A 72,089-nucleotide genomic window follows, 5' to 3' on the forward strand; every position below is an offset into this window, starting at 1 on the left:
GCTGGGTCATAGGGGAGTTCTATGTGAAGTCTTTTGAGGAACCTCCATACTGCTTTCCAAAGTGGTTGAACAAGTTTACATTCCCAACAACAATGAAGTAAGGTTCCTTTCTGTCCACATCCCCTCCAGCATCTGTTGTTAGAGTTCTCGATTTTTGCCGTTCTAACTGGAGTGAGGTGATATCTCAATTTGTTTTGATTTGCATTTCTTTTATGGCTAGGGATGTTGAACATTTTTTCATGTGCCTATTGGTCATCCTTCTTTCTTCTTCAGAGAAGTTTCTCTTTAAGTCTTTCATCCACTTATTTACTGAGCAGTAGTTTCTTTGAGGATTTGTTGCTGGGGGGTTTAATTGTTTGAGTTCCAAGTATATTTTAGATATGAGACCCTTGTCCGTTGTATGGCTAGTAAAGATCTTCTCCCAATCCGTGGGCTTTATATTGATCTTGCTAGCTATATCATTTGCCATGCAGAAGCTCTGCAACTTCATGCAATCCCATTTGTCCAACCTTTCTTTGATTTGTTGTGTTTCCAGGTCTCTATTCAGAAAATTTCGGCCTGAGCCAAGGAGACCTAGGGTTTCTCAAATTCCATCCTGTAATGTTTTCAGAGTGTCTGCTTTGACTTCAAGGTCTTTGATCAATTTGGAGTTGATTCTGGTGCAGGGTGATATATAAGGATCTAGTTTTTGTTTTCTAAAAGTAGTTAACCAATTTTGCCAGCACCATTTACTGAAGAGGCTGTCTTTCTTCCATTCTACTGTTTTAGCTCCCTTATCGAAGATTAGATGGCTATAGGTCTGTAGGTTTATTTCCGGGTTTTCAATTCAATTTCATTGGTCCTGAGGTCTGTTCTTATGCCAATACCAAGCTGTTTTGATTACTATGGTTTTATAGTAGAGTTTGAAATTTGGTATTGATATTCCTCCAGCAGTGTTCTTTCCGTTGAGGAGCGTTTTTCTATTCGGGGTCTTTTATTGTTCCATATGAATTTTTGGATTGCCTCTTCTATTTCCTTGAAGAATGAGGGTGGAATTTTGATAGGAATTGCGTTGAATTTGTAGATAGCTGGGAAGTATTGCCATTTTCACGATGTTAATCTTTCCAATTCAGGAGCATGGGAGGTTTTGTCATTTTTTAAGTTCTGTGTTGATTTCCTTTTTCAAGATTTTAAAGTTTTCATCATAGAGGTCCTTCACTTCTTTGCTTAAGTTAATTCCTAGGTATTTTATTTTTTGTGGGGCTATTATAAATGGAGTTGCTTTCCTAATTTCAGCCCCACTTTTCTCATTGTTGGCATACAGAAAAGCCATTGATTTTGGGGGGTTAATTTTATAACCTGCTATTTTGCCAAAGTTTTGAATCAGCTTGAGTAATTTGGGAGTGGAGTCTATGGGATTCTTTAAATACAAGATCATGTCATCTGCAAAGAGGGAGAGTTTTATTTCTCATTTCCCTATTTGGATCCCCTTTATGTCTGCATCTTGTCTTATTGCTGTAGCTAGGCATTCTAATACTAGGTGGGAAAGAAGTGGAAATTATAAGAGGAAAAAAAAAGTTACTGGAAAACAATTTTTTTTTAAAAAAGGCGAAAATTAAAAATTGAAAAATGTTTTAGAAAAGAAAAAAAATTTTATATATATAAGATACCAAAAAAATAATAGAGGAAGAAGAAAAAAAAAAGTTCTTTAATTTTTTTTTTATTTTTTCGGGAGGGGTGGGAAGAATCCTGTATCTCCCTTGTGTCTGTAACCAACCTCTTGTTGGAGTCTCTGGTCTGCTTGAGGTCCTGTGGCTTGATTGGTTTCTTAAGTCAGTTTGTTCGAACAGGCAGAAAAATTCTCTGCTTTACCCAAGATTTTGAGATTCCTCCTCCCAGGTTAGTTTAATGGGACGGTGATCTGCTTTAAGAATCACAAAAGAGGCGGATGCAGTGATGAGGCTAGGTTCTGGGTAGAGTTGAGGCCTTTCAACAAACAGTAGCTTTTCCCTGGGGCTATTTTGTGAAAAACTCACAGAGCCCAGCCTGGAGCCATTGTCAGGGTTTCTGTTTTTCAATTGATTGTGGAGGCTGCTAGAGGGAGGGGCAGCCTCTGGCTCTGGGTACCCAGTGAGGAAAGCCTCTCCTATGGCTGGCGCCTGAGCTGGTGACTTCCCTGGATGGAGCTGAGTCTGGCAGGTCACTTCGCTGTTAAGTTCTTGTGACCTGCTAAATGACTCGTTTTATTCCAAGGCCTGAGCTGGAGCTAGCAGCTCCTCCGAGCTTTGTCGGTATCCAAGATGGAGATCACCGGTGCTGGGGGGAGGGGTGGCCTTCCTGCCTCTGCTCCCTTAGAAGTAGTGAGGACGTCAGGCTTCTACTCACGCTGAGTCTTGGTTCCTGGGTCGTCTCTGGTCTACATACTGCAGGATGAAGATGTCCACTCCTTGTCGGTTCTTGCTGGTGTTGAGTAGAATCCGCTCACCCGCTGGGTCTGGCTCCTTCGTCCCGGACTCTCTGTGGCTCAGGTATGGGTGCCCTGGGGTCGCCGCTGCAACCCTGCCGCTGGCAAGCGCTCAGATGTGTCTCCTTGCCTTGGCTTCCCCTTTCTTGCCTAACTTTCTGTCCTGTGATGGCACACTTGGTGTGATTCTCTGGCTTAGGACTGTTCACTGGAACTTTAAAACTGCTTTCTATGTGAGAGCTTGTTCAAATTCCAGCTTCTCCTCCACCATCTTCCCGGAACTCTCAGGGATACATTTTTCTATATTTCTTGCTCAACAATCTATTTTGTAAATATTTCTAATTGTGGATTATTTTTTGCAAGTCCTAACTCTTGAACTCAAGTCCTGTGCAATGTCCCTGAGCTTCTATTGCTCAAGGATAGCACTCTACCACTTGAGCCACAGCAACACTTCTGGCCTTCAATGAGGAATTGAACCCTGAACTTCATGCAAGCACTCTACCACTAAGCCACATTCCCAGCCTATGGGTTGTGTGTGTGTGTGTGTTTGTGTGTGTGTGTGTGTGTGTGTGTGTGTGTGTGTGTGTGTGTGTGTGTGTGTATTGGTTCTGGGCTTGAACTCAGGGACTGAACTATCCCTGAACTTTTGTGCTCAAGGCTACTGCTATATCACTTAATAGCTCCACTCCAGGGTTTTGGTGACAAATTGGAAATAACAATCACACCAACTTTCTTGTTCAGGCTGGCTTCAAACCATGATCCTCAGATCTCATCCTCCTGAGTAGCTAGAATTACAGGCATTGGAAATTTAATTCTGTTTGTTTTATTTTTGCTTGCGAATAAACCTATGCACATTGAATTTCAAACTTTACACTGGAATATTGTTTATATGTCTGATGAATAGTGATATTTCTATTGCTATGTTCATCAGAAAAGTATGAATAATTTCTGAAATTGGGTCATTATTTCTGTAGTCAATAACAGTGTGATAACAAGTCCAGTCTCCGGCAAATGATTTAAAAATTTATTCTCTGAGATCAATTCATCTTTTTAAGTTTGTACCTATCTTCAGTGATCTTAAGCATCACTTAAGGAATAATAATAGGAAGTACTAGTTTGGGGACTAAAATAAGTGCTCTTGCATTTTACACTAATGAAATGTACCTGAGAAAAATTAAGTTTTTAATTACCTTTTCTCTGAAATTTCCAAACTACCAACAGATTATTTGATAACCTGAAGTTAGTAGTGACTCTGGGGAGGAAGGACCTTGATTTGCAGCATTTGCCAAATTTTGTGCTGTAAGTACTCCCATAATGGGCTATTTTAAGCTATTCAAAAGTTAAGTCATTTTAAATTTCTAAATACTTTGTCACGGATTTTTGTAAAGTCAAAGATGCATTAGCCTTCCAGCTGACTATTATACTATGAAACTCCTCTTCAAAAACATTGGCCAAGATAGAAAAATAACAGTTACTCTGTCATTTCAGAACTAAAATATGTGGCTTAGATGGCAAGACTTCCTTCAGTGCAGTTTACCCTATGGTTAACAGGTGGCTTATTGGCTTCAACTGTTGATAATCAAGCACTGATCCTAGATTCAGAATCAAAGTAAAACTTCACAGTTACAGCCCGAGTTTATTCAGTACTTGCTTTTAAATTAGAAAATAAGCTTAAATAGTTAAAACAAAAATAGGACACAGATTTACTTACATCCGTAAAAAAGATAAATAAATATTTAATGGTTTAAATTGTGACCTTCAAAAATAGGTACAAAGTCTGACCCTTCTATTATCTTTGCGTACCTGGGAGTATGATCTCATTTAAACATAGGCTCTTTGGAAATGTAGTCAATAAAGGATCTTAGTGAGACAACATGTGAATTTAGAGCAGACCCTAAACCCAATAATAAAGTAATTTCAGGGATTGGATTTGTTTGGGTTGTTGTGCAGTACGGCACAAATCATAATTTACCCGAAAGACTCAGCTACTCAATCCCAAGCTGCTTGTTGCCCATGGAAATATGACCTGCTAGATCTTCTGCGTTTTGTTCTTTTGTTTCGTTTGGTTTTGTTTTCCTGAAGAGAAGCCAGAAGCTAGATTTTCATTTGATAGCCCTGTAGTTTTAATTGTCTCAAGCAAAGGAAAAGGAAGAAAAGAGAAAAAATGATTGGTTCTTTTCAGCTTTTGAACAAATGTCTGACCTTCGCTTTATAAAATAACGTCTAGATCTAAAAGAGTTATGCTAATTTGTTGCTTGGTAATTGTCATTGTTTCTCAGTGCCTTCAATTAACAATGCTTCCAAATAAAATAAGCTTAAAATTTGTCATCCTTTATCATCCTTGTTAGAGTGGCGGATGTGTATACAGGAATATCTTAAATTTACAGGCAACTGGTTTTCTAGAACCTTTTTGAAGTAAAGAATTTCAAATGATGAAAGCGTATTACAAAACAATAATTTATTTTGAAGGTTCAGCTTTTTCATATACTCCAAGGTAAGCTATTGGGCTGTTGGGTGCTCATAATAAAATGATTGTATAAAGAATTTGAATCTCCCATTTTAGGTTTTAAGCCTACAACTTTTAGAACTAGTTATGTCTTAGAAAAGTCAACTATCCAAGTGAAAAAGGAAATCCATTTTCTCAATTTTCAATCTAATTTGAAGAACATATTTTTAGCTATGGGAACAATAGTTAGCTCTGCCTGATGACATATTGTCTTTAAATTTTATGAAAAGAAAGAATTAGAAACAATTTTGAGGCTATATATTGCAGAACATAGAGGAGGAGGTTATATTGTATTTTGATTCTTTATTATTATATGCTGTGAGGTTACAAAAGATGGTGACAATTTACATTATTCAGAGGTACAGCTCATGAAGCACTGTCATGGTAGCTGGAAGTCTGACTACAGAATTGGTCCAGACAAGACGCGCCTGCCAAGAAAGCAAACTAAAATGACATGATATGATAAAAACAAATGAGTGAAAAAGTGGCTGTTTCCATAAAGCCATTTCCTATCAAAGAAAATGATGAAAGAAAGACAGATGGGCCTCATGGAGCAAGATGGTAGGGTTAACAGTGAGGATAAAATATTTAACTAAAGGCAGCCACTATTGTTGCATATATATTTAATAAGTTGAAATAAACAAGTGTATATAGCCATAAAGAGTAACTGTAGTTCATTGTAGTTCTCTGAAGAGGAATATGGGATATATGGAAAACAAATTATCATAGGAATAGGAATGGGCAACAAAGATTTGCATAAATGAAATAGAAATAAAAGCTGTTTTCTGGAAAATTAATTTTTTTCTAGGTGGCTGATTCATGGATGATCTGTGTGTGTGTGTGTGTGTGTGTGTGTGCACACGCTGTTGTCACTGGTCACTGGGACTTGAACTCAAGCCCAGGGTTCTACCCCATAAGCTTATTGCTCAAGGCTGGTGCTCTAGAAGTTCCAAATATAACTTCTCCTAGTTAGCTGGAGATAAAGTCTTCTCTGTCCTGGCTGTCTTCAAATTGTGATCCTCAGATCTCAGCCTCTTGAATAGTTACAATTACAGGCATGAGACATGAGTCAGTGGCTACCTGATAAGTCTATGCATGTTTTTGTGTTTTGTATGTTTTTAAATATTCTGTTTTAAGAAAAACCATGAAACATATGAAAATAAAACTTAGTTGAATTAAAATTTTAGCCAGACTTTCTGAAATATTAAATGCCTTAAGATGGGTATTGCCTGGGATTTTACTTCTAAAATAAATAATTTAAGCCTTTTTGTTTGAGAGATGAGAAATAATTTTCTTCTCAAATGCACATTTTCAAAAGCTTTTGGAATGTTGTCTCTAGTGATTTTGACTTTTTAAGGAGATGAATAATGATAAAATTATATTGTATTCAGGGTTCAGAAATCTATCAAACATTTTGGGTTTCCATGGATAAACAAATGGTTAACATTCTATTTTAAAATAAAACAAAATATTCTCTTTTGGTAATGTTTCCCATAGAAACCAAAGAAAAATAAAATAAATAAATGAGAACATCACTGAGGCTTTGCTCCGAATGATTTACAGTATCCAAAGGTTTTCACTTGCTTTGTTCTAATATTGTCCATGACCATTACATGGGTTTTCAGGAAAAGCTATTATCCATTATGTATACCATTCATAATTGACTCATAGCTCTTACCAACATGCTGTTGAAATTCTTTTCACTTACTATTTTGGGGACAAAGAAAAACTCAAGGGATTTTTATGCAAAATTGGTAGTATTTCCCCAATTTCAGAGTCCAGGAAGGCAATGTAATGACTCTCCTGAGTCTCAAATTATTCTGCTTTAAATATTCCCTGTATGAGAAGTAAAAAGAAGCAATCTATATGTGTGAACTGTTTTTAATGTCAGTTTAAACAGATGTTTATCCAAAGAAGTCATACAAATCATCATCATTAGTCTTTGAGAGTATGTTCGCCATCATTATCAGGGAAAGGCAAGTAAAATTATCTTAAGATATTATTGCTGTTAAGATGGCTATTATAAAAAAGATAAGAAAACAGATAAGAGGAGTAAAAACAACTATTGTCAATCAGATAGAGAATTCAGAACCTAGATTTCAGAACCTTTGTGCTCTCTGGATAGTAATTCAAAATGGTGCAATAACTATGGAAACCAGTATGAAGATGCCTCATAAAACTAAAAATAAAACTTCTATATGATTAGTAATTCTACATTTGGATATATATCTAACAGATTAAAATCAAGATCCCATCAAAGACATTGGAGTCAAAGCAGACACTCTGAAAACATTACAGGATGGAGTAGAAATAAACCCTAGGTCTCAGTGGCACAGGCCGAAATTTTTTTTTTTTTTTTGGTGTTGTTTAACAGTTCTTTATTTTTTTATTGTGAAAATACCATACAGAGGAGTTACAATTACATGGGCAAGATAACGAGTACATTTCTTTTTTTTTTTTTTTAATTAAATTTAATTTTATTTGTGAACATACTGTACAGAGGAGTTACAGTTACATGGGCAGGATAATGCGTACATTTCTTACCAAGCATTGCAGCCTCCTCCTTTGTTTACCCTTCACATCCCTTCCCAGCCGCCCCCCTCCCCCCCAATCCCAATCCTTCCTCCCCCCCCCTGCACCAACGTTGTAAAGCTCATTTTGGACATGACAACTTGTACTTCTCATTGTTGCAACAGGTCCACCTGTATCCTTAAACAACTGGCTGGTTTTTCCCCATCTCCTACACAAGTTATACCGACATCAAATATAGTGAAAGCAGGGGTTATACTGTGGAGGAGGGACATACAAAGCAACAAAGAGATAATCTTATAAATGTGTTAGAAACACATGCATGAAAGAAAAAAAACATTAAAATACACATCTAAGGGTTCATTTTCCTGACATCACATTATCTGACCTTTTCCGCTTGACTCATACATATACTTATTACAAATAAGGGAAACCATGGGACCTACGTTTCTTTGGGCCTGGCTTACTTCACTTAATATAATTTTTCCAAGTTTTTCCATTTCCTAACAAATGGGGCAATGTCATTCTTTCTGATGGAGGCATAGAATTCCATTGTGTATATATACCACATTTTCTTGATCCATTCATCTACTGAGGGGCATCTGGGTTGGTTCCATATCTTAGCTATGGTAAATAATACTGCAATAAACATAGTTGTGCTGGTAGCTTTAGTGTGGTCTTGTTTGTAAACTTTAGGGTAAATGCCCAAAAGTGGGATTGCTGGGTCATAGGGGAGCTCTATGTGAAGTCTTTTGAGGAACTTCCATACTGCTTTCCAAAGTGGTTGAACAAGTTTACATTCCCACCAACAATGAAGTAAGGTTCCTTTCTGTCCACATCCCCTCCAGCATCTGTTGTTGTTAGAGTTCTTGATTTTTGCCATTCTAACTGGAGTGAGGTGATATCTGAATGTTGTTTTGATTTGCATTTCTTTTATGGCTAGGGATGTTGAACATTTCTTCATGTCTATTAGGCCGAAATTTTTTTAATAGAGACCCAGAAACACAACAAATCAAAGAAAGTTTGGACAAATGGGATTGCATGAAATTGCAGAGCTTCTCCATGGCAAAGGACATAGCTAGCAAGATCAATAGAATACCGACGGATTGGGAGAAATCTTCACTAGCCATACATCGGACAAGGGTCTCATATTTAAAACATACCTTGAACTCAAAAAAATTAAATCCCCCAACAACAAATCTTCAAAGAAACAAGTGGGCTAAAGACTTAAAGAGAAACTTCTCTGAAGAGGAAAGAAGGATGGCCAGTAGACACATGAAGAAATGCTTAACCTCCTTAGCCATAAAGAAATGCAGGAGCTGGGAAGGTTGCTCAGTGGTAGAGCGCTTGCCTTGCATGTATGAGGCCCTGAGTTCGATTCCTCATCACCACATAAGCAAAAAGAAAAAAAAAGCCGGAGGTGGTGCTGTGGCTCAAGTGGTAGAACGCAAGCCTTGAGCTGAAGAGCTGAGGGACAGTGCCCAGGCCCAGAGTTCAGGCCCCACGACCAGCCCACCACCCCAAAAAGAAATGCAAATCAAAACAACATTGAGATATCACCACACTAGAGTTAGAATGGCTAAAATCAAGAAGTCTAATAATAACAGAAGCTGGAGGGGATGTAGACAGAAGGGAACCTTAATTCATTGTTGGTGGGAGTGTAAATTTGTTCAACCACTTTGGAAAGCAGTATGGAGATTCCTCAAAAGACTCCAGATAGAACTCCCCTATGACCCAGCAATCCCACTTTTGGGCATTTACCCAAATGTTTATGAACAACACCACGCTAAAGCTACCAGCACGTCTATGTTTATTGCAGCATTATTTACTATAGCTAAGATATGGAACCAACCCAGATGCCCCTCAGTAGATGAATGGTTCAAGAAAATGTGGTATATATACACAATGGAATTCTCTGCCTCCATCAGAAAGAATGACATTGCCCGATTTGTTAGGAAATGGGAAGTTTGGAACAAATTATATTAAGAGAATTAAGGCAGGCCCAAAGAAACATAGGTCCCATGGTTTCCCTTATTTGCAATATCTAGTATATGTCTGAGTCAAGCAGAAAAGTTCAGATAAGGTGATGTTAGGGAAATGAACCCTAAGTTATGTATTCAAATGTTTTTTTTTCTTTCATGAGATTGTTTCTAACACATTTATAAGATTATTTCTTTGTTGCTATGTATGTCCCTCCACTACAGTATAACCCCTGCTTTCACTGTACTTGACGTCGGTATAATTTGTGTAGGGGAAGGGGAAAACAAATTGTTTAAATAGGGATACAGGTGGACCCATTGCAACAATGAGATGTACAAATCATTATGTCTAAAACAAACTTTACAAACTTGGTGCGGGGGGGAGAGTGAGGGGGAGGATTGGGTGGGAGGGAGGGGATAGGATGGGAAGGGATGGGAAGGGGAAACAAAGGAGTAGGCTACAAGAGGCTACAATGTTTGATAAGAAATGTACTCATGGGCTGGGAAGGTGGCTCAGTGGTAGAGCGCTTACCTTCCAAGCATGAGGCTCTGGGTTCGATTCCTCAACACCACATAAGCAAAAAGAAAAAACCGGAAGTGGCGCTGTGGTTCAAGTGGTAGGGTGCTAGCCTTGAGCTGAAGAGCTGAGGGACAGTGTCCAGACCCAGAGTTCAGGCTCCATGACCGGACTCCCCCCCAAAAAAAGAAAAGAAAAGAAATGTACTCTTTATCTTTCCCATGTAATTGTAACCCTCTGTACAGTATTTTCACAATAAAAAATAAATAAAACAAAATCAGGATCCCAAATACCCATCAATATTTCATGTTCTTTGCAAAATTATTCACAATAGCCAATATAATGGACCAAACCAATCATTCCCCAGTAGATGAATGCAGAAAACACAACATGTACATACAAAGGGATATAAGTGAGCCTTAAAAGATTCTGCAACAGAAAAGGTCAAAAGCTGTGCACATGTGGCCATAGAAGAGGACCCTAAGCGAAATTAACCCCAAGATGGGGACAAAAGAGGTTTTTTCTTTCTCGCTGTTGTTTTTAATTTACTAGGTGAATTTTTTTGTATGTTCTTTCCATCATGGTATAACCCCTGTTGTCACTCTATTTGATTTCAGTGCTCTGCATCTTCTAATGTGAGGAGCGGAAGGGAAATAACAAAGTGCTGAAACAAGGATACAGTTTCACCCATTGTAACAATGAGATGTACAAGACACTTTGTTGAAAATGAACTTTACAACTCTGTACAACTTCGGTGTCGGGGAGAGGGAGGAGTTCGGGAGATGGGGAAGGAAGGAATAGTAGGGGAAAAACAAAGGAATAAGTAACAATGCCTGATAGGAAATGCATTCATTACCTTATTCATGTAACCATAGCCCCTCTGTAGAGTATCTTTACAATAAAAAAAAATAAGTTCTGCTACATTCCCCAAAAGGTGTGAACTGGAGGACTTTATGTTAAGTGAAATAGGCCAGTCACAGAAGAATGCCTACCAGATTTGGCTTCTATGAGGTAACTATAATGATCAAACCTACAGAGACAGGGAACATAGTGGTGGTTTCCAACAACTGAGGGGAAGGGGAAAGTGGAAAGTTGCTTGATGAGAATAATGATTGGGATTATTTTTTCTTGTGACTATCCTGGGACTTTAACTCAAGGCCTGGATGCTATTTTGCTCAAGTCTAATGCTCTACCATTTGAGTCACATCTCCAATTACAAATTTCTTAGTACTTAATTAGAGATGAGTTTTATGGGCTTTCTTGCCAGGGCTCACTTTGTACCAGGATCTGTAGATCTCAGCCTCCTGAGTAGCAAATATTACAGGCATGAGCCACTGGTGCCCAGTAAGAAAAAACCTTTTTGTTGGATAAGTATGTTCTGGAGATTGGTTTACAATATGGTGCTTGTAGTTAACAATTCAATATTGCATATGCCAAAATTTAAGATATTTATATTTCATAGCAAGAGTTTTTGCTACAAAAGAAAAACAAGGGAATATGAAGAAATTTTGGTTGGATATGTCTATTACCAGGAGGGAAAAAGGAGCAAATTATTCTGTAATCTGTTTATATTATCTCCAAAGGATCATGCTATTGGTAAGCCAACATGACCTAAAAGCCCAAAAGCTTTGTCTGCATTTAGCAGGTGACAGTGGTAATCATTTCTACTAGACATTAAATCAGCAATGTCGAGTAGAAATCTAGAGTGGGAAAGTGAATGTTTATGGCTTTTGAAGTTCTAAGTTCCTGGAAATTTCCATACTGATTACAAATAAGTGAGGAGAAATAAGTGAAATTAATCCACACAAATATACTCTAAAACGTCCAATTGTTGAGCGTACAGTGGTCCTGCAAATCACACACTCTCAAACATATTTCTCATCAATTTCTGAAAACTACTCACAAAATTCTCAAGTAGAGAGAAAACTTTTGAAAGAATTTTATATTTAAAATGCTAATTGGAGTCATATATTGCTTTTTTGATTGGGAATTTAGTTTGTCAGGTAGCATTATATTTCTTCTAGAGTTAATAAGGTTTATAAAAAGATGAGGAAAAGTAAGAATGTTCCTAACCATTGCAAAGATACATTCATTTCCCTGTCCTGAATAAGAATCAATTTTCAATACCCAAGATCCCTTCTTTTATGAAAATATGACCTTTATAGAATTATAAATATCAGAACATGCCCTTTTTAATTGTCCAAATTTCTGACAGGAAAATATCTAAATTATTTACCCTCAGCTTTCTTACTTTCGTACTCTTAGCTCTAAGCCCAGTGCTTGACATGTAAGTGTCTAATAATTGTTAGATGAGAGGAAAGGTATTCTTAGAAAAATTCAGTCCTTTTAATCAAAGATATAGCCTCTGTCAGTATTGTTACCTTGTCACCATAAGGTATTCATTAACAACTTTTGTCAATGTAGGAGAAAATCTTGTCAAAGTAACAATGTTTTATAACAAAGGCAAGGCTTGCCATGAAAAATTTTAACCTGGGAAATGAAATCAGTATTAATCAGTGAAAAACATTATATTTTCATCTCTGTCACTATAGTAGCAACTGGATTTCTGCTTGTTTTGACCTCTATCCTTTATTTTCTATCCTTTATCTCTGCTCTTTCAGAACTAGGACTGAGAAGGAGTTCATGTCCAAGGAGGGCGATAGAAGAATAAGATAGAGTAGAAAGAAGGAAAAAATTATTGTAGACTATTAATAGATTTCAGTATAATGCTGCCCATTTAGGAAGTATATATGGGTACTTATTTTTATCCAAACATATGAAAATACTAAGATGGTCTCAGTAAAAATAGCACTTAAACCAAAATTACACCAAAGCCTAGTGTTTACACCAGGTGGTCACAACAGTTTAGGAGAATTGAGCATCAGCAATTGCACATCATAACGAAGGATGACAGGTTGTGTTCAGGATGAAAAAGGAGTCAAATGACCCAAGAAGGGATTAATGATGATAACTCAGTTTTTCTCTACCACCTTGGAGACAACTCTAGAAGATCTTAATAATATTAAAAAATAATAATAAACACATAGAAGTGTAACAATATTAACAATACAGGTCAATATCTTAAGATGTACAATGGATTATGGTTAACCTTGTCATAATTTAAAAGTACAACTTACAACATAACAATGCAGATAAAATGATTAGTGTAACTGACTGTAGAATGCATCATTTTAGTTGTAGACCCTGAACCACGAAGATATTTTGAATTGTGGTCACTTTTGTAGTCATGTTTGTAATATTTGTGATGTTATTCTGGATACATAAAAGGCAAATGAATGGTTTAATATTATTAGTAATAAATATTTTCAGAGTCAGAGATGAAAGAAGAGGAGAAAGCTGAGGAGAGAAATTCAAAGATGTTGAAGTAAAAACCTTGTGTCTTTAAACTTAAGTTAGAAATATTAGGCAGAATTCATGATTGCTATTTTCCCCTCTATGGAAAAATGCAGGTGTTTTTAAGGCATGGGAGTATGACAAATCAGATGCAATGAACATGAAGAATTCCAAATTGTCATATAAAAATGTGCTCCTAAATGGACCCAGAGCTCCTTGGGAAAATGGTTGGTTCTTTGTGTAGGACAGGAAGTATTCTTTCAGTATGAACATCTGATGTATTTTTGTATCAGAAAGCAAGAAACAAAAACTAATGGGGTTATGTCAAAAATAGGATGCAAAAATCTAGGTGCCAGTGGCTCATGCCTATAATCCTAGCTATTCAGGAGGTTGAGATCTCAGGTTTGAAGTCTGCCAGGGCAGGACTCTGATCTCTGGCCAAACACCAGAAAACCAGAAGGTAATGATATTGTTCAAAACATGTTTAGCTGACTTATGTAACTGTAACATCTCCATATATCACTTTATAATAATAATAAAAGTGCACAAAAGGAAAATAAAGTAAAACTAACAAGAATAAAATTGCAATGTAACATAAGTTGCTTCTGTTGGTACTTAAAAGGAGGCAGAGGAACAAACATGAAAATCACATACCAAACTCATTGAAATATGTATGTCATTGTTAAAACATCAACTCATTATTTTAACTATTAGTAACTTTAAAATAAGTTAAGCAATTATCCTATATTTACTTACAAATGTTATTTCAGATAACTATAAAGAAATAAATTATAAAGGAATACAGAAAGATTCCAGTTAGTTAATTGTGAAGGGGAAAAAATGTCATATTTAAACACTAAGTAATGATGATCAATATATGCCAGAACTTTTAGGCAAAATCTTGATGTAGAGCTTTACAATGAAAGGAATCAAGTTGGCAAATCCTTGAATTCACTGATGGTCTCAGCACCAGTAACTTCTGGCATAATATATTACTAAAGCAATAGCACCTCCTATTATTTATCCTTAAGAGCACTTTCTCCTTCAAATAATGAATCTGATTCACTTCAGTATTTAGTGCTCATTTCCAATCAATGGGAAATACTTTAGTACAAGTCAATTGCCATAGGAAGAAATAACCACGTACATTTGCAGATATTCAAGAAAATAATTGACTAATTTCTATAATAAGCTAAAAACATAAAGGGAGAGAGTGAAAGAGCATGAGATTTTAAACAACTTAATAGACCAACAAATAGGAACAATACAAGATAAACTCAGATATACAAGAAGCATAGATAGGAAAATGATGGTCCAAGGCAGGCCCTGAGAGAAAAGGGAAATGGGTGACTCTCTCCAAAAAATAACGAAGGCAAAAGAAGGGCTTGGGACATGTCTCAAGTAGGAGATCACCTGCCGAGCAACTATAAAACCCTGGACTCAAATCCCAGTATAAGCAAACAAACAAAAAAGTAAGACCAATAAATATCAGCAGATTGATTTTTATGCTTATTTCCCAAAACAAAATGAAATAAAACAATGGTAATGATAATTTGGAAATGGGCTCCTAATTGAAATATAACAAAGACTCACTAATTTGGGTAGCTGTGATAATACTCCTTTAATTGTCAGAGACATCTTGAAATGTTAAAACATGGAATAACATGATTTTGCTATTGCTTTAAAATATTCAAGGAGAAAGAGAGTAGGAAGAAATAAAATAATTTTGGAAAAATGTTGATGGAGGTTTGAGGTAGTGAATGGGTGTTAGAAATGTTATACTTCGCTATACTTTTGTCTGGAAAATGTTATAATATTTCTTAAAAGTTTCACTTTTTGGTAAGTTGCTCCATCACGTTACATAGAAGAAAAACATTTTAAAATATGGATTGCTAAAGTTTAGAGTTGAATCCAAGTTTAAGGAAGAAATTAAGTCATTTGGTTTAAACAATAAACAATCTGCCACAAACTGGTATCCTTGACTGATGTGGTGAGACTATCACAAACCTTAGAAGATGACAAAATAAGTCCAAACATGATGAAGAGAGTAAGTCTTATAGTAGTAGCTCTGGTCTTAGTCTGGTGTAAAATCATAAAATGTTAACACATGGTGCTGATATTTTTTAATAAATTTAATTGTATACTTAGTAACACATTTTGTAAGTCATTGAATCTGTGGGACCTTTGCTGTGCAAAGATTTGATGTATTAAAAGAATCAGTTATGTTAAATTATAATTGCAATGTTGTACAGAAATACTCAAATATGCTGGGCGCCAGTGGCTCACTCCTGTAATCCTAGCAAATGAGCTGGCTGAGATCTGAGGATCACGGTTCAAAGCCAGCCCGGGCAGGAAAGTCTATGAGACTCATCTCCAATTAACCACTAGAAAACTGGAAGTGGCGCTGTGGCTCAAGTGGTAGAGCACTCTCCTTGAGCTGAAGAGCTGAGGGACAGCATCCCAAGCCCAGAATTCAAGCCCCATGACCGACAAAAATTAAAATTAAAAAATTAAATAAATAAAGAAAGAAATACTCAAATCTGTAATCAATGGTTAGGTGCTCATAAAAATATTTGTTTCCAAACTTTCAAAAGATTCATAAGATTTTCATAAGATGCACAAAGGGACCTTAGTGAATTTTTGAATTATTTAGCACATACTTGGCATTTAAAAATCCTGTCAAAATTAGTAATCAGAAATTTAAAGCTTCTTGTTATTTTTTTTACTAAAGGAGAAAAAAATCCATCCTATGAAAATTGAAACACACTATGTTTATTTTAAGATGCTTTCTTTGTTCAGGATTTTATGAACTTTTTAGAATTCTAGTATCTTTCATTTGCATATTGAAAAGGAATCATGACACTTCACATTTGTCATGACTGATATAAGTTGATTTGGTTATTTGCTGTTTAAAATAGAGGAGGTTGTGTGTTTGTGTACTGTTCATTCACATATTCATTTTCGTAATGAAATAATTGTATTTGCAATACATACCTCTTGGTGAATAAATCTGATCAGGACACTACTTAAGACAGACGTCACTGAGATATGCTAATGGGCAATGTATCTCCTGAGAAAATAAAGACAATGATTACAGGACTAAATGTGCATATTTTAATTAATTAATTTTAATTTAAAAATTACTTTTTCATAGCTAGTCACTTTTTTTTTTTGAAAGAATTCTGTTATATAACTGCATTCTGAAGTTCTGTGCATTTGACATTTCAGGTATTCTAGAAATTGAATTTGAAGATTTCATTTATTTTTCCCAATAATATGTCAACCAAGAGATGTCTGTTCAGAAAGAGATCATTGTCTTCAGTGGTTCCGGGTAGATTGCAGAGGAGAAGCTGGAGGCTAAACAAGCTCTCACATATAAAGCAGGTTTAGTGTTCCAGTGAACAGTCTTATGCCAGAGAATCACACCAAGTGTGCCACTACAGTACAGAGACTTTGGCCAGAGAGGGAAAATCCAAGGAAGGAAACAGATCTGAGCAAATGCCAGAAGCCGCAGCTGCAGTGACGGCAGAGGTGGCAGTGTCCATAGCCACCATACTTGCAACACAGCGAGTGTGGGACACAGGTGCCAGACACAGTGGGCATGCAGATTTACTCAACACCAGCAAGAACTGACAAGGAGAGGAGTTCCGGGAAGATGGCGGAGGAGAAGCTGGAATCTGAACAAGCTCTCGTATAGAAAGCAGGTTTAGAGTTCCAGTGAACAGTCCTAAGCCAGAGAATCACACCAAGTGTGCCATCACAGGACAAGAGAGTTAGACAAGAGAGGGGAAGCCAAGACAAGGAGACACATCTGAGCGCCTGACAGCAGCCGCGGCAGCGGCGGCAGGGTCGCAGTGGCGACCGCAGCCGCGGCCATACCTGAGCGCTCACACAGAGAGTCCGGGACGAAGGAGCCACACGCAGTGGGCGAGAGGATTCTACTCAACACCACCAAGAACCGACAAGGAGCGGACATCTTCATCCTGCAGTTTGCAGACCAGAGACGACCCAGGATCCAAGATTCAGCGTGAGTAGAAGCCCGACATCCTCACTCCTTCTCCTGGAGCAGAGGAGGGAAGGCCACCCCTCCCCCCCCAGCACCTGTGATCTCCATCTTGGATACCGACAAAGCTCCGAGGAGCTGCTAGCTCCAACTCAGACCTTGGAATAAAACAAGTCATATAACAGGTCACAAGAACTTAACGGCAAAGTGACCTGCCAGACTCAGCTCCATCCAGGGAAAAGTCACCCAGCTCAGGCACCACCCATTGGAGTGGCTTTCCTCACTGGGTAACCAGAGCCAGAGGCTGCCCCTCCCTCTAGCAGCCTCCACAATCAATTGAAAAACAGATACCCTGAGAATGGCTCCAGGGTGGGCTCTGTGAATTTTTCACAAAATAGCCCCAGGGAAAAGCTACTGTTTGTTGAAAGGCCTCAACTCTACCAGAACCTAGCCTCATCACCCCTCTTTTGTGATTCTCAAAGCAGATCACCCTCCCATTAAACTAACCTGGGAGGGGGATCTCAAAATCTTGGGTAAAGCAGAGCATTTTTCTGCCTGTTCGAACAAACTGACTTAAGAGTCCAATCAAGCCACAGGACCTCAAGCTGACCAGAGACTCCAACAAGAGGCTGGTTACAGACAAAAGGGAGATACAGGATTCTTCCCACCCCTCCCAAAAAAATCAAAAAAAAAAAAAATCAAAGAACTTTTTTTTCTTCTTTTCTTTTTTCTTTTTTTTTTTTTGGTACCATATATATAAAATTTTTTTTTACCTTTTCTAAAACTTTTATTAATCTTTAATTTTTGCCTTTTTTGAAAAAATAATTGTTTTCCAGTAACTTTTTTTTCCCTCTTATAATTTTTATTTTAGGAATACGTGAATGTACGTTTTCCTTTCTTTTCTTGTCTTCTCTCTCTTTTTCTTTCTTTCTTAATTATCTTTTTGTTTTTTTGTCTAGCTCTACTGAACTTCTGATCTTTTTTTTTCTCCCTTTCTTATCCTTTTCACCTTTTCCTTTCTTTTGTTCTTCTGTATGTCACTTAACGCTTGTCCTGCACATCCCCAGATAAACCCATAGATAACTAGTAGACCCTATCCCCCATTGTGTACACACTTAATCCACAAATTTATTACTCAATCCAAAACCTCTGAGACTTAAATTCCTTAATAGCAGTACTACCTCTTTATACCTATATAATATTTTAAGCATTTTTTAAGTTTTTCACATCTCCTCTATCTCCCTCCTGTTTTCTCATTATATTCACATTCCTCCCTAAATAGATGGTCTTTCAATCTCCATAACTATATTAATTTTTACGTTTCTAATTTTTTTTCTGGTCTCTTTTCATTTCCATTTCCCTTTCTTCTTTTTCTCTCCCTCTCTACTTGCATCCTACCCAACCTATTTCCTGCATTGAGATTAGGACATAGTTAACTCTCCCTGTGCCTCCCCACACCAATCTATTCCTAATTTTTACCCACATCTCTCCCTAACCCTAAAAATTTCTGGTTTTCCAAATTCTTCTCTGCGGTTCGAAGCCCATTAACATATAGTTGTTTGATGTTGAATAGATGTATCTGTTGAACTAGATTGTATCTGTAGACTATTGACTGTATAAATGCAAACGTTGGTTGATGGTTGCCTTAAGATAGTGTTCTAGCACAAAACTGGTGCTATTTGCATCTCAAATGGACAGAGTAAGCCGGAAAAACACAAGAAAAATGGCAAATCCGGGTATCTCAATTCCCAATCTTGATAATCAGGGGTCAGATAAGATAATGAACAATCCAGAGGAGAGTTCCCAAATAGGTCTACAAACACTGGTGGCAAACATGATAAATGAGAAGTTTGACAACTTACAAAGGACTCTGTATGAGCGTGATAGGGAGAGAGAGGAGGCATCCCAAAAGTTTATACAGGAATATCATAAGCGTGAGGAAGCTACTCAAAAACTGATACAGGATTTGCGTGAACAACTTGAGAATACTCAAAGAGAAAGGGAGCAATGGCGTGAGCAGGCTGAGAACACTCAAAGAGAACTGCAGGAATCCCACGAACAGGAGGAAAGAGAACTGCAGGAATCCCACAAACGGGAGGAAGCTAATCAAAGAGTAATTCAGGAATTGAGAGACCAGGTAGAGAACACACAAAGATCACTAAAGGCATTCATGGAATCCATTAACAAAGAGCTGAAGGAAGTCAGGGAGACCACAAAGGGAATGCTGAATGGAACCCAACAGAAGGAATGGGAGTCCAAAGAAACCATAACCAATCAACTAAGTGACTTGAGAACAAACACTGAACACCAAATTAAGGAAGTAAAGAAATTCATACAAGACCTAAAACAGAGCTTCAACAAAGAACTTGAAGCCATCAAAGCTGACCAATTAGAAGGAAAAGAGATAAAAAACAAAGTAGAGAGTCTTGACAGCAGGTTAGACCATGCAGAAGATCGAATCTCAGGGATTGAAGACAGCCTAGATATTATAGAGAAAGAACATACAACCATCCAAGACAAGTCCAAGAAATATGATAGATCTATCCAACACCTGGAAGACACCATCAGAAGGCCTAATCTAAGGATAATGGGTGTAGAGGAGCACCTAGAAACAGAAGTTAATGGTCTAGGAAATTTGTTTAACAGGATCCTAGCAGAGAACTTCCCAAACATACAAAAAGATAGGCCTATTCAGATACAAGAAGCTTTTAGAACCCCAAATAGACCAGACCAGAATAGGACATCCCACCGTCACATTATAATCCATACAGGATTAACTCAGACCAAGGAAAAGATCCTTAAAGCTGTCAAGGAGAAAAGGGTAATCACCTATAAAGGGTAACCAATTAGAATCACCTCAGATTTCTCAGCAGAGGCAATCAAAGCAAGAAGAGCCTGGAATGATGTATGCCATGCCCTAAAAACAAACAACTATCAACCAAGAATACTGTACCCAGCGAAACACTCCTTCATAACTGAAGGCCAAATAAAAACCTTCCATAGCAAAGAAAAATTGAAACAATACATCTCCACCAAACCAGCCCTACAAATATTCTTAAAGATGTCCTACACATAGAAAACCAACAAGACCGCAACAAAGGCCAAGAAACTGCACCCAAACTGAGAATCCAAGAACCATAGGAAGAACCCAGTTTTCGCAGCACCCAAGAAGGTGGATAACATGGCAGGAACTCCCAAATACCTCTCAGTCCTATCTCTTAACGTTAACGGACTGAACTCTCCAATTAAGCGACATAGACTGTCTAGTTGGATTAAAAAAAAAGACCCTTCTATCTGCTGCCTTCAGGAGTCACATCTTGCCCGTAAAAACAAACACATTTTCAATGTTAAAGGCTGGAACAAAATCTACCAAGCAAACGGCCCCCATAAACAGGCGAGAGTTGCAATCTTAATATCAGATAAAATAGACTTCAAATTAAAATTATTGAGAAGAGATAAAGAAGGTCGCTACATACTAATTAAAGGATCTCTCCTTCAGGAGGATATTACAATTCTAAATATCTATTCGCCAAACAATGGAGCACCCAAATTTATCAAAGAAACACTACTTTCCCTCAAATCCCATATAGATCCAAAGACATTAATTGTTGGGGATTTTAACACACCACTCTCCCCACTAGATAGATCAACTCGGCAAAAACTCAACAGAGAAACCGCAGATCTAAACAGCTGCATAGATCAACTAGACTTAACAGACATCTACCGAACATTTCACCCAGCAGCATCAGAATACACGTTTTTCTCAGCAGCACATGGAACGTTTTCTAAAATAGACCACATTTTAGGCCACAAAGCAAACTTGTCTAAATTCAGAAACATTGAAGTTATACCTTGCATTCTCTCTGATCACAAGTGAATAAAATTAGAACTCAACACCAAAAGCCACCAAAGAAAGTGCAGTATCACATGGAGGCTGAACAACACACTGCTGAATCAAGAGTGGGTCATGGAAGAGATTAGAAAGGAAATTCAAATGTTCATGCTATTCAACAAAAATGAACACACAAATTACCAGCTCCTCTGGGACACAGCAAAGGCAGTACTCAGAGGCAAGTTTATAGCTCTGAGCTCCTACATCAACAAATTGGAGAGATCTGAAACTAGCAATTTAATGACACATCTAAACCTCCTTGAAAAAGAGCAGCAAGATAAACCCCAATCCAGTAGACGGAAAGAAATAATCAAAATTAAATCAGAATTAAATGAATTAGAATCCAAAAAAACTATAGAAAGAATCAACAAAACAAAGAGTTGGTTCTTCGAAAAACATAACAAAATTGACAGACCCTTAGCAAATCTTATCAGAAAAAGAAGAGAACACACCCAAATTAATAAACTCAGAGATGAGAATGGAAACATCACCACGGAAACAACCAAGATTCAGAACATTATAAGGGAATACTTCTCAAAACTTTATGCTAATAAGTTTGAGAACTTGACAGAAATGGACCTTTTCCTAGCAAATATTGACATGCCAAAACTAAACCAAGATGAGTTAAACCAGCTTAACAGGCCCATATCAAGCATTGAAATAGAAACAGCAATAAGAGACCTCCCAGCTAAGAAAAGTCCAGGACCAGATGGTTTTACAGCGGAATTTTACAAGGCCTTCAAAGCAGAGCTCACACCAATTCTCCTCCAACTCTTCAAGGAAATTGAAAGAGAAATCTCATTACCGAACACATTCTATGAAGCCATCATAACCCTCATCCCAAAACCAGGCAGGGACTCATCAAAAAAAGAGAACTATAGACCCATTTCTTTGATGAACATTGATGCAAAACTTCTCAACAAAATTTTGGCCAATCGACTTCAACAATTCATCCAAAAAATCATACACCACGATCAAACAGGATTCATTTCAGGGATGCAAAGCTGCTTCAATATACGCAAATCAATTAATATTATTCATCACATCAACAGGAGCAAGAATAAGAACCACATGGTTATCTCAATAGACGCAGAAAAAGCATTCGACAAGATCCAACACCCCTTTATGATGAAGGTTTTGGAAAAATCAGGAATCCACGGAACATTCCTCAATACAATAAAGGCTGTATATGACAAACCTACAGCCAGCATTATACTCAATGGTGAAAAACTAAAGCCATTTCCTCTTAACTCAGGAACAAGACAAGGATGCCCACTCTCTCCACTTCTCTTCAATCTAGTATTAGAATGCCTAGCTACAGCAATAAGACAAGATGCAGACATAAAGGGGATCCAAATAGGGAAAGAAGAAATAAAACTCTCCCTCTTTGCAGATGACATGATCTTGTATTTAAAGAATCCCATAGACTCCACTCCCAAATTACTCAAGCTGATTCAAAATTTTGGCAAAATAGCAGGTTATAAAATTAACCCCCCAAAATCAATGGCTTTTCTGTATGCCAACAATGAGAAAAGTGGGGCTGAAATTAGGAAAGCAACTCCATTTATAATAGCCCCACAAAAAATAAAATACCTAGGAATTAACTTAACTAAAGAAGTGAAGGACCTCTATGATGAAAACTTTAAAATCTTGAAAAAGGAAATCAACACAGAACTTTAAAAATGGCAAAACCTCCCATGCTCCTGGACTGGAAAGATTAACATCGTGAAAACGGCAATACTTCCCAAGGCTATCTACAAATTCAACGCAATACCTATCAAAATTCCACCCTCATTCTTCAAGGAAATAGAAGAGGCAATCCAAAAATTCATATGGAACAATAAAAGACCCCGAATAGCAAAAACGCTCCTCAACGGAAAGAACACTGCTGGAGGAATATCAATACCAAATTTCAAACTCTACTATAAAGCCATAGTAATCAAAACAGCTTGGTATTGTCATAAGAACAGACCTCAGGACCAATGGAATAGAATTGAAAACCCAGAAATGAACCTACAGACCTATAGCCATCTAATCTTCGATAAGGGAGCTAAAACAATAGAATGGAAGACAGACAGCCTCTTCAGTAAATGGTGCTGGCAAAACTGGTTAACTACATGTAGAAAACTAAAGCTAGATCCTTATATATCACCCTGCACCAGAATCAACTCCAAATGGATCAAAGACCTTGAACTCAAAGCAGACACTCTGAAAACATTACAGGATGGAATAGGAGAAACCCTGGGTCTCCTTGGCTCAGGCCGAAATTTTCTGAATAGAGACCCGGAAACACAACAAATCAAAGAAAGGTTGGACAAATGGGATTGTATAAGGTTGCAGAGCTTCTGCAGGGCAAATGACATAGCTAGCAAGATCAATAGAAAGCCCACGGACTGGGAGAAGATCTTTACTAGCCATACAACGGACAAGAGTCTCATATCTAAAATATACTTGGAACTCAAAAAATTAAACCACCCAACAACAAAACCTCAAAGAAACAACTGCCCAATAAGTAAGTGGGCGAAAGACTTAAAGAGAAGCTTCTCTGAAGAAGAAAGAAGGATGGCCAATAGACACATGAAGAAATGTTCAACATCCCTAGCCATAAAAGAAATGCAAATCAAAACAACATTGAGATATCACCTCACTCCAGTTAGAACGGCAAAAATCAAGAACTCTAACAACAACAGATGCTGGAGGGGATGTAGACAGAAAGGAACCTTACTTCATTGTTGGTGGGAATGTATACTTGTTCAACCACTTTGGAAAGCAGTATGGAGGTTCCTCAAAAGACTTCACATAGAGCTCCCCTATGACCCAGCAATCCCACTATTGGGCATTTACCCTAATGTTTACAAACAAGACCACACTAAAGCTACCAGCACAACTATGTTTGTTGCAGCATTATTTACCATAGCTAAGATATGGAACCAACCCAGATGCCCCTCAGTAGATGAATGGATCAAGAAAATGTGGTATATATACACAATGGAATTCTATGCCTCCATCAGAAAGAATGACATTGCCCCATTTGTTAGGAAATGGAAAAACTTGGAAAAAATTATATTAAGTGAAGTAAGCCAGGCCCAAAGAAACGTAGGTCCCATGGTTTCCCTTATTTGTAATATCTAGTATATGTATGAGTCAAGCGGAAAAGGTCATATAATGTGATGTCAGGAAAATGAACCCTTAGATGTGTATGTTAATGTTTTTTTTCTTTCATGCATGTGTTTCTAACACATTTATAAGATTATCTCTTTGTTGCTTTGTATGTCCCTCCTCCACAGTATAACCCCTTCTTTCACTATATTTGATGTCAGTATAACTTGTGGAGGAGATGGGGAAAAACCAGTTGTTTAAGGATACAGGTGGACCTGTTGCAACAATGAGAAGTACAAGTTGTCATGTCCAAAACGAGCTTTACAACGTTGGTGCGGGGGGGGGGGGGTGGGGAGGGGGGGAGAAGGAGAAGGATTGGGATTAGGGAGGGAGGGGGGAGGCTGGGAAGGGATGTGAAGGATAAACAAAGGAGGAGGCTGCAATGCTTGGTAAGAAATGTACGCATTATCCTGCCCATGTAACTGTAACTCCTCTGTACAGTATGTTCACAAATAAAATTAAATTTAAAAAAAAAAAAAAGAACTGACAAGGAGCAGACATCTTCATCCTGCAGATCGCAGAAGAGAGACAACCCTGGACCCAAGACTCTTGCATGAGAAGAAGCATGATGTCCTCACTCTTTCTCAGGGAGCAGAGGAGGGAAGGCCACGCCTCCCCATCCCCACTACCAGAGATCTCCATCTTTGACACTGACAAAGGGCTGGCTGAGCAGCTAGCTCCAACTCAGGACTTGGAAGAAAACAAAAGATTGATTTAGCAGGTCACAGGAACCTAACCTGACTTGGCAGGCTCAGCAACACCCAGGGAAAAGTCACCCAGCCCAGGCAGAAAAAGCTCCACCCATACGGAGTGGTTTTGTTCACTGGGTAAACAGAACCAGAGGCAGCCCCTTCCTATAGCAGCCTTGACAATCAATGGAAATTCAGTAAACATAAAGCATGAGAATGGCTCCAGGCTGGGCTCTGTGAGTGTCTCAGAAGCTAGCCCCTCAGGGAAAAGCTACTGTTTGCTGAAAGGCCTCAACTCTACCCAGAACCTAGCCTCATCAAAGCATCTCCAAAATAGAGGAAACAGCCATCTCCCTCTTTTGTGATACTCAAAGCAGATCTCCTCCCAGAGAACTACCCTAGGAGGAGGATCACAAAATCCTGGATAAAGCAGAGCAATTTTCTGCTTGCCCAAACAAACTGTCATAAGAAACCAATCAACCCACAGAAAAATCAAACACCATAATCAGACCAGAGACTCCAACAAGAGACTGTTTATGGACAAAAGGGACATACAGGATCTTCTCATGCCCCTCAAAAATATCAAAGAACTCTTTTTTTGTACCTTTTTTAAAAAACCTTTTTTTTAACTTTTATTAATTTTTAACTTAAAAAAATTGTTTTCTATTAAACTTTTTTTTTCTTCATCATAATTTTTATTTTAGGGGTATATGTGTGTGTGTGTTTTTGTTCATAAAGGTTTACTGACGTTTTGATCCTTTATTTTCTTTCTTTCTCATTCTTTTCACATTCTCTTCTCTTTTGTTCTTTTTTGCATGACTTAATTGCTGTTCTGCTCACCCCCAAATATACCCGTGGTCGATTAGACTTAAATTCCTTAATAGCAGTACTACCTCTTTATACCTATATAATATTTTAAGTATTTTTATTTTTTAGGTTTTCAGGTCTTCTTCCTATCCCTCCCCCTTTCTCATCCTATCCCCGTTCTTCTCGGTATATTACATTTCTAATTTTGCATAATTTTAAAGTGTTTCACTTTTTAATTATAATTCTTGTTTTTCTATTTTTTCTTCTCTCTTTTTTCTTTTTCTTCTTTTTTTCTCTCTCTCTACTATCATTCTACCCAATCTGTTTCCCTCTTTGAGAGTAGGACTTAGTTAATTCAACACTCCCTTTATCTTTCCACAGCCCACTATTCCTATTTTTACCCACATCTTACCCTAAACCTAATAATTTCTGGTTTGCCAAATTCTTCTTTGCTGTTCGTAGTCCATTAATACACAGTTGTTTGATGTTGAATAAATATATCTGTTGAACTAGATTGTATCTGCAGACTTTTGACTGTTCAACTACAGACTTTGGTTGATGCTTGCATTAAGATAGTATTCTAGCACAAAACTGGTGTTACTTTCATCCCAAATGGGCAGAACAAGCCGGAAAAAAAACAAAAGAAAAATGGCAAGTCCGGGTATCTCAATTCCCACTCATGAAAATCAGGGGACAGAACAGACAATGAATAATCCAGAGGAGAGCTCCCATAAAGCTCTACATACACTACTGGTAAACATGGTAAATGAAAAGATTAAAACCTGCAAAAGACTCAGTGTGAGCATGATAAGGAGAGAGGAGGCAAACCAAAGGTAAATACTGGAATATCATGAGCTTGAGGAAGCTACTCAAAGATTGATACAGGAATTGAATGAGCAGCTTGAGAACACTCAAAGAGAAATAAAGGAATGGCGTGAGCAGGCTGAGATCAGTCAAAGAGACAGGAATTGCATCAGCTGGCTGAGGACAGACAAAGAGAAAGTCAGGAATGCTGTGAGCATGCTCAGAACACTGAAAGAGAACTACAGGAATTGCATGAACTGAGGAAGCTAATCAAAGAGTAATAAAGGAATAGAGAGAGCAGGATGAGAATACACAAAGATCACTAAAGGCATTCATGGAATCCACGAATGGATAGCTGAAAGAAGTCAGGGAGTCCACAAAGGGAATGCTGAATGGAAAACAACAGAAGGAATGGGAGTCAAAGAAACCATAACCAATCATCTAAGTGATTTGAGAATAAACACTGAACACCAAATTAAGGAAGTAAAGTTCATATAAGATGTAAAACAAAACCCCAACAAAGAATTTGAAGCCATCAAAGTCGACCAACAAGAAGGAAAAGAAATATAAAAACAAAGTTGAAAGTCTTGATAGTAGGCTAGACCATGCAGAAGATCGAATCTCGGGGATTGAAAACAGCCTAGGTATTATAGAGAAAGAACATACAACCGTGCAAGACAAATCTATGAAATATATAGATCTATCCAACACTTGGAAGACACCATCAGAAGGCCTAATCTGAGAATAATGGGTGTAGAGGAGCACTTAGAGACAGAAGTTAATGGTCTAGGAAATTTTTTAACAGGATCTTAGCAGAGAACTTCCCAAAAATGCAAAAAATAGGCCTATTCAGGTACAAGAAGCTTTTAGAACGCCAAATAGACAAGACGAGAATAGGACATCCCACCGTCACAGTATAATCCACACAGGATCAATTCAGACCAAGGAAAAGATCCTTAAAGCTGTCAAGGAGAAAACATTAATCATATATAAAGGGAAATCAGTCAGAATCACCTGAGATTTCTCAGCAGACACAATTAAAGCAAGAAGAGCCTGGAATGATGTATGCCATGGCCTAAAGACAAACAACTATCAACCAAGAATACTGTACCCAGCTAAACTCTCCTTCATAACCAAAGGTGAAATAAAAACCTTCCATAGCAAAAAAAAATTGAAACAATATATCTCCACCAAACCAGTCCTACAAAAATTCTTAAAGATGTCCTACACATAGAAAACCAGCAACTCCACAATAAAGGCCAAGAAATTGTCCCTTAACTGAGAATCCAAGAACCATAGGAAGAACCCAGTTACTACAGCACACAAGAAGGTGGATAACATGGCAGGAACTCCCAAATACCTCTCATTCCTATCTCTCAACGTTAAAGGACTTAACTCTCCAATTAAGCGACCTACACTGTCTAGTTGGATTAAAAATCAAGATCCTTCTATCAGCTGCCTTCAGGAGTCACACCTTGCCCATAAAAACAAACACATTTTCAAGGTGAAAGGCTGGAACATAATCTACCAAGGAAACGGCCCCCATAAACAGGCGGGAGTTGTAATCCTAATATCAGATAAAATAGACTTCAAATTAAAATTATTGACAAGGGATAAAATATGTCACTACATACAAATTAAGGGATGACTCCTTCAGGAGGATATTGCAATTCTAAATCTCTATTCGCCAAACAACGGAGCACCAATATTTAGCAAGTACTTTGCCTCAAATCCCACATAGATCCAAAGACATTAATTGGGGATTTTAACACACCACTCTCCCCACTAGATAGATTAACTCGGCAAAAACTCAACAGAGAAACCACAAATCTAAACAACTGCATAGATCAACTAGATTTAACAGACATCTACCTTATATTTCATTCAGGCAGCATCCAAATACACATTTCTCTCAGCAGCACATGGAATATTTTCTAAAATAGACCACTTTTTGCGTCAGAAAGAAAACTTGTCCAAATTCAGAAACATTGAAGTTATACCTCGGATTCTCTCAGACCACAAGGGAATAAAATTAGAACTCAACACCAAAAACCACCAAAGTCCTGTAACACATGGAGGCAGAACAACACACTGCTGAATTACGAGTGGGTCATGGAAGAGATTAGAAAGGAAATTCAAATGTTCAAGATATTCAACAAACATGAACACAAAAATTAACAGCACCTATGGGACACAGCAAAGGCAGTACTCAGAGGAAAGTTTATAGCTCTGAGTTCCTACATCAACAAATTGGAGAGATCTGAAACTAACAGTTTAATGACACATCTGGACCTCCTTGAAAATTAGCAGCAAGATAAACCCCAATCCAGTAGATGGAAAGAAATAATTAAAATTAAATCAGAATTAAATGAACTAGAATTAGAAAAAAACATATACAGGATCAACATAACAGAGAGGTGGTTCTTCGAAAAATTAACAAAATTGACAGATCTTTATCAAATATTATAAGAAAAAGAAGAGAACACACCCAGAAACATCACCACAGAAACAACCAAGATTCAGAATATTATAAGGTAATACTTCTCAAAACTTTATGCTAATAAGTGTGACAACTTGGCAGAAATGGACCTTTTTCTAGCGAATATTGACATGCCAAAAGTAAACCAAGATGAGTTAAACCATCGTAACAGGCCCATATCAAGCATTGTAATAGAAACAGCAATAAGAAACTTCCCATCTAAGAAAAGCCCAGGACCAGAATTCTAAAAGGACTTCAAAGCAGAGTTCACACCAATACTCCCCCAACTCTTCAATGAAATTGAAAAAGAAAGTTCACTACCGAACTCATTCTATGATGCCATCATACCCTCATCCCCATACCAGGCAGGGACTCATCAAAAAAAGAGAACTATAGGCACTTTTCTTTGATGAACATTGATGCAAAACTTATCAACAATATTTTGGCCAATCGACTTCAACAATTCATCCAAAAAATCATACGATGAAACAGGATTCATTTCAGGGATACAAAGCTGGTTCAAAATAGGCAAATCAATTAATATAATTCATCACATAAACAAGAGAAAGCATAACAACCATAACGTTATCTCAACAGATGCAGAAAAACCATTTGACAAGAGCCAACACCCCTTTATGATGAAGGTTCTGGAAAAATTAGGAATCCATGGAACATTCCTCAATACAATAAAGGCTGTATATGACAAACCTACAGCCAGCATTATACTTAATGGTGAGAAACGAAAGCCATTTCGTCTTAACTCTGGAGCAAAACAAGGAATTCCACTCGCTGCACTTCCCTTCAAACTACTATTAGAATGCCTAGATACAGCAATAAGACAAAATGCAAATATAAATGGGATCTAAATAGGGAAAGAATAAGTTAAACTCTCCCTTTTTGCAGATGACATGATCTTGTATTTAAAGAATCACACAGATTCCACTCCCAAATTACTCAAACTGAATCAAAAGTTTGGCAAAGTAGCAGGGTAAAAAATTAACCCTAAAAATCAATGGCTTATCTGTATGCCAAAATGAGAAAAGTGTGGCTGAAATTAGGAAAGCAACTCCATTAGTAATAGCCCCACAAAAAATAAATTACCTAGGAATTAACTTAACCAAAGAAATGAAGGACCTTTCTGATGAGAACTTTAAAAACCTGAAAAAGGAAATCAAAATAGAAGCTAGAAAGTGGTAAAAACTCCCATGCTCCTGGATTGGAAAGATCAACATCGTGAAAATTGCAATACTTCCCAAGGCTATCTACAAATTCAATGCGATACCTAACAAAATTCCAACCTCACTCTTCAAAGAAATAGAAGAGGCAATCCAAAAATTCATATGGAACAATAAAAGACCCCGAATAGCAAAAACGCTCCTCAACGGAAAGAACACTGCTGGAGGAATATCAATACCAATTTTCAAACTCTACTACAAAGCCATAGTAGTAAAAACAGCTTGGTATTTGCAGAAGAACAAACCTCAGGACCAATGGAATAGAATTGAAAACCCAGAAATGAACCTACAGACCTATAGCCATCTAACCATCGGTAAGGGAGCTAAAACTAGAATGGAAGAAAGACAACCTCTTCAGTAAATGGTGCTGGAAAAAAAATGGTTAACTACTTGTAGAAAACTAAACCTAGATACTTATATATCACCTGGCCCGAGAATCAATTCCAAATGGATCAAAGACGTCAGAGTCAAAGCAGACCTCTGAAAACATTACTGGATGGAATAGAGGACAAACCCTAGGTCTCCTTGGCACAGGCAGAAATTTTCTTAATAGAGATCCAGAAACTCAACAAATAAAAGAAAGATTGGACAAATGGGGTTGCATGAAATTGCAGAGCTTCTGTATGGCAAAGGACATAGCTAGCAAGAACAATAGAAAACCCCGGTTTGGGAGAAGTCCTTCACTAGCCACACAATGGACAAGGGTCTCATATCTAACATATAGTTGGAAATCAAAAAATTAAATCCCCCAACAACAAATCTTCAAAGAAACAACTGCCCAATAAATAAGTGGCCTAAAGACTTAAAGAGAAACTGCTCTGAAGAGGAAAGAAGGATTTCCAATAGACACAGGAAGAAAAGCTCAACCTCTCTAGCCATAAAAGAAATGCAAATCAAAACAACATTGAGATATCACCTCACCCCAGTTAGAATGGCTATATCCAAGAACTCTAATAACAACAGATGCTGGAGGGGATGTGGACAGATGGGAACCTTACTGCATTGTTGGTTGGAGTGTAAACTTGTTCAACCACTTTGGAAAGCAGTATGGAGGTTCCTCAAAAGACTCCACATAGAGCTCCCCTATGACCCAGCAGTCCCACTTTTGGGCATTTACTCAAATGATCACCAGCAAGACCACACTAAAGCTATCAGCACAAATATGTTTATTTCAGCATTATTTACCATTGCTAAGATATGGAACCAACCCAGATGCCCCTCAGTAGATGAATGGATCAAGAAAATGTCGTATATATACACAATTGAATTCTCTGCCTCCATCAGAAAGAATGACATTGCCTCATTTGTTAGGAAATGGAAGGACTTAGAAAAAATTACATTAAGTGAAGTAATCCAGGCACAAAGAAACATAGTTCCCATAGTTTCCCTTATTTGCAAAAACTAGTCTATGTCTGAGTGAAGCATAAAAGGTCAGTTACGTTGATGTTAGGGAAATGAACCCTAAGATATATATTCAATTTTTTCTTTCATGTGATTGTTTCTAACATATTTATAAGATGATTTCTTTGTTGCTTTGTATGTCCCTCCCCCATGCTATAACCCCTGCTTTCACTGTATTTGATGTTGGTATAATTTGTGGAGGTGAAGGGAACAAACAAATCGTTTAAATAGAGATACAGTTTGACCTATTGCAACAATGAGCTGTACAAGTCATTTTATCAAAAAATTAACTTTACAACTTTGGTGATGGGGGTATAGGGAGCGGTGAATTCGGTGGAGGTGGCGGAGGTGGGGGGAGGATGTGAAGGGATAGAAAGGGGAAACAAAGGAGCAGGCTACAATGCTTAGTAAGAAATGTACTCATTATCTTGCCCATGTAATTGTAACCCCTCTGTACAGTATTTTCACAATAAGAAAACCAGATCATTGTCTTCTTAATCCTTAACATCTATAACATCTGTTAGCATTCTTAATAGTCTATAACATCTGTTTATTCTTCTCAAGGAATGTCACTTTCAACAAAAATGTCATCCTCAGTTTGCCGGGACAGAATTCTTGCAAATGCAACCAGGAATTGATGTTTATGGCTTCCAAAATTAAGTTTGAGCCTGTTGCATATTAGACAGGCCATGAACGAAACGTATTCAGGTTCCTGCTTTTTTTGGTATTTTCTTTTGGCATTCTCTTCCATTACCTGCCTGTGATGCTCACAGTCACAGTGCTCTTCCTCCTTTGGCTTTGAACCCACTTTCTATAGAACATGGCTGTCATTTGGACTGCATTTTAAATAGGCTTCAGATTCTTGGAACTTCTGTTTGTCCTAGACGTCTAGCCCTAGAATAAGAAGATTATGTCTATTAGATTTTTTATGATAGTATATTACATTATGGTCTCTAATAAGAGTAGTAAACTGGGGCTGCAAGTACTTCATGTATTTCTAGATAAATTACTTCATTCTCTGCTGTTTCCAGGTAAACAAGATTTGTCATATTATTTAGCTCTTGTCTGCCAATTTTTTTTTCTTATCTCAAGGATCAGATGCCTTCTAGGATTCAGCGTTCTTCCTCTGCTGCTATTAGAATATTTCAACCATTTGGGGGAAAGGCTTTTTGTAAATTTTCACCTGCAAGATTTTCTTCCATGTAAGTGTTAATTGAAAAGTACACGGCAGTGTTGTCAGCTTTAACAAACTCAGTATAAAAAAAAAGAAAAAAAGCAGACAATGTTATTTTTCAAGCCTTTATGACTGTTTGTGGACTTGTTCTGAATCATTTTTATGTGACTCCTACCTCAAAAATGCAACAAAACTAGTTCCACCATCTATCCCAGAATGTTCCAGAGTTTTCCTGTTGTTATCATTGATAAATGCAATGAAGGGAACAAGTGACTCATTGAAAATAAACATAGTGCTAGGTTTCCAGACTTGGAACCATAGTCTAGGAGTTTAGATATGACACCACAGCAGGAACTGGTTCTCACAAATAAAATACAATCCCTACTGATAAAAATATCCTATCATTTATGAACTTGTGAATGCCTTTTTTGTTGCTTTTTATGAAATAATAGCATTTTTTCTGAAGGCTAGGAAATCCAAGCTCAAGGTCTCTTTTGGTTAGGACCCAGGCTCTCTGTTTTCAAGATGATACCTTGTCACTGCACTCTTCAAAGAGGGGCTGCTGTATCTTCACTATAGGAGATCTAAGGGCAAGGAGGGGAGAATTCTCTTCATCAAACACATACCAGGACTTGTAATCTACTTACCTGTCAAGTACTTCCTAAAGGCAATGCCTCTTTCTAATAAGCCTTGGATGATGAAGTTTCAGTGTTAGTTCTGAGAAGACAAAAATATTCTAAACATAGCATAGCTAGGTGCCAGTGGTTCAAACCTGTAATCCTAGCTACTCAGGAGGCTGATATCTGAGGATCACAGTTCAAAGCCAGTCCGGGCAGGAAGTCCGGGAGAATCTTATCTCCAATAAACCACTAGAAAACCAGAAGTGGAGTTGTGGCTCAAGCGGTAGAGTACTTGCCTTGAGCTGAAGAGCTGAGGGACAGCGCCCAAGCCCAGAGTTCTAGCCCCACGACCAACCAAAAACAAATGTCCTACACATAGCACAGATATTTATTGAAAATGAAGTAGTAGTTTTTTAATACTATCCTATACAAATAATAGTAGAAAATATTAGGAGTGATGTTTAGAGTTGAAGGTAACTGTCATACAGGAAGTGGACATGGTGGGAGAGGTAGAGTGGAGGAATGCTTTCTTGTTATGATTTGAAGTACCAATGAGAGTTTAACCATGTCACATGAATTATTTTAATGAGAATAAAAATATTTGAAGAAAATCTTGAGTGACAGCCGGACATTGACATTGCAGAAGAACTAAGTCTGATGTTAAAAATCAACCCATTCTAAAATGGAATCTGACAGAGTAGAAATCCTAGAACCCGAGATGAATGCTAAATACTTAAAAGGACTAGATTTTAACAAGAGTATCTGCCTCTTAGTTTTCTATTGGGCCCTTCAAATTATGTAGCCAGAGTGACCAATAATAATTACTTGGATTCTAACAATTCTGATTAATTTTGACTGTTTTTGAGATATATGTAAATAAATTTATGTACTATGTGTTTTTCTGTGTTTGGTTTCTTTCATTCAACATTGTATTTTTGAGATCCTCCCATATTCGTGTATTTATTGGTAGATTCTTTATACTCACACTGCATAGCACTGTTTTCAAGACTTCGTATGTTTAGAAAAAATCTGGAGTGTTTAGTAAAGCAGATCTCTAGATCCACTTTCAGAACTTCTGTTTTAGCTATTCTAGGGTAAGTTTTAAGGACTGGTTTTACTAACAATGCCCATATGTGATGCTGGAATGGGGATCGTATCTTGAGAACCATTTCTATAGAGGATGCCATATAGGAATAGACTACCATGGTTTCAATAGGCATTTGGTTTGTGATTACTGTTTTCTTTCTTGAGATAAGGTCTCCCTGTTGCTTAGGTTGGCCTGGAACTCTTTATCAGAATTCCCACTTGTGCCTCTCAAGTGCTGAAATTACAGATATATACCACAATGCCCACCTTTTTCTGATCACTTTAAAAAATATTATTCATGTATTTACTCTTGGCTATACTAGTTTATTCTGATAATCTTCATTAATTCCTTTATTAAAAATAAATAGCTCATGTAGTGAGACTATGTATTATCTTATTTTTAAAAATACATTGTACAGACAAAGGATAATAATGACATCATATTGTTTTCTGAGTGCCAAGAAATAAAGTCATTTTATTACCATCTCCAGTTTGCTTATGAGAAAGTAAAAAGTATAGGATACTGAGGTTGGCAAAGTTCAAGGACATGTCCTTAAGTACCACATCTCTTCCCCTAGACATGCCATAGTAAGTATGCCAAGCCAGAAGTGTAATCTATATAGATATAGATCAGAAGATACAGGAGAAATCACTCTCATTGCAGAAATCCCTGCCTTGCATTCATAGAGCCAATACTCCCGCTGATGGGACAGATACAAAGTGTATACAATAAAGGATAACAGCAGGTGGGTACAAGTCAGTGAGCTCAATTTCATTTGATAAAATATACAGAAAGAATTCAAAAAGAAAAGAATTGAGTCCTACAATCCACGGAGAAATTTAGTAAACATTGTGAAAGGGCCTTCTAGGCAGGGGGGATATTCTGAGTAAAAGTATCATATGTTCTGACAACTGAAAATAGTTCTATCTGGTTGAGACATGGGGTGAATATGGATGAATTGCATCGTAGAAAACACCTCATGGGGGCTTTGTTATATGAGAGTTTAGAAAAAGGTAAGCAAGGGAAATGCGGTCAGATTTGCTCTGTGTGTGTGTGCATGTGTGTGTATGCATATGTATGCATATGTGCAGAGCATGTGTGCACTGGGCCTGGAGCTTGAATTCAGAGGCTAGGTATTGTCCTCAAGGCATTCTGCTGGTTAATTGAAGATGAGACTTTGGAATTTTTTCCCGCTAGCTGGCTTCTAACCTCAGTCCTCAAATCTCAGCCTTCTGAGCATCTGTGATTATAGATATGAGCCTCTAGTACCTGGTTCAGAAGCAGAAACTGTCAGATAAGTTGATGTTAGGTGAAATGAGCCCCAAGATAGGGACTCAAATGTTTTATTTTCTTACTTGTTATTGTTTCTAACATATTTATGAGATGATTTCTTTGTTGCTTTGGGTGTCCCTCCCCCACGGTATAACCCCTGTCACTGTATTTGATTTTGGTATCATTTGGGGAAGGGAAGGGAAAAAACAAATTGTTTAAATAGGGATACAGTTTGACCCATTGCAACAACGAGAAGTACAAGACGTTATGTCGAAAAATGAACTTTACAACTTTGGTGCAGGGGAGGGGGGAGGAAGAAGGGGAGGTGCGGGGAAGAAGGGGAGATGGGAAGGGTAAACAAAGGAGGAGGCAACAATGCTTGATAAGAAATGTACTCATTACCTTGCTCATGTAATTGTAACCCCTCTGTACGGTATTTTCACAATAAAAATAAAATAAAATAAGTTTAAAAATTTGCCTTTTAAAGGATCACTAAGATGTCAGATAAAGGAAGACTATAAAAAAGGAAGAAAACTATACATTGTCATAACTGAGAATTTTAAGGAGTATTCAGTCAATAGTACATTTTCCTCAAAATTTCTAGCCATAATAGAGCAAGTGTTTGATATAATTTTTGTTAAGCAGTTTAAGTAATTTCTAATATTAATCTATCTATGCCTACTATATTTATTATCTACTAAAACAAAGATAATGATAAAAATGTCATTCCATTGTAATACTTCACTTGAAATCACTCTGTCACCAAAGATAACACAATAGATAAGTTACAAAAGTATTCTGGAAAATTACAGACTTGAAAGAAATTGAACTGATTGTAAAAACAAATTATTTCAACTTGATTGATTGGTTCTAAGAATACAGAGTACTTCTAAAGGGTTGGGTATAACAATAGTCATGAAATTAAAAGAAGTGATATTCCTCTGGTATGTGAGAACTCTCTGTTATAGAGCTACAGAACTAGGTATATACATACTCTGTTCCTCTTGGGCAGTACTTTCAAAAATTTTAGATACACTGAAAATGTTAATTATGACGATTGCATTAATTAACTACTGCTCATTAAGTACCTATTGTGAATTGAATGTTTCATTTTTAAATTAATTTTATTTCTAATTAACATTTTTTATTATTGTATAAGTGGTTTCAACTCAGTGATCAAGTGTTTCATTTCTATTATTTCAATTATATAGATTAATTATCCTTTCTTTGAAATGTTAGGCATCAGAAGTGTTTTAGATTTCAGATCTGTGATTGGATTTTGGAATATTTGTATATGTGTGTGTGTTTGCATGTATCTTTTAGGACAAGATTGAAATAAAAATATGAAATTCACTGTTTCATATACAATGTACATATTCTGAGGTAATTATGTATATATATATATGCATACTGTGTGTGTGTGTGTGTGTGTGTGTGTGTGTGTGTGTGTGTTTGTGTGTGCGTGTGTGTGTGTGTACCTTCATTTTCGCTGAATCCCATCAGAGGCAATTGGGAATTTTCCTCTTGTGAGGTCGTGTCAATACTCTGAAAGCTCTGGATTCACGTATTTTGGACTTTAGATGTTCAGGTTAGGAATGTTCAGCCGTTTCCAATTCTATGAAGCTGGTATCATTATTCCCATTTAGCGATAACAAAACTAAGGCTTAAATAATTTATCCAAAGCACTCACATTGTATGTGTTAATCACTTACAATGTGAGGGTTTTAAGCCTCACATTTATGAGGGTTTTAAGACTCACATGAATGTTACCTAGAAACTCATGTCTTCAATTATGACATAAATCTCTTTGTCCTCTAGATCTGCATGTGATACTCAATTTTCAATAAATAACTGGCTCCAAAATACATGAAATATGTCAAAAAATGCATTGAACTAAGCTTTTTAGGGCCTAAATAACTTTCTTTAAATCTTCATAAAAGATAAGAATGATATACAATTAACAGAATTATATCCCATAATTATAGCCATAAGGAATAGGACTATAATTATAACCATAAGGAATAGGAAAAATGTATAAAATTTAGAACTGATTTCAAAACATTTTCTAAATTAATTCTAAAAAAAATGAAAGATAAACATAATGAAAGTAGAGATCTCTATAGAAAGGACAAGAGAAGGGGTATAAGAGGAAGATTTATATGCAATGGGAACTAGAACAATAGATAAAATATATGTAAGCGCTTGTGCCTGCTATCACAGCTACTAAGGAGACTAAATCTGAGGATCCTGATTTGGAGCTTAGCCAGACAGGAAAGCCTGTGAAATTATTTCTGATTAACAAGAAGTAGATGAGTTGTTTAAGTGGTAGAGAGCAGAGAGCCAGCCTTGAATGAAAAAAAGCAAGGGAAAGCACTCAGCAAGCCCCAGTACTGGGAAAAAAGGGAACACACACACACACACACACACACACACACACACAGAGAGAGAGAGAGAGAGAGAGAGAGAGAGAGAGAGAGAGAGACTCTGCACATAGATAAGGAAACAGAGTGTGATAGGGTTTAAGGGTTTGGTGGAAAGGGATACAGATATCCAAGACAATACTACACAAGTATCCCTTCTGATTACTTTGGTAATTAAGCTTTATGTCATAACATTATAGAGAGGAATGACCCCCATGAAAATATCAAGTAAATATACGGACATAAAACTAGGAATATTTCATCCCCCAACTCTAAAGCAGAGGGAAGACATTGGGATTTTGCAGAGGGATTAGGCAGCCAAGAGTTGGAGTGTTAAGTGCTGGTTAGTTTGGAACTTGTGTGCCTCAAAGTTATTGACTATTAAAGGTGTATGTTCTGTTGGGCACTAGTGGCTCACCCCTGTAAATCTTAGCTTAAAAATTGCTTTTACATATAAAATTAATGATTATAAATACTAAGAATGAAGTTGACATAACTAATTTAAATATTTCATTAGTTATTTCTGGACTTTGACTTTAGTCAATTTCATATTTTGAAACTAATTTCAAAGTATTTTTATGCTTCCAGCACTTATGTAAGTCCTTGAAAAGCTAGCAGGTGCAAGGCTTAGGGTCTACATTGTATAACAGAACCAATGGTCATGCACCACATGTTACATTGAGTATGCACTGGTGTGGCATGAAGACAGGCACACTTTCTCCTGCATCAACCTATGAGGGAAAACTCCAGTCAATCTCATAGAGTGTTTTGAAACAGAAGTTCAAATTCTACAAATACACACACACACACACACACACACACACACACACACACACACACACACACACACACACACACACACACACAGGCATTTTACCAGGGGCAAGATCACAGAAGATCCATCCTCTTTCCAGTAGTCCCTTTTCTCCAAAGGCTTTTCACTTAGGAACCAGTAATTTTGTCTGACTCATCTCTTAACATTTATTATAAATATAAAATGGTAAATTTCTAACTACATTGTTCTCTCTGATGTATTCAGTGTCATACTTCTACTGTAAAAAGAAGCCTTTTCTTCACATCTATTTACTATCTAATTTGTATAATTATCCATACATCTACCCACATAGCTCTCTATCTATCTATCTAGCTATCTGTCTGTCTATCTGTCTATCATCACTGGTGTCTTGTACTTTTGGAAGAACCAATGTGTAGCCTTGGATTCTTATTCTATTCAGTGGGTTATTGTCTACTTACATTTTCATAGATATGGCCAAATGAGACTTTTTTAGAACTGATCAATTGCCATATTCCTTTGTGATGTCCCCAGATATTTATATATATTATTTTCCTAGGAATTCTAGATCTTATTAGTGTGGAAAGGTACTAAGGAAAAAAGATTTGAGTGCTTGATAATGGGTTTAATTAATTTTCTTTAGTAAAGAAAGCTAGAAAACACAAAATATGTCCATGCATTCAAACTTCTACTAAGCTTTACATTCTAATCCAGACTTCATAGAATTTTTCCTTTACTATCAATATTCCATTGTAATGCCCATCTATAATGAGAAATTTTGTTCCCACCATAAATACATTTCCTTACTTGTTCAATTTATTTAGTTCTACAATATACACAAAGTTTCAGAATAACTAAATTCTTACACTCCTAAAAAGGACAGCAAAAAAGAGTTTATAATTTTTCCACGTTTTTATTTAGTAAGAGCTTGCTGAATAACCTAGGGTAGCCTCAAAAGCATGATCCTTCTGCCTCAATCTCCCAAGTAATAAGTATACAAGTCTGTTTGACCACCACCTCTAACATTGCCTTTGCTAGGCAAGCTTTTTGCCACTAGCTATATGTTAACTCTTTATCTTCTTTAGATTAAAGATATAACGCAAAGCTATTTTATCCCAAAATAACTGGGATAAGTTGGATTTATTTAATACTATTTCTGGTTCATTTTCAAATGTGAGGTATGGATAATTTCTACTCCACTTATTAGCTTAAATAAAACTTTCTAATGCTCTGAATTAAGTTCTGTTAGGTGATTTCAGTATCTTTGTTTTTCTGTGAAGAAATTTCCCTTTGAATCTGCTGTGTTTCAAAATAGCAGTGATCTGGTCTCTCATTTCACCTCTGTTAACCTCTGAACAAGTGGTGAGTTTCAACACACTTTTACTGAAAAAAAATGAATTTTATGTAATAATTGCTACAGGATTTTTTTAAAAATAGGAATTGGAAGAGGTAAGTTGTTACCTATCTTTCTGCTCTATTCCACCTCTTTTCTTTCTGATTTCACAGGCAGAAGAGATACTATTTGAAGTTTGTTGACAAACATTTCTTAAGATGTTGGGTATATTCTAGGCACTGAAACAACTAGATCGATCTGAGGATTAGCATCTAGTGTCAAAATGAAATTGTCCTGTGACATGAGGCATCCACTGAGAACATTATGAACTTTTTCTACATGATATATCAAAAAAGTACATGTTTTTATTTGACTAATAATAAGCACATTTCTGTTTATTTAAAGTATATTTTTGCCTGGTTTGCTTTCCCTCTAGTGATTAAATGGCAAAATTAAATTTCTCACTTGGAGTCCTATGTATCAAGTTTGTGTAAGAGTGTGAAAATCCATTACTGACATCACTATGCTATAAATCATTGTAAATAATTTTTAAGATGGGTCAAATCTATGTAACCTAATTTGGACCCACCAAATGAAAATTATGTGTTCAAAATTAATTTTTTCATATGTATTTACAAATGAATAAAAGAAGACACAAGACAATGTATCTTCAACAGTAGGGGACAACCTCTTCACACAAAATTTAAATTAAGTAGGAAAAATATTAACATGAAGTGTTTTTTTGTCTCATTTTCTCCCTAGATTCTATGAGGTGTGCACCATCTTTCTCTATAGTCTAAACAGATCATTGCTTATTTCTGTTAAATTCCTATGATGCAGCTGATAAGATTTCCTTCTTTTGCATTAATTGCTGGAGAAAAGAGTATAGTAATGAACTAGAGAATGCACAAGGAACTCCCATGGACTTATGAGCAAGTTTATGCTAGAATCCAGAAAAGTCTTTCCCTGTATCTCTCCTCTTCTGAAAGGAAAGCCTTGGATAAAGCCAGTGTTTATTATTAAATAATGGTCCATTTTCAGGATATATTTTTTGAAGATTTAAAATTATATGATGTTCCTCATACTTTGACTGATGGTTAGTGATCATAAGCAATTTGTAGGCCTTATGTGGGTTCTCTTTCTTTTTCTGTGCACAGGTCTGTTCTGTGGACAAATATAAATTAACCCTCAGATACAATTTCTGTTATGTATGATTGCGTGTAAAGGGGAACAGTAAGAGGGATAAACCTGAAATTATTCTTAATAGTGAAGCAAGAATAAAGCCAGTCACTGCAGACACAGCACTTATACTCTCAGCAGCATGCACTGGAGGATTTTTTTAATTTTAATTTTATTGTAAAGGTGTTATACAGAGGAGTTGCAGTTATATAAGTAGTGCAATGAGTACATTTCTTGTTGAACAGTGTTACCCCCTTTCCTGTTTTATTTTTCTTTTAGAGGATTTTTCTGACACGAGACAACAAAAACAGTGCCCACAAATTCCAAGAGTCGGTTCTAAGAGTTATCAATCATAGTTTTTAATGGACACAAAGTCAAAAGTGACCATGCCTGGCCTTGTAGCAAGATTCAAAATGTTGACCAAATATTGTCACAAAACATTCAGGTGTTAGCTGGTTGGTGGCTCATGCCTGAACCCTCGCTACTCAGGAGGCTTAGATCTGAGGATTGAGGTTCAAAACCAGACTGGGCAGGCAATTCCGTAAGACTCATCTCAAATTAAGCGCCAAAGACCTGGAAAAGGAGGTGTGACTCAAGTGGTAGAACATTAACCTTGAGCAAAAACCTCAGGAACAGCAAGCTGGCTCAGAGTTCAAGCTGTGACATACCAAAAGAAAATCAATCAAACAAACAAAAAGAACTATGAAAGTCTTACAAAATCTGATATACTCAACAATCTTGTTAAGGGAGGTTTTCAGATAACAGAAGGCAAGCAAGAGCTAGGTAACAGAATTGCTAATACAGAGGAAGGGCCAATTCCTAAGAATTAAATCTCAATGTATCCTGGGTTTAGGTTAACATACAAGGTCTCTAATGATTAGATATTAATTAGGTTACTTACAGAGGCCTTACTACTTTGGCCATAAAATATATCCATTTCAAACAGGTGTTACTTCATACAAATGACACCTTATATGAAGCATGTCTATGTGGGAATCTATACGATTGGATTCCTGTTATGTTTATGATAAACAATCTTATGCCAGGTATACCCTGCTGTGAATTACAACTTTCTTGTTAGCAATACCCTGGGTTTTTGGTTAAAGGATATTATCCTTAGAATATTTGTTTATAAGGATATTTAACTAGTCATCTTTTCTCTTCCCTAAAAGTATCCTCTTACAATGGTAACGAATGAATTGGAAAACTTTTGTTTATTTCTCAGATGGCAAAATCCAGTGGGTTGAAATCCAGCCAAGTTCTTCCTTTCTGAAATCTGAATTCATTTTGTAATTACTTAAGAACAGAATCAGATAAACTTTAAGGAATTTTGTTTGTCTCATATTCATTTACCTAGTAAATGTATCTCACATCAAATTTTAATAGGTAAAACACTTCAAGCATTGGTGGCTCATGCCTGTAATCCTAGCTATTTAAGAAGCTGAGGTCTGAGGATCATGGTTTGAAGCCAGCCAGGACACAAAAGTCCATGAGACTCTTACCTCCAATCAAACTCTAGAAAATCGCAAGTGGCTCCATGGCCCAAAGTGGTAGAGCACTAGCCTTGAGCAAAAGAGCTCAGGGACAGTGCTCAGACTCTGAGTTCAAGCACCACGACTCACACAAAAAAAGGAAAGGGAAGGAAAGAGGAACAAAAGAGGGAAGGAAAAAAGGAAGGGAATGGAAGGGAAGGGAAGGGAAGGGAATGGAAGGGAAGGGAAGGGAAGGGAAGGGAAGGGAAGGGAAGGGAAGGGAAGGAAAGGAAAGGAAAGGAAAGGAAAGGAAAGGAAAGGAAAGGAAAGGAAAGGAAAGGAAAGGAAAGGAAAGGAAAGGAAAGGAAAGGAAAGGAAAGGAAAGGAAAGGAAAGAGGAAAGCAAAAAGGAAAGGAAAGGAAAGGAAAAAGGAAAGGAAAGGAAAGGAAAGAGGAAAGGAAAGGAAAGGAAAGGAAAGCACTGGCCTTGAGCAAAAGAGCTCAGGGACAGTACTCAGATCCTGAGTTCAATCACCATGATTCACACATACAAAAAGAAGAAGAAGGAAAGGAAAGGAAGGAAGGAAGGAAGGAAAGAAGGAAGGAAGGAAGGAAGGAAAGAAGGAAGGAAGGAAGGAAGGAAGGAAGGAAGGAAGGAAGGAAGGAAAAAATAAGGAAAGAAAAAACGTACACATGATACTTAAAAACGTGCTCTTTACTATCTGGCATAAGGGAGATGGGACAAATTGATATAATCTGGGCAGACTTTGTGACCTTTCTTATTTCCTTCCTCTTTGAATTTAACTTGTTCTCTCAGTGTGATATAGTAAGGATGCCTTATGCTAGGGGATTATATCCTGTCTTATAAAATCAAAGCATACTCACCTAAAATGCAAAATAGGAGTAAACGTAATAGAGTAAGTCACATTTACTAATTTAATAAATAGAATAAATAGAGTAAGTGTAAGTAAAATAGTAGAGTAAGTAATATTTACTAATGTTAGTAAATATCCTTTAATGATATATATTCTCTCTTGAATGGGATCAACTTAATTTATCATTAATAAATTCATGACCCATTATTAAATTCAGAAATCTCTCTTAGCAGCATCTCATACCAGCTGGAAATATTTTGTAAAGAAATTGTGATATCTCAACCATAGCTTCTCATGAACAGTTTCATATCAAACTAAATGTCAGTAGATATCCTTCCAGTTTAGTTTTTGCTCATAGTTAATGAATAAGCAAGAATTAGATATCTTGCATATAAATAATACAAAAGAAAAGAAAACTAAGCAATATTAGGACTATGAGCCGGTTGGCTTTGTGTCTTCCACTTGATGGGCTTTGATACCCTGTAACTACTATAAAAATTTACTTTTTAAAAAAGAATCCATGGGCATTTCGAGCTATAACATCAGTGCAGAGAAATTACACATGGTAGGAGCATACAGCTTCTCTGAGACTTTTCACAAAATATGTGAGCAATGGTACATACCATATAAATCTATTTTTATTTCATATTTATTTATATTTATGCTGTATTTATTATATCATAATATTTATATATTTATTGCTGATACCATGGTTTAAACTCAAGGTCTTGTGCTTGCTTAGCTTGTTTTCTTTGCTGGCATTTTACTACTTGAACATGTCTCCAGTCCTGTTTTTTGCTGTCTGTTTCGGAGATAGATTCCCATGTACTTTTCTGCCTGGGCTGGCTTTGAACAGTGATCCTCTGAATCTGAGACTCCTGAGTAGCTAAGCTTATAGGCATAAGCCAACTCTATTAAGCCACCTCTGTTTTAGAGATTTCATGACAGTTCAAATGTAACTATAGGCTTAAAGAGAAAGATATACAGGATAGACTATTATATATTTTTGAAAAGCAACTAAATTATAATCAAATCCACGTCCTTGAATATAGTTGATATAGATTTTAAGAAAAAAGTTTGAAACTACTAATTTGCCAATCTTAATGAACTTATATTTATTTATTATCGTCTAATCTATTATTGAAAATAGCTCTAAGAAAATCTTATGTTCTACCCATATTAGTAACATCTCAATGTGGAAACAGCTTTTGCTTGAAGTACAATTGAATCTCAATGTGGATGGTACTCAGGAGTTTGTAGAGGAGCCCCTTCTGGCCTCTTTAAGATGTGCCTACTGCCATCAGAGTACTGGCTGACAACCTTCTGCCTTTCAAGTCCAACAGATGAGGGATTCTAAGAAACATCACTTCTTGCCTGTGAAACACACTGGGCATAGAAAGAGGGTTACCACAGGCCAAGGATGGATACCATAGCTTACTATCTCACTATCTGGTACATTGAAATTTTATTTAAAGCATCTGTATGCAAACTTTGTATGTTAACATTCATGTATTTACCTCAAAGATATGATTTATATCTTCTTTATATAAAAATTAGCCACTTTAAAGTATAGACTGAAGGAAATTCAAAATGGATTTGTCTCACAGTTGAAAGTAATCATGTCGAGAAGACATAACCTTTTGATACTTATATTTATCATTTTAGTCACAAATGTTGCAGAATACTCTGAATTTTGCTTTGTGTTTTGATAAGCAAGAACTGTGGTTTATCATTCTTCAGTGTCACAAGCATGACTAGAAGACAATAATGGTTAGGATAAATTTGTGATCTTTTCTTCATTAGAAAAAAGGTTTTAAGAATCAACATATAAGTATGTATTTACTTCAGTTAACAATACTATTTTTAAATGTTTAATATTTATTTGAAATCATTCCAGGGAACCATATGGAAGGGGCTAATAATATTCCTCTTCCTCCTCGTCGTCGTCCTCCTCCTCCTCTTTCTCGTCCTCCTCCTCCTCCTTGTCCTCCTCTTCATCCTCCTCCTTCTCCTCCTTCATGAGTCCTGGGGTTGAACTCTGTCTGGGCACTGTCCCTGAGCTGCTTTTGCTCAAGGCTAGCAGTATACCACCTGAGGCACAGCACTACTTCTGGCTTTTTCTGTTTATGTGCTACTGAGGAATCAAACCCAGTGCTTCATACATGCTAGATAAACACTCTACCACTAGGCCACATTTCCAGCCCAACAATACTATTTTTAAATTAAGGATCTGGAGGAAACAAATTGGTAGTTTGCCAATTTGTTTTTCACATGAATGGTTTATACTGGATATATTTATGAGTTATTGAATTATCAAGTCCTTTTATGTGTATAATTGTTTGAAATGATGCTATATATCAGACATTCATATCTAAATTTTATGAGGAAGAAATATGGAGGCTAACATCACAGATAGTCAGTGATATTATCTAGGAATTGGATCTAGGTGGCTCCTGTTAACCAATTGCAATTGAAGGTAATATTATAGAACTAGTGGGAGCTATATGTTTTTTTTTAAATTTCAGTATACTAAAAGCCAAAGAGCTGAAGTATCTTGCCTTTGACTATATTGCGAACTACAGAGCTGGAATTATAAGGTACAATAGCAAGGCTAAGTTAAGCAAGGTTGTAGCAAACTTGAATCTCAGTGGATTTAATATAGAAAAGTGTGCTTTATTCTTTCATAATGGCTACTAGGTATTCAGAACACCCTGAGAAATGTATTCTACTTCCCTTACTGCCTTAGACTGGAAGTGACACATTAAATTCCTTTACAAAGAATGAAAACAAATGATCTCAACTACACTTTCAAAATGTGTGCAGGAATGTAGTCTTCTTACAGATGTCCTTGTCAGAATGAGTCCTTATACTCTGCTACTTACTCTTATCGTGACACTTATCTATGTCTCAACTTAGATACTGTGAACTTTGAATCAGGTCTGATGTTATTCAAAGAAAATTTGTATCCCTAAGAACTGTTTATTCTTAGCTTTCCTTGCTTTAAAAATATTAACTTAAATATTAAAAATATTAATATTCTTATAATGGATGGGATTTGGGATATTTTCTTTATCAAACACAATATTAGACAACAATAAACCCTTATTCAAAATTGATGGAGAAACTCATTAGGCTTCAAGAAAGAATTTAGGTTTCAGATTTATTTCTTCAGGTTTTACAGTGAAAATGGGCACTCTGAACATTTCATATCCCTACTTTCTCTTGAAAAATGTCATTCTATAGCTCCAACTACATTTTCTTAGGTGAAATAGCTACAAAAAATATCATTGTAAAACAGAGGAAAATTAAGCCAAGAAATGATGTTTTTATAGTACTCTGAACAAAAGCATGGTATATAAATGAGAGACATACACTTCATATTTATCATATTCATATAATATATAATGATGCAAAAATTCTAAAATTAAGTAATATTTTAATAAAAGATATAAACCTCACTCTACACTGACACCAAAGGACAATAAAATATGGTAGAACAATTTAGTATCACCAAACAAGTTGTGCCATGAAGATTTTACTCTGCAGCCATGTGCCCATAGAGGCCTGGCTCATAGCCTCTGGGACCTTTGGAAAGCTCTATCTTTGTACAGAGAATTGGGACAAACAAGAGGCTTTATACTAAGGATGACACGTGTGAATGTTTTTGTTATCCTAGGATGCTGACCATAGTATGTAAGTTTACTTCAATGGAGACAGGAGGTTATAGGGACTGAATCTCATAGCTGATTCATGCCTCCAAGAGCAGCCCCCAGTAAAAACCCTGATGTTAACACTCTTGTGAGTTTCTCTGGTTGGTACCATACCTTGTCTCATACTGTTGCTGGGGGAATTAACTTCTGTCTGCTTCTACTATATTAGTCGAGAATAAGTCAAAGTTTGCTCATGGACTTTGCTGTCGGGTTTGCTTTTAATGCCTTTGCTTCAGTTTTCACTGCAATAAATGGCACTGCTTTAGCCAGATCTTCAAGTCTTTCCAGTGAATTACTAAAAAGGAGGGAGTTCTTAAGTCCTTTAAAGCTCAAAGTGAATAAAAGTTCATAAATAAACTATTTTCTAAACAAATTATGAGACCAATTATCATAATAAAATTTCAAGTATTTGTTAGGCACTTTTGAATGAATATCCTTTTCTCTATTCTCTATAAAGACACAAAGAATCCAGCATCGTTTTAATCTGTAGACGTCTAAAAGCTTTGTGCATAAGGGTGTGAGTTTTAACCTAATCTTACAGAGCTCAGGAGAGAATAGAGCAATGCTTGAAAGCTGCAATCCAGACAACAGTGTGATGAAAAGAAATGAGTTGAAATGTGACTATGAGGTAAGTAAAAAGTTAGTCCTAGCAATGTAGATTGGGGCCAAGTTGAAGAGGTTTTTGATTTTGCTGTTGTTTTCCATGAGACCAACAGACACACTTTCAGTAAATTTCAGTTAATCAGATTTCTGAAAGTTTCTGTATGAAGACAATTCCCTATAGAGATCTCTGTATGCTGCTAAATTCTAATCAAAATCTTACTGTTAGAAAAAGCACCTGTAATAAGGATATTGCAGTATTCCACACATATCCTCTCACTGTGACATCCTTATCAAATTTACACAATACAGAACTGCAAAACTGATTTGTCTCCAGCCAGAAGTTGTTTTCTCCACCTACCGTCTAAGAATCCAGCTATGTTCTCTTGGATTATTGTAAATCACAGTAGTAAAGGTTTCACAATCACAATCATAATTTGGGTAATGAAATATGATGCAAATCCACTTCTATCCCAATTTCCCTGTGTTTTCCCTGGCTCTAAAGCTTCCAGAATGACTGTTGTCAGAAAGATGCACTGGCATTTATGTTATTGATCACAGAGAACCTGAATGCATACTGGATTATTTGGAATTTATTTTTGAGGGATGAGGGTTAGAATGGGTGGAGCTCATAAGGTGTCAGGTTGAGGTAAATATTTGGATTACACAAGAACATGAGGACCTCATGTAGGGTTTCAAAGGTTGTAGCTTCATGATGACCACCTCACATTTTCACTTGCACCAGCTTGCCCACTGCCTTTTCCCCACTGCTATATAAAGATAATATATCAAAGATATGCACTGATTTTAGTTTGTATTGTTTGTTTGTGTTTCTTCTGTCAAATGTGGAATACAAAGGCAATCTGTATTTGATGTTCCTTAATTTGATTCACTTCAAAATTCAGGTGATTTGGCCACATTGTAGTACTAATTTTCTCACAGCTATAGGCTATCTTTCACATTTATGAATATATCATCTGTGTTTATATTATGTGAATGTTTATTCCATTTGCTTCTTACTATTTAGTAGACATGAGCTTGCAATACAATAAAATTAGACCTCTTATTTATTTCCTTTTCCTTAAAATTTTATTCTTTCATGTATTTCCTATCTCAATGTCATCAATGTCCACGATGATTTCTAAGTCAGAATCTGCAATCATTATGACTTTTCCCACTTCTTCATAAGTCCATTTAGCCACCAGGTTCCAGATAATTTACTGCCAGAAACTTCATTATCCTATGCTCATTTTTTCCTGTTCTCCTATATATAAACAGCAGCATTAGTTTAGGCAACTATTCTTGTCTGATTCCTGTTTCTTATTTTGTGTTTTTCATTTTGAAAATATATCATGAAATGTTGTAACAGATGCTGAGAGTATAGAGCAAGAGACATAAAAGGGTCAAGGTAAATCTTGTTTCCCTATGCTGCTAATCCTAGAGGAGTCTTCTATTGAGGAAAACGAACTGGAGCTATAGAACTGGAGTTCTATTGATATGTTAGGCTGAGCACCTGGGTGGAGATGTTGAATTGATGACTGACCCATAAATTGGATTTAAGGATACAGATTTTGGAAGTCACCTGGTTAGTAGTGGTATCAAAAAGCCAAAAGTTTGGATAAGGTCAAAAGGAAGTGAGTCTAAGTAGAAAAGGTAGCTGTCTGTAGACTAATAATTAGAAATTTCCAATTATTTAGGGGATGAGATAAAGGGGACAAGGGAAGTATAATGTAGGTGAAGGTCAGCTACAGGGAAATGTAGTTGTAGATGTGGGAGGGAAGGGATGGTAGGGGAAAAACAAAGGAGGAGGCAACAATGCTTGATAAGAAATGTACTCATTACCTGGCTCATGTAACTGTAACCCCTCTGTACAATATTTTCACAATAAAAAACTTATTTAAAAAAAGAATAATTGAGGTGATTAAGCAGGAGCTTCCAGAGATGTGGAAGATAACCCTCACAAGTGTGGTGTTGGAAACAAAGTGATAGGCTCTGGGAACTGAAGGTGAAGGGGAAATAGATGAGAACTATTAGCAACTTGAAGGTTATTGGTGACTTTCTAATTCTACTAAAACATTGGGGCAAAAATCAATTTTGAACAGTGTCTAAAAAGAATTAGATAATACATTGAGAAGGAAGAGTATAAGTGAGGTGTATAAGGAAGAGTATATAAGTGAGCAGAGAGGGGCTGGGAAGATGGCTCAGTGGTAGAGCGCTTGCCTTGCATGCCTGAGGCCCTGGGTTAGATTCCTCAGCACCACATAAGCAAAAAAGAAAAAAGCCGGAAATGGCGGTGTGGCTCAAGTGGTAGAGTGCTAGCCTTGAGCTGAAGAGCTGTGGGACAGCGCCCAAGCCCAGAGTTCAGGCCCCACGACCAGACCCAAAAAAAAAAAAAATAAGTGAGCAGAGAAATGGGATGGTTTTCTAAAAAGAGAATTACACTCTAAAAGGGTTTTGGAGATGAGAGGTGTTTCATGCTACTGAGCAAGAGAAAATTGATGGCACAGGAAAGGAAGAATAGAGGGAGCAGAGTAATGTTCTTGAATAAGCAAGAGGGGATTGGATCTGATACATGAGTGGAAGGACTGGATTTATCTAAGATCATGGAGATTTCCTGAATGCACAGAAGAGGAAGCCGAGTGCATAGCTCAGATGTGGACAGATGCGATGTGATGAGAGCTTGTGAAGTTTTCTTCCTGTTGATGCAATTCTCACTGAGAAATGCAAACCAGGGCACTGGGAAGGTGGCTCAGTGGTATAGCGCTTGCTTTGCATGCATAAGGTGCTGGGTTCGATTCCTCAGCACCACATAAGCAAAAAGAAAAAAGCCTGAAGTGGTGCTGTGGCTCAAGTGGTAGAGTGCTAGCCTTGAGCTGAAGAACTGAAGGACAGCGCCCAGGCCCAGAGTTCAGGGCCCACGACTGGACCCAAAAAAATAAAAGAAATGCAAACCAAGGTCATGATCTGGAAGTGAGGAACTGAAAACTTTGGGAGGTAATTTTCTTTTTCTCATGTCTTAAAGAAATTTATAAGCCTATGAACTGGGTACCTGTAGCTCACATCTGTAATCTTAGCTACTCAGGAGGCTGAGATCTGAGAATCATGGTTGAAAGCCAGCCTAGGCAGGAAAATCTGTGAGATTTTTATATCCAGTTAACCACCAAAAGCCAGAATTGAAGCTGTGGCTCAAGTGGTAGAGCACAAGCCTTGAATGAAAAAGGTAAAGGACAACACCCAGGTCCTGAGTTCAAGCTTTGGAACTAGTACATGTGCACACATGTACGAGTGCATGCACACATGCCACCACACCCACACATGGCTACTTGAATAAAAATAGAACAATTTATACAAGAAGTTGGAGATTTAAAAGATAAAAAAAGATACATAAACCTTCAGCTAAGCTGACTAAAGGAAGGAGGAAACAGGCTCAAATGAATAAAATTGTTGGTGGGAGTATAAACTTGTTCAACCACTTTGGAAAGTAATATGCAGGTTCCTCAAAAGGCTCCACATAGAGCTCCCCTATAACCCAGCAATTCTACTTTTGGGCATTTACACAAATGCTCACAAACAAGGCCACACTAAATCTACCAGCACGACTATGTTTATTGCAGCCTTATTTACCATAGCTAAGATGTGGAACCCACCCAATGCCCCTCAGTAGATGAATGGATCCAGAAAATGTGGTATGTATACACAATGGAATTCTATGCCTCCATAAGAAAGAATGACATTGCCTCATTTGTTAGGAAATGTTAGAAAGACTTGGAAAAAATTATATTAAGTGAAGTAAGCCAGACCAAAAGAAACATAGGTCCCATGGTTTCCTTTATTTTCAATTCCTAGTGTATGTCTGAGTCAAACAGAAAAGATCAGATAGGTTTCTGTTAGGGAAATAAAATCTAAGATAGGTATTCAAATGTATTTTTTTCTTTCATGCGATTGTTTCTAACACATTTGTAAGATTATTTCTTTGTTGCTTTGTATGTCCCTTTCCCACGATATAACCTCTGCTTTCACTGTATTTGATATTGTTATAATTTGTGGAGGGGAAGGGAAAAAACAAATCATTTAAATAGGGATAGAGGTGGACCCATTGCAACAATGAGACGTACAAGTTGTTATGTCAAAAATGAACTTTACAACTTTGGTGGGGGGGTAGGGGGGGCAGTGTGGGGAGGATTGGGTGAGGGGGGTGGGGGGAGGATGGGAAGGGATAGGAAGGGGAAGCAAAGGAGGAGGCTACGATGCTTGATAAGAAATGTACTCATTGGGGCTGGGAAAGTGGCTCAGTGGTAGAGCCCTTGCCTTGCATGCCTGAGGCCCTGGATTTGATTCCTCAGCACCACATAAACAAAAAGAAAAAATCCGGAAGTGGCGCTGTGGCTCAAGTCGTAGAGCGCTAGACTTAAGCTGAAGAGCTGAGGGACAGCGCCCAGGCCCAGAGTTCAGGCCCCACGACCAGACCCAAAAAGAAAAAAGAAATGTTCTCATTATCTTGCCCATGTAATTGTAACCCCTCTGAACAGTATTTTCACAATAAAAAAAAATGGGGATAACACACACATCAATGAAATAATGAGGATAATGGGCTGGGAAGGTGGCTCAGTGGTAGAGCGTCTTGCCTTGCATACCTGAGACCCTGGGTTTGATTCCTTAGCACCAAATAAGCAAAAGGAAAAAAGCGGGAAGTGGCACTGTGGCTCAAGTGGTAGGGCGCTAGCCTTGAGCTGAAGAGCTGAGGGACAGGGCCCCCCAAAAAAACAAAAATAATAAAGAAAAGAAATAATGGGGATAATGAGGGAATATTTGAAAGCTTATATTCAAGTAAACTGGACAATCCCAAAGAAAGAGATACATTTCTAGAGTTACTTGAACTACCAAAATTCAATCAAGAAAATATAAATCACTTAAATAGATCTATAAGGAATGAGAATAAAGCAGTAATAAAATTCTCCTGACCACAAAACGTCCAGGATCATATAATTCAGTGCTGAATTTGACCAGACCTTTAAAGAAAAACAAGCATAAATACTCAAAATTTTCCATGAGTAGAGGGGAAAAAATACTTTCAAACTTGCCACGCCTACTCCGGTGGCATGGAACACCTGCTTTCAGACCTGAGAATGGGGCTTCACAGAAGCCTACCTCTGAGAATGGGACTTCACTGAAGTCTACCTCAGAGAATGAGGCTTCAAAGAGGCCTACCTCCTGGAAAGGCTGGCAAGCCCCTGGGAAAGATGTCTTTCTCTTCCTGTTTTTCTTTTCTTCGCTGTATAGCAGTGCCTATTAATCTTTTACTGTTCTTGCTGCTTGTTCTACTTACTCATGCTCAACGTTCCCTTATTCAAGGCTCTTTCTTGGAAGTGTTGATGACTCCAACATCTGATGAGTGTCCTGAGAATATGACTAACTCACCAGAGTTAAGTGCTACCCTAAAAGCCCCTCTTATGGAGGCTATTAGACAAGTCATAAGTAAATATAAAAGTATTGGGGGTTTCATGACGTCACTTCAGCAGAAGGAATTGTTTGTAAGAAATTTACAAGAAGCTGTAGTCATGGCTAAAGCAAAAAGAGTGTATGGCTATTGGAGACTTCCTTTTAATCCTAAAGCATATACAATAGACTCATATAGATATCCTGTAGATAAAAAAGTTGCAGAGGGATATTTATACCAAAAGCTAAAAAAGATTCCTAAAAGGTTGATAGATGAAAAGTGGCAATGGCTTATCAGAGGAAAATGGTGGGATCCTCCATTATCTAGAGGACCCCAAAGACTTCCCCCAGATCCATAGCCTTTTACAGGTGTGTAAGGATGGCAACAGATAAGGATTGCAACCGTTGGGTAAACTACTTAGGAGAAAGAAATTCCTATTACTCTCTTTCATTTACTGAGAGACTTGCTAGATCTAGGCCTCCCTGGTGCTTACTATCAAAGAAGGAATAAGAAAGATCTTATGAGACAGTTAAGGCCACTATGGAAAAGAGTAAACGATTATGTAAAAGGGTTACAGAAAAGACACTAAGAGCTTAAATTTGATATATGGCCAGATTTAACTAAGTATACTGAATATCATGATTTTGGCCACAAATTGGGGACCCTCTAAAGAATGACAAAGAAGCACAATTGCTTTGAAACACATAAAGTACATAACTAAACAAAAGTAACAATAAAGTACTAGAGTTCATGCCTTTCTGTCCAGCACCTTGCCCATATGCTCTGGTTAATGGTTAATAGGTGATAAACATCGAAAACAATTGTATTTCTTAAAAATAGAGGTAAAGCCGAAAACAAGTGCCTATCATCATAGCTCGTCATCCAAAAAACAAGATCAGGCGACCAGCTGGTGACCACCCAAGAAAGAAGCCTTGCACCAAGATTGTGTAACCTTTTGCCCTTTCTCATGGAGACTTTTGCTATAAAAGCTTGTTATCCTCTGCAATAAATCGCACTCAGCATTCACTCCTCTTGTGTGTGAGTTGTGTTTGCCATCCCCCCACCTGTTCTAGTTACCTCCACTAGGTGTCCTCTGTCGTACCGACAGAGCCGGTCCGTGACACAAACTCATCATATGAAGCCAGTATTCCACTTATTCTAAAACTAGACAGGATACAACAAAAAGAGATTTATAGACCAATCTCTATGATGAACATAGATGTAGAAATTCCCAAAATAATTGTTGCATACCAAATGCAATACATCAAAAATATTATATTCTATGACTAAATTGCTATATTCTAGGTACTCAATGTTAGTGGATCAACATACTTACATCAATAAATGCAATATCACATATGAACAGACTCAAGGAATCCTATTATCATTTTAATTCAGGCAGAAATATCCTTTGACAAAAATTCAACATCTTTTCATGACAAAAGCTCTGGAGAAACTATGAGTTTAGGCAATGTTACTCAATATAATAAATGCTATATTTGACAAGCCTATATTGTCAACGTCATAGTAAATGAAGGCAGAACTAAAATAATTTTTTCTAAAGTTAAGAACAATACAAGATATTCAGTCTACTCCCTTTATTTCTATTCACAATAGCACTGGAATCCTAGCCAGAGCAACAATGCACAAGAAGGAAACAAAAGGGATTCAAATAGGGAAGGAAGAAATAAAGTATTTTTATTTTCAGATGATACGATTCTATACTTAAAGCAACTTAAAGTTCCAGAATATAAAGTCAACATTAAAAAACCAATAGCTATTCTGTACATCAACAGAAAAATAGGAGAATAATTCCATTTTCCAATAGTTTCAATTTTTTCTATGAATAAATTTAACCAAGGTGAAAGATTTCTATACTGAAAAGCATGAAACATTGAAGAAGAAATATTAAAAAGACACTAGATGATAGAAAGACCTCCCTTGTTCCTGAATATACAGAATTAATATAAAGAAAATGGCTATATTAAGGAAAGCAATGTTTGCAGATAATGAAATTCCTACCAAAATCTCAATATCATTACTCACAGAAACAGAAAAATATCAATACTACAAATATAGCAAATATCCAATGCAATCTTGAACAAAACTAAAAGTTGAGGGTATCATGATACCTCACTTCAAATTATATTACAAAGCCATAGGAACAAAAATAGCAAGCAACTGGCCCCAAAATAGACATAAAGATTACTGAATAGAATGCCCAGAAATGCTGCTACCACAATCTGATTTCTGACAAAGGATCTCAAAGCATGTATCAGAGAAAAAATAGACTTTGCAAGAAATGGTGCTGGAAAAACTAGCTTTCTTCATGCAGAAGACTGAAACCAGATCTCTTTCCCTCTCTCTCTCCCCCTCTCTCTCTCTTTCTCTCTCTCTCCTAACATCAATTAAAAGTCAATCAAGAATTTTAATGCAAGACCTGAAACTTTGAAACTACTAGTCGTAGTCAAAATACTGGAATGCATTGGCATAGGTAGTGACTTCCTGATTAGAAATTCAATAGCTCAACAAATAAGGGCAAGTATTGACAAATAGAATTATATTAAACTAAAAAGCTTTTACACAACAATGTCTCTAGAGGCTAAAGGGACAACCTACTGTATGGGAGAAAATCTAAAGCAATTATTCATCTGACGAAGAATATACATAATACAGAATATACAGTATATACATAAAACTCAAAACACTGAACTCTTCAAGAATAAAAATGGGCAAAAGTGCTGAACAGATCATTCTTGGGGTAAGAAGAACAAACGGCCAATAAATACATAAAGAAATGCATAACATCCCTGGCCATAAAGAAATGCAAATCAAAATGACAGAGATTTCATACCACTCCAGCCAATATGGCTAGAGCAGAAACAACATCACATAACACATGAGGATGCCAAGAGAAAGGAGTCCTGTTAGTGGGAATGCAAATTAGTGCAATTATTATGTAAATAAGCCTAAACTGATTTCCTAAAAAAAAAAATAGTACTTTATGCTGCAACCATGTCATGATTGGGTATTTTATTTATTGAATATTTTTAGTGGGAGTAGGTATTGAATTTAGATCCTTGAACTTGCTAGGCTGGTGCTCTACCACTGGAGCCACACCTCCAGCTCTGCTTTATGCTGGTCATTTTCAAGATGGAGTCTAGCAAACTTTCTTAGGCAGGTTGTCTTTGAACTGTGATCCTCCATATCTTAGCCTCCTGAGTAGGATTACATGTATAAGTTATCATCATTTGGCTCACATTTAGGCATTTATCTGAAGGAATGAAAGTCATAAAACAATAAATGTACTTATATATCCATGTTCATTACAGCACTTTTCTTAATAGCCAAACCTGAGAAAAACCCAGATGCCCTATAACTGATGAGTGACTCCAAATATGTGCTCTATATACACAATGGGCAAGGAAAAGAACCACATGGTCATCACAATAGATGGGGAAAAACATTTGACAAGCTCCAACACCGCTTTATGATGAAAGCTCTGGAGAGTCCAGGAATATATGGGACATTCTTCAATATAATATAGGCATATATAATATAGGCAGACCTATAGCCAGCATTTATTTAATGGTGAAAAGTTAAAAACATTCCCTCTAAAATCAAGAAGGAGAGAAGGATGTTCACTCTCTCCACTCCTCTGCAATATAGTACTGGAATTTCTAGTCAGAGCAATAAGGCAGGAGACAAACATAAAAGGGATCCAAATAGGGAAAGAAGAAATAAAACTCTCCCATTTTCCAGATGACATGATCCTGTATTTAAAGAGCCCCATGGATTCCTTTCCTAAGTTACTTTGGCTGATTTGAAACTTGGTAAATTAGCAGGGTATAAAATTAACCCCAAGCTGGGCACTGGTGGCTTATGCCCAGCATCCTAACCACTCAGAAGGCTGAGATCTGAGGATCGTGGTTCAAAGCCAGCATAGGCAAGAAAGTCCGTGTGGCTTATCTCCAATTAAGCACCAGAAAACCTGAAGTGTCATTGTTGCTCAAAAGTTAGAGCACTTACCTTGAGCTGAAGAGTGCTGGGACAGAGCCCAAGCCCAGAGTTCAGGCCACATGACCACCAGAGGAACAAAGGAAGAAAGAAAGAAAGAAAGAAAGCAAGAAAGAAAGAAAGAAAGAAAGAAGGAAAGAAAGAAAGGAAGAAAGAAAGAAAGAAAGAAGAAAGAAAGAGAGAGAGAGAGAGAGAGAAAGAACGAAAGAAAGAGAGAGAGAGAAAGAAAGAAAGAAAGAGAGAAAGAAGGAAAGAGAAAAAAGAGAGAAAGAAAGAAAGAGAGAGAAAGAAAGAGAGAGAGAAGGAAAGAGAGAAAGAAGGAAAGAGAAAAAAGAGAGAAAGAAAGGAAGAAAGAAAGAAAGAAAGGAAGAGAGAGAGAGAGAGAAAGAAAGAGAGAGAAAGAAAGGAAGGAAGGAAGAAAGAAACTCACAAAAATCAGTAGCTTTTCTGTATGCCAATAAGGAGAAGAGTGAATCTAAAATCAGGAAAGAAAGTCCTTTTGTAATAGCCTCAAAAAATACTTTGGAATTACCAAAGAGAAGAAGGACCTCTGTGATTAAAACGTTAGAAACAGGTTTAAGGAAGTAGAAAAACCTCCCATGCTCCTGGATTGGAAAGTTTAACATCATGAAAATAGCAATATTGCCCAAAGCTACCTACAAATTCAATTCAATACCCATCAATATCCAACAAAATTCTTCAGTGATATAGAACAAACAATCCAAAAACTAATCTGGAATAATGGAAGACCTTGAATAGCACAACCAATCCTTAGTAGGAAGATCAGTGCTGGAGGAATATCAGTACCAGGAGGAATATCAGTACCAAGCTTTAATCTCAATTAAAAAGCTATAGAAATTAAAACAAACAAACCAAAACAACTTAGTACAGGCACAAAATAGGACAGAGGACCAATGGAATAAAATAGAAGAACCAGAAATGAATTTACAGACCCATAGCCACCTAGTATTTGATAAGGGAGCCAAAGGATGGGAAAAAGGACAGCCTCTTCAAAATTGATGCTGGCAGAATTGGCTACCCAGTACTTGTGCAGAAAACTGAATTTAGATCCTTATATATCAACCTGCACCAGAATCAACTCCAAATGGATGAAAGACTTCAATGTAAGATCAGATACCATGATAATATTACAGGAAGATATAGGGGACATGTTAGGGGGGTGGTACAGTTCAAAATTACTAAGTAATGATCCAGAATCAGAACAAATCAAAGGCTAGGTAAATGGGATTGCATACAACTGAAGAGTTTCTGCCTGGCAAAAGACATGCTTTAACAATTGCTGGTGGGGATGTGGCCAAAAGGGAACATTACTACACTGTGGTTAGGAATGCAAACTGGTTTAACTACTCTGGAAAGCAATATGGAGGTTCTTCAATAGACTAAACATATAACTTCCCTATGACCCAGCAATTTCACTCCTGGGTATGTATCTATCTGTCTAAAATCAGGCTATACAAAATGCCACCAGCATGACTATGTTCATTGCATCATTTATTACCATACACAAGACATGGAATCAGTTCAGATGTCTCTCAATGGATGAATGGATCAAGAAAATGTGGCCAGGCACTGGTGGCTCATGCCTGTAATCCTAGCTACTCAGGAGGCTGAGATCTGAGGATCGTGGTTCAAAGCCAGCCTGGGCAGGCAAGTCCAATAAACCACTAGAAAAAAATGGAACTGGTGTTGTGGCTCAAGCCGTAGTGCATTTGCCTTGAGCTGAAGAGCACAAGGACAGGGCCCAAGCCCAGAGTTCAAGCCCCACGATGACAAAAAAAAAGAAAAGAAAAAGAAAATATTGTATGTAACAATGCTCAACAAGAAATATACTCATTGCCTTACTCATGTAACTGTAACCACTCTGTATAGCATCTTTCAATAGAACAAACTGTTTTTAAAAAAGAAAGAAAATGTGGTATGTATACACAGTGTAATTCTATGCTTCCATTGGAGAGCATGACATTGCCTCGTTCATAAGGAAATGAAAGACTTGGAAAAAAATTTTACTAAGTGAAGTAAGACAGACCCAAAGAAATACAGGCTGCATAATTTCCCTCATTTGTAATAATTAAAATGTGTCTATAAATCTACAAAAAAATTCCAATGGATAGTAAAAGACAAATAACTACACTTGGACATGATGAATTAAACAGAAGTCTAAATATTCATACAGTGAGACCAAAGGAGGATATCCTTAAGAGAGGGCTCAATAGTTATGTACATATGAGCATATAAAATGATATTTATAGAAATGAACTCCAAAAAATGGAAGTAAAAAGTTTTTTATTGTACTGTTTCAGTATTTTTTAAAAAATCTTTCTTCTCTTCTTTTCTTTCTTTTTCTTTTAATTTTTTTTATTTTTTTTTTTACTGTGAATATACTGTACAGAGGGGTTACAATTACATGGGCAAGATAATGAGTACATTTATTATCAAGCATTGTAGCCTCCTCCTTTGTTTCCCCTTCCCATCCTTTCCCAACCTCCTCCCGCTCCCCCACCCCAGCCTTCCAGGACCCCTCCCACCAAAGCTGTAAAGTTCGTTTTCGACATAACGACTTGTACACCTCATTGTTGCAATGGGCCCACCTGTATCCTTATTTAAACGACTTGTTTTTCCCCTGACTCTCCACAAATTAAACCGACATCAAATACAGTGAAAGCAGGGTTTATAATGTGGGGGAGGGACATACAAAGCAACAAAGAAATAATCTTACAAATGTGTTAGAAACAATCGCATGAAAGAAAAAATATTTGAATACATATCTTAGGGTTCATTTTTCTAATATCACCTTATCTGACCTATTTTGCTTGACTCAGACATATACTAGAGACTGCAAATGAGGGAAACCTTGGGAACTATGTTTCTTTGGGCTTGGCTTACATCACTTAATATAACTTTTTCCGAGCTTTTCCATTTCCTAACAAATGGGGCAATGTCATTCTTTCTGATGGAGGCATAGAATTCCATTGTGTATACGTACCACATTTTCTTGATCCATTCATCAACTGAGGGGCATTGGGTTGGTTCCAGATCTTAGCTATGGTAAGTAATGCTGCAATAAACATAGCTGTGCTGGTAGCTTTAGTGTGGTCTTGTTTGTAAACATTTGGGTAAATGCCCAAAGTGGGATTGCTGGGTCATAGGGGAGCTCTATGTGGAGACATTTAAGGAACCTCCATACTACTTCCCAAAGTGGTTAAACAAGTTTACACTCCCACCAACAATGCAGTAAGATTCCCTTCTGTCCAAATCCCCACCAGCATCTGTTGTTGTTAGAGTTCTTGGTTACAGCCATTCTAACTGGTGTGAGGTGGTATCTCAATGTTGTTTTGATTTGCATTTCTTTTATGGCTAGAGAGGTTGAGCATTATTCATGTGTGTATTGGAAATCCTTCTTTCTTCTTCAGAGGAGTTTCTCTTTAAGTCTTTAGCCCCCTTATTTATTGGGCAGTTTTTTCTTTGAGGATTTGTTGTAGGGGGATTTAATTTTTTGAGTTCCAGTTATATTTTAGATATGAGACCATTGTCCGTTGTATGGCAGTCAAGATCTTGTCTCAATCTGAGGGCTTTCTATAGATCTTGCTTGCTATGTCTTTTGCCATGCAGAAGCTCTGCAACTTCATGCAATCCCATTTGTCCAACCTTTCTTTGATTTGTTGTGTTTCTGGGTCTCTATTAAGAAAATTTCGGCCTGCACCAAGGAGACCTAGGGTTTCTCCTATTCCATCCTGTAATGTTTTCAGAGTGTCTACTTTGACTCCGAGGTCTTTGATCCATTTGGAGTTGATTCTGGTGCAGGGTGATATATAAGGATCAAGCATTAGTTTTCTGCAAGTAGTTAACCACTTTTGCCAGCACCATTTCCTGAAGAGGCTGTCTTTCTTCCATTCTATTTTTTTTTAGCTCCCTTATCGAACATTAGATGGCTATAGGTCTGAAGATTCATTTCTGGGTTTTCAATTATATTCCATTGGTCCTGAGGTCTGTTCTTCTGCCAGTACCAAGCTGTTTGATTACTATGGCTTTATACTACAGTTTGAAATTTGGTATTGATATTTCTCCAGCAGTGTTCTTTCCGTTGAGGAGCCTTTTAGTTATTCGGGGTCTTTTATTATTCCATATGAATATATGGATTGCCTCTTCTATTTCCTTGAAGAATGAGGTTGGAATTTTGCTAGGAATCACATTGAATTTGTAGATAGCCTTGGGAATTATTGCCATTTTGACGATGTTGATCTTTCCAATCCAGGAGCATGGGAGTTTTTGCCATTTTCTAAGTTCTGCTTTGATATCCTTTTTTCACGTTTTTAAAATTTTCATCATAGAGTCCTTCACTTCTTTCGTTAAGCTTATTTCTAGGTATTTTATTTTTGTGGGGTTATTACAAATGGAGTTGCTTTCCTAATTACAGCCACACTTTTCTCATTGTTGGCATACAGAAAAGTCATTGATTTGGGGGGTTTAATTTTATACGCTGCTACTTTGCCAAGTTTTGAATCAGCTTGAGTGATTTGGGAGTGGAGTCTATGGGTTGCTTTACATACAAGATCCTGTCATCTGCAAAGAGAGAGAGTTTTACTTCTTTTCTTATTTGGATCCTCTTTATGTTTGAATCTTGTCTTATTTCTGTAGCTAGGCATTGTAATAATAGATTGAAGAGAAGTGGAAAGAGTGGATATCCTTGTCTTCTTCCTGAGTTAAGACGAAATGACTTTAGTTTTTCACCATTAATATTATGCTGGCTGTAGGTTTGTTATATACAGCTTTTATTGTATTGAGGAATGTTGCATGGATTCCTAATTTTTCAAAAACCTTCATCATAAAGGGGCGATTGATCTTGTCAAATGCTTTTTCAACATCTATTGAGATAACCATGTCGGTCTTATCTTTGCTCCTGTTGATGTGATTAATTATATGAATTGATTTGCATATATTGAAGAAGCTTTGCATCCCTGAAATGAATCCTGTTTTATAATGGTGTATGATGTTTTTATGAATTGTTGATGTACCTGTTGACCTAGATTGTATCTGCAGACTATTGACTGTGCAAATACAGACTTTGGTTGATGCTTGCCTTAAGATAGTGTTCTAGCACAAAACTGGTGTTATTTTCATCCCAAATGGGCAGAGTAAGGCGGAAAAAAACACAAGGAAAATGGCAAGTCCCGGTATCTCACTCCCACTCATGATAATCAGGGACAGAATAGATAATAAATAATCCAGAATAGAGTTCCCAAATAGCTCTATAAACACTGCTGGCCAACATGATAAATGAAAAGATTGAAAACCTACAAAGGACTCTGTATGAGCGTGATAGTGAGAGAGAGGCGGCAAACCAAAGGTTTATACAGGAATAGCATGAGTGTGAGGAAGATACTCAAAAACTAATACACGACTTGCATGAGCAGCTTGAGAATTCTCAAAGAGAAAGGCAGGAATGGCGTAGGAAGGCTAAGAACACTCAAAGAGAACTACAGGAATGGCGTGAACGTGAGGAAGCTAAGCAATGAGTAATACAGGAATTGCGAGAGCAGGATGAGAATACACAAAGATCACTAAAAGCATGCATGGAATCCATTAACAAAGAGCTGAAGGAAGTCGGGTAAAGGGAATGCTGAATAGAACCCAACAGAAGGAATGGAAGTCCAAGGAAACCATAACCAATCAACTACGTGATTTGAGAATAAACACTGAACACCAAATTAAGGAAGTAAAGAAGTTCATACAAGATCTAAAACAAAGCTTCAACAAAGAATTTGAAGCCATCAAAGCTGACCAATTAGAAGGAAAAGAAATAAAAAACAAAGTAGAAAGTCTTGACAGCAGGCTAGACCACGCAGAAAATCTAATCTCGGGGATTGAAGACAGCCTAGATATTATAGAGAAAGAACATACAACCATCCAAGACAATTCCAAGAAATATGATAGATCTATCCAACACTTGGAAAACACAAGCAAAAGGAATAATCTGAGGATAATGTGTGTAGAGGAGCACCTAGAAATAGAAGTTAATGGTCCAGGAAATTTGTTTAACAGGATCCTAGCAAAGAACTTCCCATACATGCAAAAAGATAGGCCTATTCAGATACAAGAAACTTTTAGAACCCCAAATAGACAAGACGAGAAAAGGACATCCCACCGCAACATTATAATCCACACAGGATCAACTCAGACCAAGGAAAAGATCCTTAAAGCTGTCAAGGAGAAAAGATTAATCACCTATAAAGGAAAACCAATTAGAATCACCTCAGATTTCTCAGCAGAGACAATCAGAGCAAGAAGAGCCTGAAATGATGTATGCCATGCCCTAAAAACAAACAACTATCAACCAAGAATACTGTACCCAGCTAAACTCTCCTTCATAACTGAAGGACAAATAAAAACCTTCCATAGCAAAGAAAAAAATGAAACAATATATCTCCACCAAACCAGTCCTACAAAAGATTCTTAAAAATGTCCTACACATAGAAAACCAACAAGACCACAATAAAGGCCAAGAAACTGCACCCAAACTGAGAATCCAAGAACCATAGGAAGAACCCAGGTTTCGCAACCCCAGAGAAGGTGGATAACATGGCAGGAACTCCCAAATACCTCTCAGTCCTTTCTATCAATATTAACGGACTTAACTTTCCAATTAAGCGACCTAGACTGTCTAGTTGGATTAAAAAACAAGGTCTTTCTATCTGCCGCCTTCAGGAGTCACATCTTGCCCATAAAAACAAACACATTTTCAATGTGAAAGGCTAGAACAAAATCTACCAAGCAAACGGCCCCCATGAACATACGGGAATTGCAATCCTAATACCAGATAAAATAGACTTCAAATTAAATTTGCGAGAAGAGATAAAGAAGGTCTCTACAGATTAATTAATGGATCTCTCCATCAGGAAGATATTACAATTCTAAGTATCTATTCGCCGAACTACGGAGCACACAAATTTATCCAAGAAACACTACTTTCCCTCAAATCCCACATAGATCCAAAGACATTAATTGTTGGGGATTTTAACACACCATTCTCCCCACTAGATACATCAACTCGGCAAAAACTCAAAAGAGAACCTGCAGATCTAAACAACTGCATAGATAACTAGATTTAACAGACATCTACCGAATATTTCACCCAGCAGCATCAGAATACACGTTTTTCTCAGCAGCACATGGAACATTTTCTAAAGTAGACCACATTTTAGGCCACAAAGGAAGTTATACTGTGCATTCTCTCAGACCATAAGGGAATAAAATTAGAACTCAACACCAAAAGCCACCAAATGAAGTCCGGTAAAACATGGAGGCTGAACAACACACTGCTGAATCACGAGTGGTTCATGGAAGAGATTAGAAAGGAAATTCAAATGTTCATGCTATTTAACAAAAATGAGCACACAAATTACTAGCTCCTCTGGGACACAGTAAAGGCAGTACTCAAATTCAAGTTTATAGCTCTGAGTTCCTACATCAACAAATTGGAGAGATCTGAAACCAACAATTTAATGACACATCTGAACCTCCTTGAAAAAGAGCAGTAAGATAAACCCCAATCCAGTAGACGGAAAGAAATAATTAAAATTAAATCAGAATTAAATGAATTAGAATCCAAGAAAACTATAGAAAGGATCAACAAAACAAAGAATTGGTTCTTCGAAAAAATTAACAAAATTGACAGACCCTTAGCAAATCTCATCAGAAAAAGAAGAGAACACACCTAAATAAATAAACTCAGAGATGAGAATGGAAACACCACCACAGAAACAACCAAGATTCAGAACATTATAAGGGAATATTTTTCAAAACTTTATGCTAATAAGTTTGAGAACTTGGCAGAATTGGACCTTTTTCTACCAAATATTGACATGCCAAAACTAAACTCAGATGAGTTAAATCATCTTAACAGGCCCATATCAAGCACTGAAATAGAAACAGCAATAAGAGTCCTTCCATCTAAGAAAAGTCCAGGACCAGATTGTTTTACAGCGGAATTCTACAGGGCCTTCAAAGCAGAGCTCACGCCAATACTCCTCCAACTCTTCAATGAAATCACAAGAGAAAGATCACTACCGAACACATTCTATGAAGCCATCATAACCCTCATCCCAAAACCAGGCAGAGACTCATCAAAGAAAGAGAACTATAGACCTATTTCTTTGATGAAGGTTGATGCAAAACTTCTCCACGAAATTTGGCCAATCGACTTCAACAATTCATCCAAAAAATCATACACCATGATCAAACAGGGGTGATCATAGGGGATGCAAAGCTGGTTCAATATATGCAAATCAATGAATATTATTCATCACATCAACAGGAGCAAGGATAAGAACCACATGGTTATCTCAATAGATGCACAAAAAGCATTCAACAAGATCCAACAGCCCTTTATGATGAAGGTTTTGGAAAAATTAGGAATCCATAGAACATTCCTCAATACAATAAAGTCTGTATATTAAAATCGTACAGCCGGCATTATACTTAACGGTGAAAAACTAAAGCCATTTCCTCTTAACTCAGGAAAAAGACAAGGATGTCCACTCTCTCCACTTCTCTTCAATCTAGTATTAGAATGCCTAGCTACAGCAATAAGACAAGATGCAAATAAAAAGGAGATCCAAATAGGGAAAGAAGAAATAAAATTCTCCCTCTTTGCAGATGGCATGATCTTGTATTTAAAGGATCCCATAGACTTTACTCCCAAATTTCTCAAGCTGATTCAAAACTTTGGCAAATTAGCAGGGTATAAAATTAACCCCCAAAATCAATGGCTTTTCTGTATGCCAACAATGAGAAAAGTGTGGCTGAAATTAGGAGAGCAACTCCATTTGTAATAGCCCCACAAAAAATAAAATACCTACGAATTAGCTTAACCAAAGAAATGAAGGACTTCTATGATGAAAACTATTAAAACTTGAAAAAGGAAAACAAACAGAACTTAGAAAATGGCAAAACCTCCCATGCTCCTGGATTGGAAAGATTAACATCGTGAAAATGGCAATACTTCCCAAGGCTATCTACAAATTCAATGCGATACCTATCAAAATTCCAAACTCATTCTTCAAGGAAATAGAAGAGGCAATCCAAAACTTCATATGGAACAATAAAAGACCCCGAATAGCAAAAACACTCCTCAACGGAAAGAACTCTGCGGAAGGAATATCAATAACAAATTTCAAACTCTACTATAAAGCCATAGTAATCAAAACAGCTTGGTACCGGCACAAGAAAAGACCTCAGGACCAATGGAATAAATTGAAAATCCAGAAATGAACCTACTGACCTATAGCCATCTAATCTTTGATAAGGGAGCTAAAAATATCGAATGGAAGAAAGACAGCCTCTTCAGTAAATGATGCTGGAAAAATTGGTTAACTATATGTAGAAAACTAAAGCTAGACCCTTATATGTCACCCTGCACCACAATCAACTCCAAATGGATCAAAGACCTCAGAGTCAAAGCAGACACTCTGAAAACATTACAGGTTGGAATAGGAGAAACCCTAGGTCTCCTTGGCGCAGGCCGAAATATTCTTAATAGAGACCCGGAACCACAACAAATCAAAGAATGGTTGGACAAGTGGCAATAATTTCCAGAGCAACTTTAGGCCCCTAAACCAGAATCATCTCTCAATTACACCCCCACCCCATTCATCTAATTTCAACTCAGTCATCAAAGTAGTTAAACTGGGAATGCTCTATTTCATGAAGGTGGTAATGTATTGAGAGATGAAAGAATATTCAATATATATTATGTTAAATGGTTCTTTGTCTACTAAGTGATTTGAATAACAGAAGGTGGTCTTTGAATTCACCATTGTTATTTGATTTTTTTCCCTTAAGTTTGCTGCTGGGCATTTTATCCCAGCAAACATATAGCAATTTGCTTTACCTTAGGAAATTTTCGTATTTCTTTAACTATCCTGCATTTTATTGGCAATAAAGGAATTTTCTTTTTTTTTTAAACTGAAAACAGAGGAAACTCTTTATTGAATATTTAGCAACCTCCACAAGAAAGAATGTTCTCACCACCAAAAATAGGATCAATGTATGAAGTCATAGATATCCTAAAGATTGTATTCCTACTTTCTTCAGAGCTTTTTTTAATCATAAGAGTACACTAAATTTTGTCAAAGGCTTTTTTTTTTTCTGTAACAACTGAAATGATCATGGGATTTGAGTTTTGATTCTGTTTAGATGGTAAATTACAATTAAAATTACAGATGATAAATTACAATTCAAACCATGCTTGCACTCCTGGAATGAAGCCAACTTGATCCAAAAGTGAGAGAATTTTTGTTTTTGTATATTTTTTGTTTGCGTTTTGTTTTTGTTTTTTAGTTTTCCAGCACTGGAACTTGAACTCGCCTTTTGCTCTCACTCAGCTTTTTCGTTCCTGGATGACCTTCCACCACTGGACTCACACTGCTAGTTCAGCTTGGTTGCTGGTTAATTGGAGGTAAAATCTTACTCTTCTGCCTAGCTTTAAACTATGATCCTTAGATTTCAGCTTCCTGAGTGGCAGAATTATAAGTGTGAGCTACTGATACTCAACTGATCTATTAATATGTTGATGAGTTCTGTTTGTAAGTATTTGTTTAGAATATTTGGACCTATCTTCAGTACAGAAAGTGGTCTATAAATTTATTTCCTCTAGTCACCCTATCTGGCTTTGGAATTAGTATAATATGGGTTCCATAGAATGAGTTTGGTAGTTTTTCTTTTTTCATCTATTTCACCAGTAGGCACAAGAGTACTAATGGTAATTCTTCTTTAGAAGTCTGGTAGATTTTGGCAGTAAATCCATCAGTTCTTGGGCTTTTCTTTGTTAGACTGCTTATTAAGGCTTTAATCTAATCATTTGTTTTAAGTCTATTTAAGTGGTTACTTCCTATTGGCTCAATTTTGGTAGGTCAATGTATCTAGAAATGTACCCATATTTTAGGTTTTCCAATTTGCTTGAATATCGATTTTTCAAAGAATTCCTTCATGATTGTATTAATTTCCTTGGTATTTTTGTGCTGTGTATGTTTTTATCACTACTTTTATTTATTTGGATTTTTCTTTCCTTTTAGTCAAATTAGGTAAGGATTTATCTTTTATAGCTTTTCAAACAACTTTTTTTTAAAATTGTGAACATACTGTACAGAGGGGTTACAATTACATGGAGAAGATAATGAGTACATTTCTTATCAAGCATTGCAGCCTCCTTCTTTGTTTACCCTTCACATCCCTTTCCAGCCTCACCCCGCCCCTCCACCCAATTCTCCCCACCACCAACAAAGTTGTTAAGTTCATTTTAGACATGACAATTTGTACTTCTCATTGTTGCAACAGGTCCATCTGTATCGTTAAACAACTTGTTTTTCCCCTTCCATTCCACAAATTATACCGACATCAAATATAGTGAAAGCAGGGGTGATACTGTGGGGGAGGGCATACAAATCAATAAAGAGATAATCTTATAAATGCGTTAGAAACAAATGCATGAAATAAAAAAAAATTGAAATACATATCTAAGGGTTCTTTTCCTAACATCACATTATCTGACCTTTTTTGCTTGACTCATACATATACTAGATATTGCAAATAAGGGAAACCATGGGACCTATGTTTCTTTGGGCTTGGCTTACTTCACTTAATATAATTTTTTCAAAGCCTTTCCATTTCCTAACAAATGGGGCAAGGTCATTCTTTCTGATGGAGACATAGAATTCCATTGTGTATATATACCACAATTTCTTGATTCATTCATCTACTGAGGGACATCTGGGTTGGTTTCAGATCTTAGCTATGGTAAATAATGCTGCAATAAACATAGTTGTGCTGGTAGCTTTAGTGTGGCCTTGTTTGTAAACATTTGGGTAAAGGCCCAAAAGTGGGATTGCTGGGTCATAGAGGAGCTCTATATGAAGTCTTTTCAGGAACCTCCTTACTGCTTTCCAAAGTGGTTGAAAAAGTTTACACTCCCACCAACAATGAAGTAAGGTTCCCATCTGTCAACATCCCCTCCAGCATCTGTTGTTATTAGAGTTCTTGATTTTTGCCATTCTACCTGGGGTGAGGTGGTATCTCAATGTTGTTTTGATTTGCATTTCTTTTATAGATAGGGAAGTTGAGCATTTCTTCATGTGTCTATTGGCCATCCTTCTTTCTTCTTCAGAGAAGTTTCTCTTCAAGTCATTAGCCCACTTATTTATTGGGCAGTTGTTTCTTTGAGGATTTGTTGTTGGGGGATTTAATTTCTTGAGTTCCAAGTATGTTTTAGATTTGAGACCCTTGTCTGTTGTATGGCTAGTGAAGATCTTCTCCCAATCCGTGGGCTTTCTATTGATCTTGCTAGCTATCCTTTGCCATGCAGATGCTCTGCAACTTCTTAGTTACTATCATTTATTCCTTCCATCTGGAGTTATTCCTTCTCTTCTGTGACAACTGTTAATTAGCCTCTGCCTTTTTGGTGCCACGACTGAGCAAAACAAATTCCAAATCTTACTTGGACTGCACTTCTCTTGTGATTAGCAATTACCATTCAAATGCATGGAATCTTTGAATTTCCAGTATTAATCTTCACCTGATATCTAAGCACATTCCTGGCATTAATTTCCGTGACCTAATGAACAAAACTTTTTTTTTCAACACAGTATCCTAATATAGGTAAAGTACATGAATTAGAGACTATTATCAGGTATCAGTATGGAAGGAGCAATTATATGTTCTAAGTATGGGTTCATTATTGTGCATTCACTAATATTTTTTGAGAGTCCTGGGGCTTAAACTCAGGACTAAGGAATTATTCCTGGGCATATTTTTTCTCAAGACTAACACTCTACCACTTGAGGCACAGAACCACTTCCAGTGTTTCTTTTTCTGTTTATGTGGTACTGAGGAATTGAACCCAGGGTTTCGTGCATGCTAGGCAATCAGTGTACCATGACGCCACATTCCCAGAGCCCTAAATGAATTTCTTAAGATGGCATTACATTTTCATTCTGTAACTATGTATCATAATTTTGGCCAGGTGCTAGAAAATGATGTAGAAAACAATACTAGTCCAAGAAGGCTGGAAATACTATACATCACTAGGGAAGTACAGTGTTAAGACTTGCAGGACTCTTAGGACTCCTAGGGTTCATAGAACACTATCCTTGAGCTGAAAAGCTGACATGCCATGCCCAGGCCCAGAATTCAGGCCCACAACCTACCCAAAATGGCCATATTTTCATCCATTCCATGGATAAATGTCTAATAGCACATAGTTTTAGAACTCTCCCTCTGATTTGAATATTGCCTATACTTCTATCTACGGTTGATTATTTTTCTGCTCTATATTCCTTATGGAATTTCTTACATATCTGAAAACAAAATAAAATATTTTGCCTACTACTAAGCTACATGTATCTACTTATATAGGTTGTTCTATATACTATGATTCTGTTACTAAGCAGGTGACTTTAGCTCTCAAGTTTTTTCAGCTTTAACATGAGAGGACAGAGCCTGTGACATGTCAACACCTCTAGTAATTATGATTAAAAGGATAACTAAAGCTAAAATGTACAGATGCAAGCACAAACCATCTATAATTTTTGTAGTAACACCTAGAACTAAGTACACAGAGATTCTCAGAAAATTTTTTCCACCAAACAAAGATGTCATCTTTTATATTTGCAGCTAGAGAATGCAAAGTATCCTTCTGTGCTCGTTAATAGTTCTCTCCTAGATCAGACTTGGCAGATTGGTCTTTAATGGCACATAGTTAAGAGTTTCTGGTGACAAATAATGAAGCAAGGTAACCGTGAATGCCTACAGACAATTATCCTGGGCTCATGACTTTTTATCTTCCATGGTGCCCTGAAAAGGGACTGTGTAGCTATAGAATTGAGAACAAATTGAAGAACAAAAAAAGAAACAAAATACAATTCCATCTGTCAAACTGATGATGGATACTGTCCTAACCTGCCAAAAAAAAATGAAGTGCTTATTCTATGCTCTACTGATGCCTTTATTTATGCAAATTTGACAGATGGAAAGATCATTATGCAGCTTTTATTTAAGAAACTCATGCAACTGTACAGTTTGTGCCAAGTGTAATCCCTCACATGAAAGAATCTACAACAAGTATACCTCTACCTTTTTTTATAGCTTACTAGATCCTAATTATATTTCATAAATGGAGAGTCAAATAAGGAAAATAGAAAATATATATGACTGTAAATTAGAATGTAGAAACAGGGAGCCTTTTTCTGTGCCTGTTCTAAGGCTGGAATTCAGGTCCTGGACTGTGTCCTGAAA

The 72,089-nt window shown here is 36.9% G+C and overlaps 1 long non-coding RNA gene across 1 annotated transcript; it reads right to left on the reverse strand.

The window, feature by feature from the left end:
* Nucleotides 1-48,154: 48,154 nt before the first annotated feature.
* LOC122115094 lies at nucleotides 48,155-58,578 on the reverse strand. The gene is made up of 4 exons (XR_006148698.1): nucleotides 58,500-58,578; nucleotides 56,770-56,775; nucleotides 51,311-51,316; nucleotides 48,155-48,166 (listed from the first exon to the last, which is right to left on the reverse strand). It is a non-coding gene; the product is annotated as an uncharacterized LOC122115094 (long non-coding RNA).
* Between the last annotated feature and the right edge of the window lie 13,511 nt (nucleotides 58,579-72,089).

This window comes from Dipodomys spectabilis, unplaced genomic scaffold (genome assembly GCF_019054845.1).
Source record: "Dipodomys spectabilis isolate Male_0828 unplaced genomic scaffold, ASM1905484v1 ptg000116l, whole genome shotgun sequence".
Lineage (NCBI taxonomy): Eukaryota > Metazoa > Chordata > Mammalia > Rodentia > Heteromyidae > Dipodomys > Dipodomys spectabilis.